This window comes from Pistacia vera, unplaced genomic scaffold (assembly GCF_008641045.1).
Source record: "Pistacia vera cultivar Batoury unplaced genomic scaffold, PisVer_v2 Contig283, whole genome shotgun sequence".
Taxonomy (NCBI): Eukaryota; Viridiplantae; Streptophyta; class Magnoliopsida; order Sapindales; family Anacardiaceae; genus Pistacia; species Pistacia vera.
The window spans coordinates 851,579-909,782 of NW_022196094.1; the positions used below are offsets into that span (position 1 = coordinate 851,579).

Below are 58,204 nucleotides of genomic sequence, written 5' to 3' on the forward strand. Positions count from 1 at the left end.
ACAGTTGGCTTCCAACATAAAATATTACCAAAATTAGCACAATTTTTGTTTTGACCATTCAACTTTCAAACATATTTAATTAATTTTCCTTTCTAAGTCAAAATCATGAACCCCCGATTTCTAATCCCAATATTAGTTCCATGCATCTTTCTAAACGATTGAATCTTCGCAATTTGAGTTTAAGAATCCATAAATATTATACATAAAGAGATATAATATTTTAGTTTTAATTCTATATATTATGCTTTAATTTGCGGATGAGAAAGAAATTCACTAATAACATTAACAATAATGTTAGATTTATAATTTTCTCTCACAATCTTTGACGTGATATCTCATCATTGATCAATTCATAAAATAAGTAAACGAGATTTATACAAATAGACAAGACTCATTTATAAACTAGTATAAACTGTCACATTAAAAATTATAAAAAAAATGTTATAAGATTAAGTTGTTAGACTAACCCTAATATAGATGAACAAAAGTACAAACATCATCACGTAATTTGATACTATATTAAACCTCGTATTAGTAGAGCCTATGAATGATCACAATTTTATCACTCAACTCATATTATATACTAAACTCGTTAGTCTTCTTTCATTTTCCCCATAATTTGTTCTCATCCCAATGACAGAAGGAAATAATTAAATAAAACGAGCTAAAATATACTCCCTCCTATTCATATTAAGTGACGTTTTAAGGCCTGCATAATTTTTAAGAAAACAAAATTCTACCTCTTTATACTGACTCTTTCACTGAAAGAAAAATAAGACAGTTATCAAATAATGCACATCGAATGATGTGACATCATCATGACTGCCAATTAATTATAAATTTTTTTTTTTAAGAAAACAAGATGACGTAACGCCATTCGGTGCATGAATTTGGTGTGCATTCTTCAGTAGCATTGCTTTTACTGAAATTACCATGGGAAAATTTTGATTCTTCGATTGCTCTTCACCTGCATTTGAAAAAGAAAGAGAGAGAGGAGATAAGGGGCAGAGATGGAGAAAGAGAGAGGAGATAAGGGTAGAGAAGAAGTGGAATAGAGAGGACAGGGGAATTCGTCGAGAAAGAGAAAGAGGCTTAAGTAGTCAAACGACTTTTATTTTGGCAAAAAAATACTATAAAATGTCAATTAATATAAAACGGAGAAAGTATTAGCAAATACTACGTAACTCCCAAGTATTGATAGGAAGTTATTTACGGGTAACTTTTTTTTAATCCAAAAATTTTCTAAATTTGTTTTGTGAGTCTGAATTCACTTGTTGAACCTTAAAATCTTAATCTTCAAAGAAGGTTGCCCGTAAGCCGATTAAAATCGTATATTATGTGGGATCAAACTACAGATTTGATCATTTGAGTTACCTCTTATAAATATTTAAGGTAATTAATATAATTGACGAAGTAATATAATAAATGTTGATATATATAACTCTTCAATTAATATAGTAATATAATAAACTATAGAATTTTCGTAAACATATTACAAGTTTTAACTTGAAAAAATCTTGAATATTATAAATATCATGATAAACATAATACAAACCTGTTGAAACCACAACTAAAAACACACAAGAAAGAAAACAAAAAAGTAAAGAGAACATATGATTTACTTTGATTTGATCCAATAAAAGAATTACGTCCAACATTCAAGCATATAATTTTTTATTGAGTATCAAAAAGCTGTAACAAATACAATATAAATGACGACAATTTACTTTTGCTCTCTATTTTTCACTCTAGTCTTCTCACTGTTACAATATGCACATAATAAAACATCTAATTCCATTTGGGCTTACCCGATCTAACCTGCCCTAAACCCAAATATTAGCAAATTAATTTTAAACCTAATTACTAATCGAGCTCACCGTGAATGAGCAAGACCCTTGAATGATTCAACGTAAGCCGATAATTCGTCCAAGCTAAGAAAAGTATAAATCATATCCAATAAAACTGAAGTGTTTACACATCTAAAAGATGGATAATGAAAAAAAATTAAGATAAAATAATAATATATAGTGTGTTACTGTTCATGAACTGGATTTAATTAGATGAAGATTGCCATGTGGAGTACATGCTAATTAAGTATTCATTTCTCATTGGTCATATGTATAATATTTTAGTATATAGTGTACCAAAATATCAGCTCAACTACGGCTTCATTCAAAGATCTTTTAATTTAATTATATGATATTAAGCACACATTCATTAATTACTATTTATCATAATTTCAAACCAATAGATTTGTGATCTTTTTCGATACCGGATTGCTGCTGACATTCATAATAATAAATTGATTTTATATTACAAGTTTTCTTTTATGATAACAGTGAGAAATGTTACCCTTCTCAAATTTTTTTTTCTTTTTTTTTTTTTCGGGTGATATCCTAGAGTATACGTATAATTAATGGGTTGAATGGCATCCCATTTTTGGCAATTTTTTTTATAATAAAATAAAAAAAAAGTATTTCAAACATTATATCATTGAGAAAGAATAACATTAATCAAAACGGTAAGTTGGAATTTCGCATGGTCTCTAAAGATGATTTGAACATTATTCGCATAACAGCTTAATTATGTGCACCTTGAGCACCTCTATTGATATTGATCTTCGGGGGAGACTATTATACCTGATACTGATCATTGGGGGAGATTGTTATACACGCACCTTAACTGATCCTAGCGGGAGACAACGCAGCAATCTACCACCACAACTTCTCACTTAAATCTCGAACTCTTAGATGAGGAATCGAATCAAAAACTGTGTGTCTATCCACACAATTCTCAATTCGTCCTAACCAACTAGGCTACTCACGGGTTAGTTATTACTTAATATATAATGCAATTTCTTTGCTTTCTAACCCAATATATTGCCATCTTTTTCTTTTTTTGGCTTCTCTGTATTACATCTTATTTTTCTTTTCTTCAATATAATAATTCACATCGTCGATATTCTTGAAAAATAATAAAAATAAATGTACAATAAATATAGTTTTATTCTATTATTTAATATATATTGTAAGTATATATTTCAAATACTACTTACCCTTAGTATCTTTACCAATATCACGTTATAACATTATAATATATTTCATCAATCTTATTAGTCATTACTTAACACACATTTTCCAATTTCATTGCTTCCTAATCCTAACTTCTTAGCTCTTATGTATTAGGTTTTTTCTTCTAGAAACTAGAAAGATAAAACTCACAGCGTTCTTCGAGATTTAATGTCATCTTTATCTTTTTTTTTTTTTTCTAATAAAATATTGTATGATCGAGGATTTGAAAAATATAAATCTTAATCCTCAATATTTTTACAATATTATGTATTTTATATTACGAATATTTACATCATGAATATGAAATTACATATCATCAATTGTTCGAGTATTGGTACCGATGCGATGTCTTAAGAAAGTTCAATTGATCATAAAAGGATAATATAATTAACATTAATATAAAACAAATTAAACAGAAAGAAAGCTTGTAAATGAATCAAGGAAATTAATCTGAAAGCTCTCAACGTCACCCCCACATGTGCAACCCTTAGCAAAGAAATAGCTAGCAATGGCGACTGCGACTCCAACTGTTGTGATAAATTAAATTAAAATTAAAACTAATTTAATCTAATTTATTAAAGTCTAATCCAATTGGATTATCGAAATTAGTATGAACTAATTGGGTTTATTAATTTATATTTATTATAAAAGCATATAAAATTTAAGCCGTCCAATTGGAAGTGAAAATCCCGAGAAATTTAGTAGCTGTTTTTCCAAGCACTTGCTTTGAGAACAATCAAATATCCCATAATTAAATATTATTTCTTATTTTCTCGGGATCATTTATTCCTTTTAATATTTCAATTAAACTATAAATTAATTACACATTACAAATGCCACTCCTAGTGTATCTGCAGCGCGTGGTTGAACACTTCCATTAATACATACAATTTCTTCATCTTCATCATCCTCTTTTTTTTTTTTTTTAAGTAAGAAAGAAAAACTAATATATCTATCACTTTTTCTATTAAATATTTAGTGTATCTTTCTCTGCATATGCAATATCCGATTTTAATTTTGTTAAAAGTTGTATTTATCTTCCGTTACTAATTAGATAAATTATTATGATGTATATATAATTATATATGTGGTTAAATTTTCTCCGTCTTTGAATTAGTTTTTGAGTTTAAATTTTATTCAAACCTGTATTCTTAAAAAAGGAAATACAAATGATAAATGACATGTATATGGAAAAGAAGTATTAAATTGACGGTAAGTTTGTATACCTACAAACTTCAAAAACTTTCCACTTAAAATAGATAATTGAAAATTATTTATTGAATTTTTTTTTTCAAAATTGAGGAGTAATTGCCCTTTTTCATATTTAAAATTTCATAATCTTTTTTAAAGAAGAGATTTGTTCTATATATATATATATACTACTCTTATTACATGCAAATATATCATCTTGGGGTGTCTTTTTTTCCTTTTTCTTAGAAAAAAATTCTAAAACAAAATTATCATACAATAATCTAAAATACAGAGATAAAAAACTTGACAACTAAGCGCAATTATTATAGCAAATTTTTTAATTTTCAACACTACTTTAGCTAAGTATGCTTAGGGTTAACCCATTGAAACAATAAACCATGCATGCTCTTCCCAAAGTTTTGTCTCAAATATACATTAACACATTTTAATCATATAATTAAGAGTCTCTAGATAGAAAGACATCTAATTAAGAGTCTTAATTCCCACGCTCCGCGAAAGGCATGTAGAGAAAGAAATCTCCCATTCACTAAACAATGCACAATAATACCATCCTTATACTTGCTTTTTACGATAGCTTTAACCATCCCCTCCGCCGTAGTCACCGGCCGTCAACTTTCTCCCCCGCTTCTCAATTTCCCCTCTTAATCCTCCTTCCCCCCGTTGACACAACTCCCTCCCTCTTCTCTTTCTCTTTCTATTCTCTTCATATTTATTTCAAGAGCTAGCTTGATTGCTTGCTTAAGAATAATTATAACTTGAAGCTATAGAAAAAAATTAGGTCTAAGTTTTGATACTGTTATTGTTGAAGTAGTGAAGAGTTTTGAGATGGCGACTTCGAGCGGCGGTGTGCCACCGGGGTTCAGGTTTCATCCGACGGATGAAGAGTTGCTGCATTACTACTTGAGGAAGAAGGTGTCGTTTCAGAAGTTTGAGATGGAGGTGATTAGAGAAGTGGACTTGAACAAGATGGAGCCTTGGGAGTTGCAAGGTTAGTATGATTAATATTCATTTTAATTTCATACATGCTGACTATCATTTCATCACATAATTTGCAAAATTAATGAAGTATTAAGCTTGATTAGTTATCTTGTTTTTTTGGTGTGTTTCTCAATTTAATTATACTTATTTAAAAATTTTAAAGTGAATGAATTTTTAGAAATTTAAAAGATCAAATGATCTATGGTTAAACCAAAATGATGAAAAATCTAAAGATTTTTTTTCTTGATTTCTTTTTATTTTTCATTTATTTATATGCATATATACATACATACATATTAATATATACACATATACGAGTAAAAAAAAAATATATATATATGAAATTTCTCTCTATTTAATTTTCAATATTTAAGTGTATACAATAAAATTAATCTTCCTAATGCATATATCTTACTAAAAACTACATAAACAACTTGAAAATTTGTTTGCACAAGAAACATTAATTTGAACTGGAAATTAAAGAATTTACATGGCTTTGATCTGCTAGAATATTATATATATATAATATATATAAATTTTATTTAAAATTATGGATTCACTTTGTATTATTTGTGCAGTTCCAAATTATTTTTAGATTGACCGCTGTCCACTCGTGCAATTCTTGACCTTATTCGATATTCAGAAGTTTGTTTTATTTTTTTTTTTATAATAATTTTTAAGTCAAAAATTGTTACGTCTGGGAATATTTCTATTTTCTAATTTAGTATATAGTTTATCTCTTACAAATAAACAATTACAATTCAGTTGAAATCATTGACCTCTTCACAGATCCGTCTTCTCCACGGGAATTCTATACCTAGAGTAATAATTTAATTAGATTTGGGTTTGAATTTCTTCTGTTCATTAGTCAACCTTCAATTTAATGCAGTGATCGAAGATTTGGATCTTGATCTCTTAATTTAAGGAAGAATTTAAGGGCTAAAACACCTCCTGAACATTAAATTAATTAACCATCCCATGCCTCAGAATTAAGAAGCATAACTACAATTTATTGTTCTCTTCGATTCTTCTATTATAAAATTAGAAGAATATCAATTTAATCTATTTTTAAAGGTAGAAATTTTATTATATTATTCAACAAAATGCTTCAAAAACTGCATATGAATAAGGATTTTGGTTCAATATATTTTTCTTGGTATGAATGTTCAGAGAGATGCAAGATTGGATCCACGCCACAAAACGAGTGGTATTTTTTCAGTCACAAGGACAGGAAGTACCCGACGGGATCGAGAACGAACCGAGCAACGAACGCGGGATTTTGGAAGGCAACTGGGAGAGACAAGTGCATAAGAAACAGCTACAAGAAAATTGGAATGAGGAAAACCCTAGTTTTCTACAGAGGAAGAGCTCCCCATGGCCAGAAAACTGATTGGATCATGCATGAATATCGACTTGAAGATGGTGATGATGCCCAAGGAAACCTCAGTGTAAGTAGTCTCTCTTAACTAATTAATTATTTAATTAAATGATTAATCACGTGGTTTATATAGTAATTGCTTAATTAAAATATTTTATATTACGAGATATAAGTAACGAGGGTAGAAGATTCCATTGATAGAAAAAGCCATTCCAAATAAATAGTTTCATGTATATTTGAATAATAAAGCAATTTAATATATCACATTTTTATGCGCAAGAAAAGATAGAGAGCAGTTTTCCCTTGATGAGACATTCTTTATTCACAATTTTTTACTATAAAACATTGAATTTTCTGTTTGATCATATTCCGAAAACTAATACAAAATTAAACTTATATTGATTGAGCCTTGTACTCTGATGTTATTATAATTAATCTTCTAGATAGTATTTAAGTTAATATTTTTCAATAAATTAAAAATATATGCTTACTAATTTACTTTATTCATGTTACTTCGTATATCTAATATTATTTTTATCATGCTATTGCCATTAACAATTATTAGAATCTTCTCAATATCACTTAGGTATTAAAATTGAAAAATAGTTTTGTTAATATTTTCAGATGTCTTTGTATATGTTCTTCATACATACGTTAAAAAAAATAATTGGTTTGCAGGAAGATGGGTGGGTGGTATGCAGGGTGTTCAAGAAGAAGAACTTATTCAAAGTCGGGAACGAAAACTCAAACATGAACTCAGCGTCCTCTGATCACCATCACCATCATCATCAACTCAACAATTCATCAAACCCTAATCACTCTCGCTTCATCCACAGAGAAAGCCAATACCTAATTCGCCAACACCACAATCAACAACAATCATTTGAACTCAACAAACCAGCTGAACTTGCCCTACATTACCCCATCCCCACACCTCCTCAATACTCTCTTTTCCAGTCCCAAACCCTAGTCCCAAACTTCTCAAATCTCCCCTCGGACTCGCCGATGGTGAAGCAACTCATGTCAAACCCTAGTCGCGATGGTGGCGAGAGTGGCAATGAGAGCCTTAGGTACCATCACCACCAAAGTTGTGAGCCGGGGCTAGAAGTTGGGACTTGTGAACCCACACCTCATCATATGGTTGTGGCGGCGAGAGATGATCAAGGCGGCTTGACCGATTGGACAATGCTCGACCGGTTGGTTTCTGACGATTCCACGACGAAAGGGGTGAGATTTGAAGATGCAAGTCATCAAATTAATCAGCTTTCTTTGCGGGGGGAGATGAACTTTTGGGGGTATGAAAAATAGTTGTTATTGTACGTGTAATATGGTGTTTGATGATTTGGTTTGATTATTATTTTGTGGTTTGAAGATGGATTAATTAATTAATTAAGTGAAGTGATTAATGTTAATTGAATTGAATAATAATAATTAATACAAATTATTAAATGGTTTAAAACCATATAAATGAAAGTGTTGCATTGTGTTAACTGATCAACTTTGTTGATTAATTTTTGTCTATGTATTTAGTGTTTCTCTATATATATCAATTGTTTTATGCATTAATTGATATCCAATTCGTTAATTAATCCAATATTTGAACAAAGATAACATTATAAATTTATAATTCCTTTTTAATATGAATAATAAATATACAAAATAATAAAAATGCACCATTTTATATTGGTATTTGTTAACGTATCAGACATATTATTTCTATAAACTCATGCATACAAATAAATTATTATTGATAATTTTTGGATAAAAAAATTCAATAATTGAAAATTATGAATAAATTATAAATAAAAATAATGTATTATTGTAACAAACTCATAATACAACAATATCTAATTATTTTTTAAGCTATCTAATTATTGCATCTAATTAATGATTCCTTCTCTTCAACCATATTTTATATTTAATTTTTATTGTTGAAAGATATCTTTTTATTGATTATATAATAATAATAATAATAATAATAATAATAATAATAATAATAATAATAATAATAATAAAAAAAGTGTCATATAAATGATAATATTATCAATTTTAATTATCAATTTCATACCAATTATATTTCTTAAATAGACATAGACACACAATTTAAGTTTGGTTAATGTGAATTTGTATAATTAACTTAGATCGAGTTAGATATTAATCATTTTAGTGCATATATAAAAATTATTTTTGAAAAAAATGATATCAAAATATCACACAAGTTAATAAATTATATGTTGTTAAAAGCTTTTTAATTAAATACTTTAATCATTAATGAGGTAATATGATATGTATCAAAAATTTATTTTTTATAACTGACAGACTATTCGCAAGTATACGAAATCAAGCAAGTAGTAAAGCTCGAGTAAACGAGTGTTTAATCCTACTAAAACTACCTACCAAGTACTAAACTAGTCTTTTTTATTGCTATTTGATAAAATAGAATTTTGAGAATAAATTAATGAAAAATAAAACAAACTAAAAAGTAGACAAAAACAGAATTGTATTAATATTTTGGTTAAAAGATCAATAAGACTAAACCTAGGGCATAAATTTTGCACCAATATAATCCTATATATTGACAATTATTGCTAACCTAATTAAGTTTATTCTAAAGGCCAAACTCCTTAATATTTAACTAACTTTCTCTCAAACAATTAGCGAATTAACCCTTAAACAACAACTCAAAATATCTCTAAAATGGATTTAGAAGCTAAGAGATCATTAAGTTTTATAGAATTTACCAGAGCCTCACAGATCGCAGTAACCTATCTCTAGCGTTCGCTCAATTTATAGTTTTATTACTTTAGACTAATCAGGTTTCATCTCTCGATCTCAACCCAACCCATAAAATCATTCAACTCTTGGGCTCTTAAGAATTGAATATGTTACATACAATAATAAAACTTAGAATTAATGCTCAATTAAAATTAACAACAATAAAGTTAACATATCTTCATAAATTGGGCTACATCTTTAGCCCTAGAAAAGAAATTTAATTTATAATTGTAGTAATAAAAACAACCATTGTATTAACAAATATGAGTTCAAGAAAGAAAAATAGAAAAACTTCTCTAATTGGTGAACAAAAACTACAAGAATTCTGATCTCTAAAATAGTAGCTGCTCTTTCTCCTTCTCTAATCTCCCTAAAAAGTAATTACAGACCCGTATTTATAGTGTTACGGTTTGGAGGTTTATTAGGAAAGAATTAAATGCCTTAAACCATTCAGATTCGAACTAGGAAAATAAAATAACTCAAACAGGCCTGCAATCCATCGTTGCGGTGATAGAAACGGTCGTTGCGACGATCGTCCTTTCTATCCCATGAGTTTGGAATCCTCATAATCTGGCGAAGTCATCAACATGAACTTTGTAGCTCTCTGAATAAGCTTTCAAACATCGCAAGTATAATTGAATTTCGATTTCTATAGCTCAAAGTTATGATAAAAATATCTAGGCATGCTCATCTTGACAAATTCCTAGGTTTTAAATCTCACATCCACGTATCACAACTTTCTTGATTCAATTCCGATTCTTGCACTGTTTGTTCCTACTTGTCACGAATTCCATCTACATCATTTTCTTTATTCAAATATTGGTTTTAACCTAAAAATACTCAAAATACACCCCGTAATCCCATAAAAGGTATTTATGAAATAATGAACTAAAATTCTACAATAAAAACGCATTTTTCCATAAATAATCCAATTGAATCACTAACAAAATATGTATTTTCAAGCTCTTATCACAATCTCCAACCAGCTTCTTGCTAGTCCCTAGCAAACTAAGCGATAAAACAAGTCTCTAAGCTTGAAAATAAAACAACCAAATAAAACCTATATCTAAACTATCCTAAATCATTTTCGTAAATTGACACGATTGCATTTAGCGTATGTAACAAGCTTTTAAACCCCTAGGTGGCCCTAATTGGACGAGTTGTAGTCTCGTGAGGGTTTCCAGCAATGACACCCACAAACATCCACACTAAACCTAACCTAGACTCCAAAAATATAAATAAACATAAAAAGAACAAAAATTCTTGGATCAATTCATAAAATTGTCTTAAAAATCGCATATACACAAAACAAATAGAATAATTAAAAATCGCCTAAGCTCACAAATAATGCAAACGTCAATTCCATTTTTGTTATCGACCATAGAATATCCATACAACCACAAAACATTAGTCTACAAACCCAGATGGTTTTATGCATAACATTCATGAACAAAATTTTGATCTCAGTATTCGGGTTATGTGTCACGCCCGTGGCCCCACACAGGTATGTGACTCACTAGGTATTGTCCCCCCCCTTAAGGGATTTCTTTCACCTCCCCCACCACTCGAACCCAAGACCAAGGCCAAGGGGCTATAGTCATTTGGTCTTGGGTTCGAGTGGTGGGGGAGGCGAAAGAAATCCCTTAAGGGGGGGGACAGTACTTTGTGAGTCACGTACCTGTGTGGGCACCGAGAGACATTCCTGTATGGATCCTCGGGTGTGACAATAAAAAGACGCCTTTTTATTGTCACGCCTGCGGCCCCACACAGGAGTTCCTCGCGGTGCCCACACAGGGGCAGTCCACAAAATGACTATAGCCCCTTGGTCTTGGGTCGAGTGGTGGGGGAGGTGAAAGAAATCCCTTAAGGGGGGGACAGTACCTAGTGAGTCACGTACCTGTGTGGGCACCGCGAGGAACTCTGTGTGGGGCCGCAGGCGTGACAATAAAAGGCGTCTTTTTATTGTCACACCCGAGGATCCATACAGGAATGTCTCTCGGTGCCCACAACAGTACGTGAATCACAAAGACTGTCCCCCCCCTTAAGGGATTTCTTTCGCCTCCCCACCACTCGAACCCAAGACCAAGGGGCTATAGTCATTTGGTCTGGGCGAGTGGTGGGGGAGGCGAAAGAAATCCCTTAAGAGGGGGGGGGGGGGGGGAGGGACCTAGGTAACCTAGTGAGTCACATACCTGTGTGGGGCCACGTGCATGACAATAAAAAGGCGCTAGCCGGGGGGACAGTACCTAGTGAGTCACATACCTGTGTGGGGCCACGTGCATGACAATAAAAAGGCGCTAGCCTGATGGTACTCACCATGCTTCCCAAATGACTATAGCCCCTTGGTCTTGGGTTCGAGTGGTGGGGGAGGCGAAAGAAATCCCTTAAGGGGGGGGACAGTACTTTGTGAGTCACGTACCTGTGTGGGCACCGAGAGACATTCCTGTATGGATCCTCGGGTGTGACAATAAAAAGACGCCTTTTTATTGTCACGCCTGCGGCCCCACACAGGAGTTCCTCGCGGTGCCCACACAGGTATGTGACTCACTAGGTACTGTCCCCCCCTTAAGGGATTTCTTTCACCTCCCCCACCACTCGAACCCAAGACCAAGGGGCTATAGTCATTTGGGAAGCATTCCCAAATGACTATAGCCCCTTGGTCTTGGGTTCGAGTGGTGGGGGAGGTGAAAGAAATCCCTTAAGGGGGAGGACAGTACCTAGTGAGTCACGTACCTGTGTGGGCACCGCGAGGAACTCCTGTTTGGGGCTGCGGGCGTGACAATATGACTTATAGGTGAATCATGGAATCAAACTCTATAGGCTCACTTTTCCAACCACTCTCCACTAATGTAGAACTTCACACTTCCTTGGATCAATAGGGCTTTGTAAAGATTGTAACGTTAGGCCAAGGTATGAGTTCATGAAAGAACGAAAAAGGAATTTAACAAAAATCAAATTAAGAGACTTAATCTTCTTTCATTCTTATTACTATCATACAAAAACACTTCCCTTTTTCACTCAGTAGCTTCCCAACCTTTATCGAGCTCTTTCTTTTCAACAGTAATGTATACCCATTTGCATAATCTCGCATCTTCTCAATGCTTTTCAATGCCCACTTTTCTTTTCTTTCTTTTTTTCCTTTTTTTTTCAGTTTTCTTTTTTGTTTTTTGGATTTTTTTTTTCACAATAATAATAAGAAGAAAGTAGAACACACACACACACACACAACCCCATTGATCTTACAAGCACTCCACAACCCCCAACATATTTCTTTGCATGAACTTGGGTTGTAGCAGAACTACACTTCCTCACCAATACTCGTAATAAGCTTGAATTACAATTAAGTCTCTTAAAGATAAAACAGGTAGGATTGTGTTTTAGGCTCATAATCAGGGTTGGGTAAAAATTAAGTTCAAAGAAAGAAAAACAAGGCTAAATTTAAAAAGGCTCAAAGGGTTAACTAGCGATGATAATAAAAAGGGTCGGCTTGAAAGGCTCAATCGGTAAAAAAAAAAAAAAAACAGCCTAAATCATTTCCTAGGCAATGTGAACTCTAGGATTTTGCCTGGAGTGGTTGTCAAATGAGTTATAAAGTTTATTGAGATCGTAAAAATGTCCATGAAAACTTCACACATAAAAAGTCTTTAAGTGAGTCAACTTATCCATTTCCAATCCACAAACTGCTAGGGTCTTAAACTAAATGTTATTAACATTCACAATCATCCGTAATTAAAGGCAAAAATTAATGTCCTCTATTTGTTACATGTTATTGCGATCATATTCCTATCATAGACATATAAATTAGTCCAAGAGAAAAAAAATTCTGCTCCATAAATCCATATCCAAAAAAAAATTCTGCTAAAAAAGTTAGATTTCTAGCCCCAACTTTAAAATCAACATTGTCCTCAATGTTAAGAGAACGAAAAAAGAAAGAAAAACGTTACCACAATCCTAATGGTGCAAAGCTATCCAATTCGTTGTGTCCATGTGCGCCAAAATTGTTCTATCAAAATCACAACTAAAGGGACCTTGTCGACCACCATTGTTATGCAGAAAAATAAATGGATATAAAGAGCATCAACAAACCATAAATAATACTGAAATAAATGCTTAAACAATTCATAAAGATAGAACTAACACAAACATCAATAAAATGCAAGTATAGAAAAAGGAAACAAACTAACACTGAAAATAAACAGCAAACAAAACACAACAAAATAAAACTCTAGGTCTCTAGCAGTGACACACCCATTACTCCTCCATACTCTCCTCAGAATCATCATCAGAAGCGTCGCCATCCCCCTCATCTGATGGATACGCAAAATCAATCCATTCACACTCTGGCGCAGCTATCTCAGCATGATCACATTGCAATTGTTGCATCTCATATTGCACCCTCATTTGCCCACTTATCCAAGTCATCCAGGCTTCTTGATGATTCTGTTGCTTTCTCAACTTATCTATATCTTCATTCATCTTCATCAATTGATTTTTCTTGGATGGCTTCTTCGATGAAGATGTTTTGGTCTTGGATCCTTCCACTTTGCCCGCACTAGTGAGATTTTGCAGAAGTTGCTTTGTAAGACATGCTCCTTATGGGATTAACACTTCTTCAAAATTCAAAAACACCTAAGCTTGCTTACATAATTCGGTGATCAATTGAGGGAAGTAAAAACTTGTCTTATTACACTTTGTCGAATGGAGAATCTCATGAAAAATAATCTCACCACATTCATCCTTATCTTGTGGTGGATAGCATACATCAAAATTGCCCTAGCTTTGCTAATCGTGCTCAGCAAAATTGAGTCTAAAAACTTACTTTCAAAACGGATGTGTTCCCTAGCTGCAATAAACCATGTAGCTTTCCCTTCCATCAGAAAATTAATCATTGCATCATAATCTACTTTCTGCTTGTATGTCACGTAAGCATCCTCATCTACTTCAACTTGCAGTAGCTCGTAAAACTCATTTATGGTGGTTGCAACAAAAACTACTTCTTTACCTCTCAAGATTGTCCTTTTGTCAATGTTATTAGGAATGTTGGCATAAAAATCTTTCACTATAGAGGCAATAGTAGGAGCATAAGGTTCTTTGCAGAACGTCGGCCAACCCAAAGCTAGAATGATATCGTAAATCCCCTTAAAATTTTCTGTAAACACCAGTCCTCTTTCTTTAATAAACCCATCTGATTTCTTTGCAAAATTTTCATATCTATCCCTGGCAGTCTGACTAACAAATTGGACATCATTGGAGGCCTGCCCTTTTCCTTTTTCTCTCCTATCTACTCCTGGCTTTCTCTTGGGTGCCATCAAAAAAACTCCCCACTCAAAAAATTCAATCAATCAATCAAATTCTACAATCACAGCACCGAATTTCAATCACACAACACCAAAATTATAAACAACTTAATTAGGTCTCTTATCACAACACTCAATCTCAATCACACAACTCCTCAATCACAACAATGACTCCACAATAAAGCTAATAATTCAAACAACCCACAATAATCAACAATTGTATGCAAAATGGGTGAAAAATCACTTACTTGAACCATATTCTATGCAAACTTGCCTTGAATTTGTGTGGATGGGCTCAATTTCGAAAAACCCCCAATTTTGAAACCTTAACCTTGAACTTTTGGAGAATCTACAAAATATGAGTTGATAGAGAGGTGTTAGTGAGAGATTAATGGAGATAAAGTGGAAAAGAAAGAAGGTGAGGATGATAGGCTAGTAGTTAGACGCAAAAGGGAATAAAGGAGAGTTTGAGAGAAAATTAGAAGTGTTGGTTCTATAGAAATTCACACAAATAAATGAGAATTTGTGTTTAGAATGTGTGCTCGCTGCGGCGATGTGGTGTAGTCACTGCAACAACTGTACTTCTTTGTCGAGTCGTGTTGTTGATTAACGCTCGCTACAACTACATAACAAGTCGCCGCGGAGAGTGTTGTTCTCCTCGTTTGATTTTTCAATGCACGGTCGTTGCGGCGATGAAATTTTTGGCTGCGATGATCATGATTTTGCAGTGTCTAGGTAATGCAGAATGTGATCTACTATTGATCTGAAAAAAAAAAAAAATCAATTATCTAAGTCTAAAAGAAATAAAATTGATCAATACAAAAAATACAAAAATTGTAAATAAATAAAAAAACTAAAAATTTAAAATTTAAGAACTAAAATTAAAACGAAATTAAAATCTTAGGTTGCTTCCCAAGGAGCACTTGTTTAAAGTCTTAAGCTCAACTCCTATTTGTCGTCAATGAGGATTTTGAGGGAAGATTGAAACCCTTTCGTCTTCATTCCCATTCTCAATATAAGGTTTCAATCTTTGGCCATTTACTTTGAATGTTCCCTTTGTCGGCTGGTGAACCTCTATTGCCCCATGCAAAAATACGCGATGAACAATGAACGGTCTAGACCATCTTGAGCGTAATTTTCGTGGGAAAAGTCATAGTCTTGAGTTAAAAAACAACACTTTGTCCCCCTCCTTGAATTCCTTGTTCACGATATGTTTGTCGTGCCATTGCTTAGTCTTTTCTTTGTAGATTCGGGCATTCTCATATGCATTATTTCGGAATTCTTCCATCTCATTGAGTTGCAGTAATCGTTTTACTCATGCCGCTTGTAGAGCGAAGCTCAAAAACTTCACTGTCCAATATGACTTATGTTTAAACTTTACTACCAAGTGATAAGCTTTTCCATAAACCATCCTATAGGGCGACATTCTAATGGGTGTTTTAAATGCCATCCTAGACAACCATAATGCATCATCAAGCTTGGTTGCCCAATCCTTTCGAGAAGTGCTTAACATCTTTTCCAAGATCAGTTTCAGCTCCCTATTGGACACTTCTACTTGGCCACTGGTTTGACGGTTATACGGAGTAGCAATGTGATGTGTAACCCCATACTTGCTTAACAATGTCGCGAATTGGTGATTACAAAATGAGAACCACCATCACTGATAATGGCCCTTGGTGTGCCAAACCTTGAGAATATATTCTTCTTTACAAATCTGGACAACCACGCGAGCATCATTTGTTGGCAATGCTGCAGCTTTCACCCACTTTGAAACATAATTTATAGCAACCAAAATAAAACGGTTAGAATACGAGGAAGGAAAAGGTCCTATAAAATCTATGCCCCACACGTCAAACAATTCTACTTCTAGGATATTATTTAGAGGCATGACATTTCTCTTAGATATGTTCCCAACCTACTGACATTCATCATAACTTATAACAAAATTAAAAGCATCTTTAAAAAGAGTGGGCCAGAAAAATCCTGATTGAAGAACTTTAGCAGCGGTCTTTGTCGAACCAAACTGGCCGCCAACTTCCATTGAATGACAATCGTCATCTCTTCCTCTAGCACAAATCTTCTTATCATTTGATCGGTGCAATGCTTGTACAAAAATGGGTCCTCCCAAAAGTAGTAATTTAAATTCGCAAAAAAATTCCTTCGTCTTTGGGAGTTCATTCCAGGGGACATAACTTTCTACGCCAAATAATTAGCAATATCTACAAACCACGGTCCTTCTTGAATGGCAAATAATTGCTCATTTGGAAAGTACTTGTTGATTGACTTCTCTTTCTCTTGAACTTCTTCATTGGACTCTAATCAAGATAGATAATCAGCCACTTGATTTTTCGTTCATTTCTTGTCCTTGATTTCCAAGTCGAATTCTTGTAGGAGCAATACCCATCACAACAATCTTGGCTTGGAATCCCGTTTTGCTTACGTTTTCACTATCCTAAAACAACCCCTATAGCATAATCACTTTCATCACACATGAGTTCAAAAGGTAGTTCCCAATCAGGCACAACAATAATAGGAGCAGAGATTAATTTTGCTTTTAAACATTCAAATGCATCTAAACACTCTTGACTAAAATTAAAAGGAACATCCTTAGCTAATAAATCATAGAGAGGTTTAGAGATTTTAGAAAAGTCTTGTATGAATCTCTTATAAAAACCCACATGTTCAAGTAAACTTTTGATAGCCTTCACTGAATTCGGAGGTGATAATTTCTCAATGACTTCAATCTTTGCTCGATCTACCTCAATTCCATTCGCGGATATGCGATAACCTAACACAATTCCATCTCGTATCATAAAATGGCACTTTTCCCAATTTAACACTAGGTTATTATTAACACATCTTTGCAAAACATTAGATAGGTTAGTTAAACAATCATCAAAAAAGAATCACCAAAAATAGAAAAGTCGTCAATGAAAACTTCAATGGACTTCTTAACCATATCAGAGAAATTTGAAATCATGCAATGTTGAAAAGTTTCAGAAGTGTTGCACAAGCCCAAAGGCATTTTCGGTAGGCAAATGTTCCATATGGGCATGTGAAAGTAGTTTTCTCTTGATCTTCTAGTGCTATAGCAATTTGATCGTAGCTTGAATGTAATACCTAAGATGTCAAAGGTATGTTCCCAACTCAAAATAGTCCTTTAGATGTTGATTTTATGTTAAAAAGCATAAAATCTAACAAATGTCAAAATAGTCAATTCATTCGGAATGGTATGAATCAATTATCCATAAAAGGGTATTAGAGGCAAAATAGTCATTTTGCCTATGGATAAGCATTGCAAAGGTCAAGGATGAGTAGGCTTCATTGCATTGAATGACATCAATTAAGTAATAATTATGTTTAGTGCCAAATGACCAAAATGCCCATATATGAAGAAGTAAGGACTTATGAGTTATACAATAAAACTAATTGGGCCAATAGCATAATTTTGGAAAATTAATGAAATATTTTCCTATAAATGAGAGGAAATTCATTCAACCCAGAAGAGATATCATTTCTTCAACCTTTCTTCAATTTTCTCTCAAATCTTCCAGAAACAAGCTTTCTCTCTTTAAATTTTAAAGGAGTTTTGCATAATTTTTCAAGGAGAACAAGATAGGAGCCTTGGATCTTCAAATTGAAGGGTTTAAGGATTAAGGTGTAAAAGAAGATAAAGGCAAAGGATTTGGTGGGGGAATTCTTTAAAAAGGTAAGGAAAAAACTCCCATGACTTTAGGAATTATGCGAGGGTTTGTAGATTTTAATGAAACCTTACATTAAGGCTTTAAGGCATAGAATTAGTTGATGACAAGTGTAGTTGAACTCATTAATGTTATTTATTGCCTTGAATTCATTATACATGAAGTTATTTTCATTTATGTTTTATGAGTTGTTATGTTTAATTGAAGAAAATGAAGTATTGATGTTGATTGTGGCAAAACTTGGAGTATTGGAGGCCACATGGTGTTGAATGGTTGCTATTAGAAGTGTTGATGTGTTGTTTGCATTAACTTACAATGTTATAGCAATGATAGATGATCATGGGAATGAGATTTTACACTTATTTTAAGATTTTAAAGACTATTAAGGGGAGGTTAAATTGATCCATAAGTGGACTTATTTGTTCATTGTCAATAGAATTCGATATGGCATGGTTTAATATTGAAAATTCGGATTTGGCAATTTTAGGGGTTATGTTAAACATGCTTCAGTATTTCGACCATAACTTGAGTTATAAAAATCGAAATGAGATGATTCTTGAAGCATTAGAAAGTTAAGACATAGCCCTATAACATTTATGCTTATGTCAAGGGCCAATTCATTTGATAAATGGATGAAAAATTGCCTGAAAAATAAACTTCTGGTTATTAAAGTTTGAGGTTTAACATGATCAATTCTTATGATTATGAATTGATTATTAATGTATTGTTGTAATTAAGTAATGTACTAATGTTTACTCATTAGTTATATGATCTTTGAAAGATATACATAGTCATGGATGCGAATGCATGATTAATGTTATGAAATAGCATGAAGATGCAATGTAATATATGTTTCAAGATGATGAATGTGAGCAAGAGGTAATGTAATCAAAAGTGTTAAGGTCACTAAAACATGTATTTACATGCCATAAAATGTTAGAGATGCATACAGATAGGATGGAAAACGCGTAAGCATATCCTCATATACCGGTTGAGGAAAGATGAATATATGCTTTAGATGCTAAATAACGCGTAAGCATGCCTCTCAATGCTATGAGCTCTAGATGAATTTGAGGCTAGATGGGAGGAAAGATGAATATATGCTTTAGATGCTAATTAATGCATAAGCATATCCTCTTATTTTGGTTGAGGAAATATGAATATATAATGCTAAATAACGTGTAAGCACGCCTCCCGATGATATGAGCTCTAGATGAATTTGAGGCTAGATGAAAGGAAAGATGAATATATGTTTTAGATGCTAAATAGCACATAAGCATGCCTCCCGATAATATGAACTCTAGATGAATTTGAGGCTAGATGAGATGAAGTGCTTAAGAGGCTAAGAAAAGTCCGATCGGCTAGACTTTAAATGATTCATATGCATTTAGTTGCATTACATAAGTTATGATGTTATTTACATCATGAGATGATTTGTACTCCTGTTAGATGATATTTAGATGTTATGTCATGACATGTGATGTATGTGCACTATGTTTACATACTTATTTGTATGTGTACACTTGATGTTTTATATGACCATGGGGAAGATGATGAAAAGTATATTAGTTAGTAAAGAAAATGAACCATACTTAGATGCAAAAGAGGTGTGGTATGTGAATGAATGTGTTTGAATGAATATCAAATAACATACTTGGTATTAAATGGAGTAAAGAAAATGAACCATACTTAGATGCAAAAGAGGTGTGGTATGTGAATGAATGTGTTTGAATGAATGTCAAATAACATGCTTGGTATTAAATGGATCATTCCTTACTGAGCGATTAGCGCTCACCCTTTCATGGTTAATGTTTTACAGGTATTTCAAAAGCGAAGGATGTTGGAAACAGCAAGGCTATGCATGAGGGGAGATAATTTATTGTCATCCTGATGTTTTATCTTGATGTAAATAATGTAAATGACAAATGTTTTTGAAACACCTTTTTAAAGCTTCCACCATATGAATGAAAATGGCATTAATATGTTTTGATTGATTGATGCCCATATGAATTCAAGTTTTTATTTTTATTTTTAAAGGTACAAATCTTGATCCTGCGGTACATTTTATAGTAATGTTTTGGACATTATCATTATCCTTGCATAGGTTTTCTAAATACAACTCGTTCCCTAGACATGAATTCTCTGGATTCTCATTAAAGGATATTCAGAGGGTACCTGACTGAGGAGGGGTTTTACATTGAATATTCGTTAGAAAACAATAGAACTCATGGCTAGCTAACCTCTCTAACATTTGATTGATGAATGACAATGGAAAGTGGTCCTTATAAGTTACGGAATTTAGTTTGCGATAGTCAATATGTACTCTCCATCCCATGACTATTCATGTTGGAATTAGCTCGTTATTATTGTTACGGACCACAGTTATTCCTCCTTTCTTTGGCACTACCTGGATTAGACTTACCCATGCACTATCTGAAATTGGATATATATTTCTTGCATCTAAGAGCTTCGATACCTCCTTCTTGACCACTTCTTGCATTGATGGGTTCAATCTTCTTTATGGTTGGACGATAGGCTTAAAGCTCTCCTCCATTAGGATCTTGTGTGTGCAAATTGAGAGACTTATACCCTTTATATCTACAATTGTCCATCCAATGGCCTTCTTGTATTTCCTCAATATACACAACAACTTTTCTTCTTCTATAACATTCAAAGAAGCATTAATAATGTCTGGAAAAAATTTATCCTCTTCTAAGAATACATACCTTAAATGAGATGGTAGTTGCTTGAGCTCAAGTGTAGGTAGATTCTCGATTGGTGAAGTGGACTAAGATATCGCAGCTCTAACTTCTCTGATTATTTTAGCTTCAGGACGAATTAAGGGTGGTAGAGCATTTAAGTACCTTAAACACTCTCTTATCTCTTCACTATCAACTTCATCCTTATGATCTCTAGAATTCATCAAGCAATTCTCTAAGGGGGAGATGGGGTAGTTTTCTTCAAAATTCTGCGCCATTACGTTGTCGAGGACATTAATCTCAAAACGTGTGTCTATTTCAGATGGATGCGTCATGCAGTCAAAAACATCAAAATCTACTTACTCGTTTCTACCCTTAAGATTAATTTCCCTTGGTGGACATCTATCAATGTTCTACCCATGGCTATAAAAGGTTGTTCTAAAATTAAAGGCATTTCCTTATCTTCCTCCATGTCCAACACTATGAAATCTATTGAGAAAATCAGCTTGTCTACCTTAATCAAGACGTCTTCTACTACCCTCCCAGGATATGCCATTGATTGATCAGCTAATTGGAGAGACACGATGGTTGGCTTCACTTCTCCTAATCCAAGTTTCCTATAAATAGAAAACGACATTAAATTTATACTTGCCCCTAAATCATATAAAACCTTATCAAAATAACAACTACTAATAATACAAGAGATAGTAAAACTCTATGGATCTCATAGTTTAAGTGGTAGTTTCTTTTGAATCAGCATGCTGCATTCCTCTATTAACATGACTTTCTCGTGTTCCTCAAATTTTCTCTTGTGTGTGAGGATCTCCTTCAGAAACTTCGCATATTTAAGCATCTGTTCTAACATATCAACAAAATGGATATTAATGTGCAAACTTTGAAACATATCGATAAACTTACCAAATTGCTTGTCAAACTTCTGATTCTTTAGACAGTGTGGGTACGGAATGTTTGCATGATTTGAAGAAGCTTTCTGCTCAGATTCACCGTCGCCACAGCCACCACTTTCTTTCCTGTGGCAATGAGTGTGAACTTCTAACAAATTGGGAGCTAATTCATGATCGCCGCGACCACCAGGTTCATTGCCGAGATGATTGTCCTTCATGCTAACGATATTCTCCATATTTTCACGCTCACTGCGGCGACCGTGGTGATTATTCTTTTGCTCTTCCTTCAGTTCTTTCTATAGTTCTTGCTTCTGTTTTTCGTCCTTTGAATTCTCCAAGGTTCTTCCAGTCCTCAAGGTGATTGCATGTGCTTTTTCCTTAGGATTTTTCTCTGTATTGCTTGGCAAAACTCCTTGAACTCTTCCCGCTAATATGTTGTGGCTTTGCCCCACTTGAGTCTCAAGATTTCTAATAAGGTTTGACTGATTTTGGGCAAGGATTTCATTCTTTTCGAACCTCTTACTTGTCTCTTCAATGAACTTGGTAAACACATTCTCAAAGTTAGATTTCAGCTCTTGAGCTTGAAAAACAGTCGGTTGTTTATGCTCATTGTTGTTGCTCCACGAGAAGTTCGGATGCTTCCTCCATGCTGGATTATATGTGTTGGAATATAGATTCCCTTGCCCCCTTTGGAAATTATTGACATAATTAGCTTGTTCAGGTTGAGCAAACAGATTCCCTTTTTGACAATCCTTGGATGAATGATTTCCTACACAGAGTTTGTATGTTAGAGAAGAGGATTCAATTGCATTTATCTTTAATACATTACCTAATTGCTTCTGGATGTTTGAAAGTTAAACAGCCAATTCTGTGTAACCGTCAACTTTGTGCACTCCCGCTGATTTCCTTGTTGAAGTTCTCATATAGTTATTGTTCGCCATCACTTCAATCAAATTGTATGCTTCCTCTAGTGTTTTGTTGTTCAAGGCTCCTCGACTTGCAACATCTATCATGCCTTGAATATTTGGCAGCAACCCTTGGTAGAACATTTGCACTTGTGACTAGATTGGCAAACCATGGTGAGGGCACCTTCGTAAGAGATCTTTATACCTTTCCCATGCTTCATACAATGACTTCAAGTCTTGTTGATAGAAATTGGTAATCTCACTTCTCAGCTTGGCAAACCTGGCAAGTGGAAAATATTTAGTGAGGAACGCTTGAGCTAAATCGTTCCATGTCATGATGCTCCCAGATGGCAAAGAAATCAACCAAGCCTTAGCTTTATCTCGAAGAGAGAATGGGAAAAGCCTTAGCCTAATTGCATCATTAGTTACTCCATTATGCCTGAATGTGTCGCATAACTCCAGAAAATTAGTGATATGCAAGTTGGGATCATCATTATGTTAGCAAGTGACCAAATATACGTAGCAAAAAAATAGATTCAAAAACAAAATCCAATCAAAAGCTTAATCCCAAAATCTGGGTATAGATTATAATGCTTACATGTTCATAAAAACTATATTAAAACAATATAACAGCGAATCCATATAGGATCAGATTTACGTACGCATGTTTGGAGGCTTTTCAAATGTCTCTGATTTGATTTCGCTTTTCGATTCAAAGTAGAACTGCACGAATGATGATCCACATGCAGATAATCCGGAGAACCGACTATTGTTTTGCTAGAACAAATAGAAGGCTTGAAGAATCAAATAAATTAGAGAATAAGAATTCTTTGATTCACACTTTGAAAAACGTCAGAGGGAGAGTGAAGGTGGCTAGGGTTTTTGTTTATTCAATCAATGAATAATAATGTTGTATATCGTTTTAATTAAGTTTCACTTATATATAGTGTCACTTAATTAAAACCCTAATCCCAATAGGAATAGCCATAGATTCTCAAGTAATCCATCCTTGCAACCAAACACACCCTTTATTGTATTTTAATTTTAATTAATTATTATTATAATTAAAAATCAGTTAATATATATATATTAACATTTAATAATAATGATGATTCATTTAACTACATGCGCACATATATTAAAATACAATCCCACTAATTTTGATTTTAATATTAAAATTAAATATAGAAAATAACCTCAACAAATTTAATTGTACTGTGAGATTACTAAAATACCCTTTTATCCTAAAAGATGAAAATACCTTTATCACAAACTGATTCTTAAATGATCTTCTAAGTGTGTGCCTGTAGGCTCATTACCATATCGACAGTGAGTAGTATCGCGATTAATACCAATTAATTGTCTCACTACACACAGATCAAGATTAACCCCTAGTAAGGCATCATGGCCACTGGATATATTCGGATTCAGTGAAATAACCACCTATCAATGATATGGTTACCGTGCAATCAAATCCTTTCATCATCTGTTATCTCATCGAGGCTGAGGTATATAAATAGTATTAACCTCAGTTATCCTCGATATCTTTGTATTCAGTTACTGGACAATGACCAGATAAATAAATTGGATTAAGAAACAACTCAATCCCACTGTGGCCATAAATTTAGTGTCATTACCATTTACTGAATTACGCAATGAGACAACTTCTCCTGTACCCGGGAGTGATGAATCCTTTGTTGATCCACCATAATCTTGATATACTCCTCGATGTAGCCAATCTCTACTGTATTGATAGCTCTGAATAGAACTACATTGGGCTAGTATCAAACTACACTAATCAGTGCACAAGGTGCTCCGGTGATCTCAAGTCTAAGATCACATGTACCACCATTCGTTAGAGGATTTATTCCATAGACACTGGGGTTACAATCTATATGGAATCTTCTGGTGGGTTTGTCTAGTGAACTTGCCTACAGCAAGCACTCATGCGATGCACTAGGTTGTCGGCAAACAACCTTGACAATTGAGATCAGTCACTACCTTTTGACAGGGTTGTTCAATGCTATGATAGCCTTACCATACTATCTGTGTTCTTGATTAGAATAATATTAGGGCTATAGATGTTTTTAGAGCGACCACCATATGTGATCATAAGGTTGTCACTATCAAGATTTGAAACACTTGATACCCTCATCACAGTTCTACCATCCTAAGGACATATATCATTACCTATAACTATGATTTACATGATATAGAAGAATATGCCTTTTATTGATAAATAAACATTATCACAGAGTCAATTTTACAATAATTGATTTGCTCTAGGGCACCTACTCTAACACATTAGGCAACCCTACGAATTGTACCGACTATTGAATCATCTGAATAATTGATGGCTTGATCTCAAAATTATTTGCTTGAACTAGTGGTCTTCTGATGCTAGAATAGCACCCGTCAATAGTAGGACTGGAGTAGCCCTTCAATGCTCTTTGAACCACTACTGCTCCACTATTTGCATTGCCTCCTGTGATATCGTCATTCTCATTCTCTTGATTTTCCATATTGAGATTTATAATTCCCCTGTTAGCCATTGATTTTTCTAAGTTAGCTTGCCTCTTTTCTTTCCTCAACTGTTTGGCCATTCTCTCAATTTTAGAATCAAAAGGATTAAGATCACCACCACCTTTTAAACGTAACCTTTCCAGGATCTAAATAAAAGAAACAAACACAACATAATAAAATAAAAATCAATTTCTAAGCAAAAATAAAACAAATCAAATTAGCAACTGAATATTTCATATTGATATTGGTAAAAAATAGTTCCCCAGCAACGACGCCAAAAACTTGACAGGCTATTCGCAAGTATACAAAATTGCGCAAGTAGTAAAGCTCGAGTAAACGAATGTCGAATCCCAAGAGAACTACCTACCAAGTACCAAACTAGTCTATTTTATTGCTATTTGATGAAACAAAATTTTAAGAATGAATTAATGAAAAATAAAACAAACTAAAAAGTAGACAAAAGCAAAATTGTATTAATACTTTGGTAAAAAGATCAATAAGACTACACCTAGGGCACATATTTCACACCAATTTAATCCTATGCATTGACAATTATTGCTAACCTAATTTAGCCTCTAAAGGCCAAACTCCCTAATATTTCACTAACTTTCTCTTGAACAATTAGTGAATTAACCCTTAAACAATAACTCAGAATATCTCTAAAGTGGATTTAGAAGCTAAGAGATCATTAAGTTTTATGGAATTTACCAGAGCCTCACAAATTACGGTAACTTATCTCTAGTATTCGCTCAATCTATGGTTTTATTACCTTAGACTAATTAGGTTTCATCTCTCTATCTCAACCCAACTCAACCCAGAAAATCATTCAACTCTCGAGCCCTTAATAATTGAAAACATTGCACACAGTAATAAAACTTAGGATTAATGCTCAATTATAATTAACAACAATAAAGTCAACATATATTCATAAATTTGGCTACATCTTTAGCCCTAGAAAAGAAATTTAGTTCATAATTGCAGTAATAAAAACAACCATTTTATTAACAAACATGAGTTCAAGAAATAAAAATAGAAAAATTTCTCTAATCGGTGAACAAAAAGGGCAAGAATTCTGATCTCCAAAATAGTAGCCGCTCTTTCTCCTTCTCTAATCTCCCTAAAAACTAATTAAAGACCCTTATTTATAGTATTAGGGTTTGGAGGTTTATTAGGAAAGAAGTAAATGTCTTAAACCATTCAGATGCAGACTAGGAAAATAATAACCCAAACAAGCCTGCAATCCATCGCTGCGGCAACAGAAATGGTTGCTGCGGCGATCGTCCTTTCTGTCCCACGAGTCTGGAATCTTTAGAATCTGGCAAAGTCATAAACATGAACTTTTTAGCTATATGAATAAGTTTTCCAACGCCACAAGAATCATCGAATTTCAATTTCTACAGATTAAGTTATGATAAAAACATCGAAGCATACTCATTTTGGCAAATTCCCAAGTTTTAAGTCTCATCTTCAACGTGTCACAACTTTCTCGTTTCAATTATTATTTTGCACCATTTGTTCCTACTCGTCACAAATTCCATCAACATCATTCTTCTTTATTTAAATATCATTTTTAACCTAAAAAATACTCAAAATACACCCCATGATCCCATAAAAGGTATTTATGAAATAATTAACTCAAATTCCACAATAAAAACACATTTTCCCACAAATAATCCAATTGAATCACTAACAAAATATGTATTTTCAAGCTCTTATCAATAACAACAATATATTAACATGAAATATGCACAAACTATATGCACGCCATAATTTAATGCTCTCATTAATATTAGATAGATGACAAAAAAGATCTATTTGACATCTCTAAATACAAAGAAGAGGAGGATGTGAATGATAGCATGAAAGAGGAGGTTGAGAATGATGACGACAACAAGGAAGAGGAGGATAAGGATGTGACAATTGAGGAGGAAGATAAGTGAAGAATATGAGATATATAGGCTAAAAACTTTGCCAACATTCGGTGTTTTCGTGAACAACTTTCTTGAAACCTCAGAGTCCTTCTCCTATGGTGAATTATGATTACTCTCTTTTCCACCAAATTGATCCTTGCCCTAAGACACCAACTTCTTGAAACTCCAATGGCAACAACCAATGGGCCATAGATATGGTTATGAGTTTCACCAGGTAATACACATGCCCACCTTATGACCTTATATTCTCTTAGTGAAATACAGTGACAGAGAAAGGCTTAAGGACTTTCTGCTACAAAATGAGATCCGTTTTTTTTGCTTGATTGACCACCATAATTTCTTAAGTGCCACACAACTCTTTTACTCAATACCAAATTCAATTACTCTTTGAATGTGTGCATTCCAATTATGTACATATACTCAAATGTACCGTTTTAAAACTCGGCCCCACCCTACCTATTTAACTGATCGAACCGTGAGCCAGTGGCTAAGCCAGGCCAATTAGGGTTGAAAACCAAAATTGTAATTAACCCATTCTGACCTGCGATTGGATGGTGTTACTGTAGCAAACCATCGTTCGAACCGGTCTTCTACCAAAACCGAGTTAACTCAAATTCCCAGATTCTTCTAAGGCCAAAGTTTTAGTTGGTGAGGGAGGTTTTGTCGACTAGGAAAACACAACAACACACAACCAAAACAAGCACAAGGCAACCAAGAAGCCGAAAACAATTAGAAACCAACTGAAAATCCAATCAATCCTACACAAAAATAATTCAAATAGCTGTAGCTAAAAGTGACTCTTGGCCAACGTTCGATGGGCAAACATGAATCGAGGTTAGGGGGGTTTTGAAAGGTGGACCATACTGAGTCGTGAGGTGGTATTAGATTGAGGTTTGGTTGCCAGAATTTGGCCAAGAAACGGTGAAAATCTAGCTTGTGATTGTTGATGATCGGTGGGTGGAATGGCTTGGGAACTTTGGGGGCTTTTATAAGGTAGTGACTAGTGAGTCTAAGGGTGGTGGTGGTGGTTCAGGTTGTCAATGCTTAAAATAATTGGAAACCAGTAAAGGGCAGTCACTTGACACGATTGTCTTGGCCAGCGATCAGCAAGTGATAAGAAGGGATAAAGGGTATGGTTTTGAAGAGGAGAGGGTGGGGGTTCCAATGGTGATGATAGGGGTGATTTTGGTGAGAAAACAATGGAAAAAGGGAAAGAAGGTCGGCACTGCAATCTGGCCAAAGGAAGAGAAAGAGAGGGAGAAAAAGAGAAAGACGAAGGAAAAAGAAAGAGAAATAGGAGACGAAGAGAAAGAGGAAGGAAGAAGAAAGTGGGAAGAGATTGAAGATAGAAGAAAGTGATGCAGAGAAAGAGAAAGAGAAAAAAAAGTATAGATGCTGTAGGGTTGTGTTTGCTTTTTCTCAAACTTACAGGGACTAATGCGTAATTTTTTGGGGTGCGTTTGCTGGATTTCAAACTTGTAGGGATTAGATGAAGTGTTCAGGAATCTGTTTGTTGCACACCGATCAGACCAATCGGTTGGACCGATCAGACTGGTCAACTCGGGAACTAGTCCCTTGACTGGATCGAGTGGTGGTTTGGTTTTTAAAACATTGCTGAAATGACCATCTCTAATTGTTCATTGGTTGCTTGGAAAATCCGAGCTACTAGACAAAGATTACTTAGTGCAGAGACCTTCACCTATAATGAGCCCAATTATCTCATGCTTGCCCAGGTGTTGAATCCTGAAAATGAAGCTGAGAATGATCAAATCAGTCCTTGTATAAGTTTGGATCCTGGCAAGATACTTAAATTCATCTTTTAATGTTAGATTTGTTGCTCTAGCAGTTTTGGGACATAATTGAGGGATAAAATGTCCTTGAAGGTTTTATTGTTATTTACAAAGTCCACTGTTGACTGTTGTTGACCAATGGGTGACCACCATTGACCAGTGTTGATCAGTTATTGACCACATTGACCAGTGTTGAGAAGCCATTGACAACTGTTGATCATTTGTTGGTTGGTGTTGATAAGCCATTGACCATTGTTGATCGGTTGTTGGCTGGTGTTGAACAACCATTGATCAACATTGGTCAGCGTTGACTACCATTGACAGTGTTGACAGCCATTAAATTTTATTTTTTAGATAGAATAACTATTGTCAAAGTAAAAAAAAAAAAAAATTTAAAAATAGTATTAGTTTTTTTATTGTTATTTACATAATTAGTTTTTTATTATTATTTACATAATTATTTTTTTATTTAAAAATATAATAATAATTTTTAACTTATATGGAATGTTTCAATGAGGGTATTTTTGTCCACATTTGACTCCATTTCCTCAATATTTCATCTTATAATTTAACAATGGAATCATAATGTATTCTATTCTTGATTCATTATTCGAATATATATCTATTTCCATTTCTCTTTCTGTTTCACTACAATTCAAGCAAGTAAACATGGACTCATCATGATTCATAACCTGATATTTTGACTGTTACTGTCTTCCCTTGCAGGTGGAAATAATTCAGCGAATAAACGTTCAGGAGAGGTTATCCGTGCTCGTCACATGTCTCAAAACTCAAGTAAAATAGCAACCAAGACTCTCAGTGGACTAGTCCACATTTTTTATTATCGCAAGCGCCCATCGAGCCTCCTGAGGATGGTGCATGTATTCCTGATTTGAAGCTGATTGGTGACAGCATGTGGGAGGATTTGTTTAATCATGGAGCAAGGTCATTTGCTCAGTGGCTCTAAAGATTCTGAAATATGTGTGTGGGACATCAATGTACCTTCTAACAATAAGAAACTTTGCACTATGTAATTCATAGTGGAAGACAAATCTTGGTATGCTGAATGTAGATGTGCATGACTGCATAAATTTGATTCCGGGGTTTTATTAGTCTGAACAAAAAGCTTCAATATGCAGAAAACAAGGTATATTGTACCTCTATCCAACTTTAGGTAGTTTAATAAATTAATTTCTGGTTGCATTGCCGCATACTTATTTTATTATACTGACAATGGTTGTGCTAAAATAGGCTCATGAAGGTGAAGTATAATATGTAACTGTCTTTCTATTGATATCATCAAATGTCAATGATACATCTTTTCCTGCTTTAAAATGTGCTAAAAACTTTGAAACTTAGGCGCAGGTTTGATAGGGCAATTCACACATTTGAAAGTCACAAGTAAGAATTCTCCCGCTTGCGTAATGATATATTCCTTGAAAAAAAAGAAAAGATCTCATTTCTTAATGCACGAGCTCAACAGGGATGTTGGTAACCAAGCTACATGGAGGAATGAGGCTATCTTTGTTTCTAGTTCTAATAACACAATTAATGCTCCGGGACTGTAGGGGGTTTGAGCTTGAACTTCTTTTTAAGTGAAATAATTCCATTCTTCTTAAAAATGAGCCGTTTAAGAAACACTCTTGCCTTGTATCAATATTTGGTGTTTCTTTTGCAGGGTTGGTGATGTCCAAAACAAGATTAAAGACGACCCTCATGATGGTCACAAGAGCTCCGTTTCAGAACTTTCATGGAATCCGAATAAAGATTGGGTTATTGCCAGTGCCGCTGCTGATAGCATGATTCAAATTTGGCAGATTGCAGTGAGTATCTACCGTAGCGAATATAATACTCTCCATTCTCAACCAACACCTGCTCAGTGCTCATTCAACTTCTTCTCAAAGTTTATTCTCCCTCTCAAATCTCACCACTCTCATTTTCTTGTTCTTGCAATTCTCCTCCATCAGTACTCATTTTCTACCATCTAAAGAATTCAATTCAATTCCAGTGGTTACGGTTAATAAGTTCAGAACACCAATACTAAAATTTTGGTCCTTTGACTTAGAAATTATACTAAAATGACAAAAAAACACTTCTAAAAAGTAATAAAAATGCATTACACGAACAACATAGTATATACTATGGTGGGATTGACTTAGATTTGCTGTGGTGGGATTGTCCAGTTTAGTGAAATTTTTCTAATATTGTTGTCTATGAAGGTCAAAAACTAAGAGAAGTGAAAAGAAGAAACTGCCCTTCACTTAAAGTTGCTACTGCATACGCTGCCGTTTGACTTTTGCATATCAAGTAGTTAACTTCAGTTAACTTCTTTTCTCTTCTTTGCTTACTGAACGTATATATAAAACTAAAATGTATCCAGAAGTCAAGAATCAAGAAATCAAGAAAACAGAGTTGCAATTCCTTCTCAATTCTTTCTTCCAATTTTCGATTGTTCTCTAAAAGTTCACATATCTTTCTCTCTACATCTTTTAAGTTCCAAGGAATTTTTTGTTTTCCAACGTATAGGCGCTTGGTGAGGACAAAGTGTTAGAAATTGAGAGATAGAGCAATGGAGGAAGAACAGAGGATAAGAGATCGATGCTTCGAGTACTGGAAGACGAAGAGGACAGTTATGTACAATAAAATCATCAACCATTTTCTCGAATGGCCGTGTCATACTGTTGAGTGGCTTCCTGGTAAATTAAAGCTAGCTGACCAAGAATGTTATGTTCACCAGTTGATTCTTGGCACCCACGCTGCCCAGAATGAGCCCAATTATCTAATTGCTGCCAACGTTCTGTTTCCTGAAGACGAATCTGATCTTGGTGGCATTGGCTACCGCAGTGGCAAGGTACTCCCTCAAGAAGGGGGAAAAGGACTTAATAAAGAAAGTTATATTCATCCTTTGATCGCAGATTCGTTGGTTCAGTTTGGACATAACATTAAATTTCTTGAAGTTATTCTCTAACATTTCTTTTATTATTATATTTTAAAGATTCAAGTTTAAATTCATGGTAACTGATTGTTGAATTGATATTTGACAGACAATTCATGATTCATACTTGAATAGTACTGTCATCCCTTGCAGGTGGAAGTACTTCGGAAAATAATACATGAAGGAGTGGTTAAATGTGCTCGTCACATGCCTCAGAATACGAGTTATATAGCGACCAAGACTGTTAGTGGAGAAGTCCACATTTTTGATCATGTAAAACACCCATTAGAGCCTACTCCGCATAGTGTACTCTTTGAACAAGAAGGTCCTGATTTGAGGTTGCTTGGCCACAGAACTAACGTCAACGTGTATGGTTTATCGCATGATAAATTATCATGGAGCAAGTTGAAGAAGGGTTATTTGCTCAGTGGTGCTGATGATTCTCAAATATTTGTGTGGGACATCAATGCATCTCCTAACAACGTGGCACTTTGGTCCACGCCGAGGGTAAGGGTACATTTATCTATTTATCTATATTGAACTTATTGGCTTTGTACATTCAAATGCAGAAAAAGTCCATGGCCTTGTACTCATTTTTACATTTACAATGGTTGGGCTAAAATAGGGTCATAATGGTGGTGTACAAGATGTAGCATGGCATGTGAAGAATGAGCACTTACTTGGTTCTGTTGGTAGTGATAAATACCTATCAATATGGGATCTTCGGCAATCAATACAAAATAACCCTGTCCAGTCTGTTGTGGCTCACCGGGATGAGGTAGGCATCTACACAGAAAGACGTAAATTAGACTAAAATCATCTATCTGCTTTAACTAGAGCAACAGATAATTAACCTTAAAAATGAGTATCAGTCTTTTTAATATAAGAAATCATTTTTCATTTATTATAAGAAAGACATAAATTAGATTGATTGCTGCAATTTTAACTTGGATGTATTAGTCTTTTTATTGATCTGTTCAATGTCAATTGATGCATCTTGTCATACCTTAAAAAACCAGAAAATTTTGGAATTTCCCTTGCAAGTAAATATTAAATTTGAACATTGATTTTCATTTGATGCTTGTGTCTCATTTTTATCCCTCAAAATGCCAACTTGTTGACAAGTTTCACATTAGATAATGTCTTCTTTGCTGGTGTTTGCTGAAAGGATCATATAACTTGTGTAATCTGATGTTAATAGGTCACTTCTTTATCTTTCAATCCCTTTGATGAATGGACCTTGGCAACGGGTTCTGCTGATAAGATGGTCAAGGTATTTGATCTGCGCAATATTTACAGGGCAAGATACAGATTTACCGATCACAGGTAAGAATTTAATTTTTAATTTTTAATTTATTTATTTATTTATTTTTGGTTATTTCAAAAGGAAAAGCACTTATCGCTTAATGCTCAACAGGAAGGTTGTCAACCAAGTTGAGTGGAGCCCCAAGAATCGTAATCTCTTGGCTTCTTTTTGTGCTGACAGAAAGTTGATAATCTGGGATCTTAGCAGGTTTGAACTTAAAATCCCACAATGGTTATGCAATTTTTAACTGAAATAATTTTGTTTTATGAACTATGAACAATCTTGCCTTATATTAATATCTGGTGTTCCGTCTTGCAGGATTGGTACTGAACTAACATTAGAGCAGATTCTTAAAGGTCCACCAGAGTTGCTCTTTGCTCATACTGGTCACAAGCGCGCCATAAAAGAATTTTCATGGGATCCGAATGGAGATTGGGACATTGCTAGTGTAGCCGAAGACAACGACCTTCAAACATGGAAGATGACGAATGATTATGACCAGGGAAGACAATTGTCAGGGACATGAGTAATTAAAAAATGATAGCTCCACAACAGAATGTTAACAGTAAAATGGAAAACATGAAAACATTCTCATTTTTAATTTTTTTATTTGTTTGATAATCCAGAAATACAATTTCCAAATACTCTCCAACAAACAGCTTATTCAACTTTTTCCGGATTCGTTCTCAGTCTCTTGTTCTACGTACTGTCCAAAATTTCACCAAATGCTTCCATGTCTTCAACAAGCATACCTTACTCTCTGTGCTTGTCGAGCTGTATTGAAATTGATCATTAATTAGAAGCAAAGGGAGACATAAAGTATCATTGTTTTCAAATGACACAAATCCCCTATTACATGAATTCTACCGATAGAGTTCGTATGAATCTTATGTTAGGTCTCAAGTGTATCTTTTTAGAATAAGTCTATCCTTACAAAGAACTCTATAAAGAAACTTACAAAGTGAAGAAAAAAACAAAGGAAAAACGGAAAAAGAGAAAGAGAGAGAGAGAGAAATGATGAAGATGAAGGGTGGAGGTTAACTTTCTATACTTCCTTTGTAGGCTTCTTTGTAAGACTAGCATTGCTGATCTTTTTATCTATGCAATAATTTTTTTGGGAGAGAATAACATGTTCCCATCCAAGGTTTGGCAAAACGACACTTTCCCATCCTTTAAGTTTCAAAATGACGCTTTTCCACAATTCGTTAGGTTTTATTATGTTTTCTGTTAATATTTAGCTAAAAAGACAAAAATATCCTTAAATATTTGACTTTATAAATTTTTTTATTCTTTTTTAATTAGCCAAAATTTCAATTATTAAAAAGTTAAAAAAAAAAATTAGGAGTAATGCTATGGAAGTTTAAAGTTAAATGACCTTAATATTTATTTATAATATCATCACTATTATTCAATAATCTACTAAATTTATAATGTTTTTCATTTTGACTAATTAACATATAAAATCAATATTCCTAATTAATTAAAAAAACAACGGAAAATAAAAAAGTATATTTACACTTGAAATAATAAATAATTACTTTGATTTAACTAAATTTTAATTTATAATAAACTAATTAAGGGTATTTTCATCTTTTCAATCAAATATTAACAGAAAATACTAACGAAGCTTGATGAATGAGAAAGTGTCATTTTGAAATTTGATGGGTGGGAAAGTGTCGTTTTGCCAAACCCTGGGTGGGAAAATGTCATTCTTTCTTTTTTCCTAATTCTTAATTCCTTTCATTAATTATAAATCACCTGTATGTATTTCCTCAAACTCTAATTAGAAGAGAATCCCAGTTAGAGGTGGAAAAGTAACCCGCTCGGCTCGACTCGACCCGGCCCGCGGCGGGTTATGCAAAGTAGCGGGCGGGTCAACATAACCCGGCCTGCCAATTATGGGGAATTGGCTAGCCCAACCTGACCCGCCAACCCTAACCCATTGGGTTAGGCCGCGGGTCGGGCCAAGTTAACCCCTTTTTGATTTTTTGTTTTGTTTAAGTTTAAATGTTTAATTAACTTTTCAAATGAATAATTAACAATTTATAAATGAGTAAATGTAATTGTTTTTAGTTAACTTCTTTTCAAATATCAATAATTCAATTCAATTCAATTTTGTTTTGTTAACATTCCAAATATTAATTCAATTTTAATACATTAAAATTGTAATATAAGAAAAATTAAATTTATTCATTTATTAAAAAATAAAATAAGAAATTACAATAATTATTGGTTCGTTAAAAACCTCACCAAGAAAAACCAAATGGAACAAAAACTTGGTAAAGAAAAAAGAATGCAATAATTGACAATTAATTTACAAGTTACAATTTACAATTTACGAAACAACTAATTTTGGGGTTGACTAGGACCTCCCTCATATGTATCATCTATATTACAAAATTGAAATGATTCTATTAAAAACCTCGTATTGACCTTGATGGTGCGACCGTTCCCAATCTCGAAGACATGTGAGGACTTCAATCATTTTTTGTGAAAGTTTAGTCCTCCTTTCATTTAAAATTCTTCCACTTGCACTAAATGTTTGTTCGAATGAGACGGTTGAGACCGGAACAGCAAAAACATCCAAGGCAAGTCTTGATAATACCGAAAAAATATATTTTCTGGTTTTCCAATATTCCAAGACATCAAAGTTGGCTCTTTGTTGTGGATCTGTTGGTAACATTTCAGGAGTTCCCAAATATTGTTGAAGCTCGTTACTCTATGACTGCATGGCGGACAATAGATCCGTTGGTGCCGTTGGTGCTTCTGAAGAGGAGCCTGCACCTGTGCTTCGGGTTCGATTCCTCTTCGGTCTATTAAATGCACTCCAAGTGTAGAAGTCTTCATTTGTTTCTTCTGATGAAACTTCCCTTTGTATTTTGTGTCTTTGCAGGTTCCCATACCTGTTTTCATATTAGAAATATACCTCTGCAAAACAATTTTTTACCTCTCTTATTTGATTGACAAATGCTAAGTTTTGTAAATTTTCAGATAATGTCTCTGAACCATTTTCTAAACCTTCTTGTTTAATTCTAGGATAAAAAAATGGCACCTAAACAATAAAGAAAATGAATGGGTTTAAAATATTTATAAAAAAAAATTTCCATTACCTTTATTGGTTCTTTTAAAATTTCATTGTTTTTGTTTTTTGTAAATAACTTTGAAATTTTTTCAATTGTATGTATTACCAATGGACTAGTTGGATAATTCACACCAGAAAAATTGTAAAGTGGATTGGTAAAAAATTTTAAGAAAAGAATGAAATACTTTAGGGTGCGTTTGACTTATTGTTTTTATCCATATTCTCAATCCTATTTTTCAAATGTTGTTTGGCACGTTATTCCTAAAATATTAGTCTATTTTTTTAATTACACTGAGACCCTATAAGTTTAATAATTTCATTAAATACCCCCCAGAAAAAAAGTTTAAAAACACCCCCACCCACCAATACCTGCCAGATTCCGGCAACCACCACCGGTGATAGCTGGAATCTATCACAATAGTCATACAGCCATTGGAAATAGCCGGTAATGGCCAGATCTGGCCTTTTCCGAAAAAGGCCAGATCTACCGTCAACGATGGCCAAAGAAATGGTCGTCGTTGACTGTCAACGACAGCCATATCTTTGGTCGTTGCTAACAGCCAAATATGGTCGCCATTTCAGCCTTTTACGGCCGTCGCAGCCACATCAGTTCATAGATCTGGCCTTTTCCGGCCAGATCCGTGGTGGATCTGGCCAGAAAAGGCCATAACAATGCGTTACGGCATAGATCTGACCGGTCTGTGTCGTAACAAAATTTTTCGGCCAGATTCCGTCGGTGGTGGCTGGAATTTGGCACTGCAGGTGGTGGAGGTGTTTTTGTCATTTTATATATTAGGGTCTTTAATTAAATTAGTAAACCTAAGGGCTTTTTCATAAATTTTTAAAGTTTACCTCGTAATACTTCCCTATCCAACAACCCAATACTATCCCCAAAATAATAAACCAAACGCACCCTTAGCTATTTGCCAATCATTTTCTACCAAATAATGAGGACCTCTATTATTTGTTACAAAGTAACTAATTAAATTAGCATAAGGTAAACATGAATCAAGCATTAAATAAGTACTATTCCATCTAACAGACATGTCTAATGCAAATGTTCTAGAAGAAATATTTGATTGCAAATGTTCTAGAAGAAATATTTGATTTTATACAAGCATCTTGAAATTCAGCATTTCTTTTATTACTACCAGTAATCGAAGCTAAACAATCTCTAATTCTATCAATATTTTCTTTAATTGTTTTCATACCACTTTTCATAATTAAATTAATAACATGGCATGCACAACGTTGGTGAAAAAACTTCAAATTATTATATGAAGGATAATTACTTTGAAAATAATATATAGCTTTACTATTAGAACTTGCATTATCTAAAGTTAAACTTATCACTTTACTAACAATATCATAATCTTTTAAAACTTCAACAATTTTATTATGAATTTGTTGACCACTGTGATTAATATCCATTAATCTAAATCCTAATAAAGATTTATTTAATTTACATTCATTATCAAAATAATGACTAGTCACACAAATATAATCTTATTTAGCTCTACCACTCTAAATATTGGCAGTTAGAGTCACACTAACATGACAAGTATGTATTTTATTTTTTAATTCTAATTTCATTTTCTTAAACAATTTTATTAAATCATTTCTAGTTGCAGTATTAGAATAACTTTTAAATCTTGAAAAAAAATGAATTTTTAATAAATCTTTCAAAGTATTTATCTTCAACCATATTAATAGGTTGATCAGTTGCAGCAATATATAAAGCTAATTGTTCCTTATATCCATCAGAATTATAATGCCAAGTAGTACCCATATTAGTTATTTGAGTTTGATTGGTTTCTCTATTTCCATGTTGATCAATATGTTTATTAGCATGTCTTTTTAAAGTACTAACACCATTACCTGAATCAGCTTTATAAACATTTCCACAATACTTGCATCTTGCTTTCTTCACTTGAACTCCATTTTCTACCTCGTAAAACTTATCGAAATGCGTCCAAACGTCTGATGTGTGTCTGTCGTCACTTTCGACAGCAGTTGATGAACCCGCTTCAGCTTGAGATGAAGTTGGACGAGGACGACTTCTAGTACCACCGAGAGCTGTATGGGGAGGAATCAGGGGCATATTTTGAGGTGTATCAGATTCTGAGACTGGGAAAGCTGCGGGACTATTTGAATCTCCTGTATTTATGTTAGTAAAATTAGCGAGACTAGGACTAGGATAGTAGTTTTCTTCATCATTGATATTGATAGAAGAGAAATATATATCCATTGTAGTTGAAAAAAAAAAAATCGAAGTAGAAGAAATAAAAAATTAAAGAAAGAGAATTGGAATATGGAAATTGGAAAATTGGAAATATGAATTGAAAATTGCAAAAACTAATAAAAATTAAAATAAGAGCAAATTGATAACAAAGAGATTAAGAGAATAAATGAATAATTGAGAGATTAGAGATTAGAGAAAATGAGAGAATTTTTAGGGAGAAATTATAGAAAAAAATGGGAAAAGAAAATGACGAAAACGACCTCTCCAACAGCTATAAAACGGCTATATTTCAAGGGTAAAAGGGTAATTGGAAAAACAAAAAAAAAATCTTTTTTTTTTATTTGTTTTTCGGCCAACTCGCGAGTCAACCCAATGGGTTGGCCGTTGGTGCAATAGCCAACCCGTCGGGTTGCCAACAGCTAACCCGCAGGTCAACTCGGCAGGTTGGCGGTCCTTTCTCTAGAAAGGACAAAACAACAACCCGCGAGTCGCCGGGTTGCCATTTCTCAACCCAGCCCGCCCGGGGGTTGCTGGCAGGTTGGGTTCAACCCGGCCCACCTTATTGGCGGTTCGGGTTGAACCCTCTTAAATGCGGGCTGGGTTATGGTTGACTCGCATAACCCAGCCCATTTGTTCCACCTCTAATCTTAGTCCTTAATTGAATTTATTGTCTCTCATCCTTCATTCCTCAACTTAGTTCCAACTAGCTAGATTTGAATCTTATCTTATAATTAATAGCATGTATTTTTAAATATTTTTTAGGTATTATTTTTCTTGAGATTCACAAAAATACTTCCTAGGTAATTAAAAGCAAGCCAAGTGTTATAAATTGTTATGTAGTAAATCCATGCAACATGATTCACGCCATGTGTCCTAAGGTTGTTTGATCATTTAGGTCGCGTGTCACTCTATGTGAGGGTTACTTTATTTGTAAATCTACCATTATAACAATATATAAACTAATCTTTCACCCTAATTGGGGGATCCTTTGGAAGCCCTTTCAAAACCGCCTCATTCATATTGAGAGCAAATCTTGTTTCTACGCAATGAATATAGAAGAAAATTAATAAAACAATAGTAGACATAGAATTTGCACCTCGCATTTGAACCACGGAAATCCCTTGTTCTTTATTTTCATATTAATTCAACATCAAAATACCGGTTTACTACAAACTCTTGCACAGGTTTTATCATCAAGAGACTCTATTCCATTTTTTGAGTCTTGAAATGTCGATCATGGCTCGTGCCACCAAATCCAATTCAAGAAACAAAGTTGTTGCCAACTAGACTAGGGAGGCTTCTACGAGCCACCTGAGGACTATTTCTGAAGAACACCATCCATCTAGATAGGAGAATGAACTAGCCACTCCACAAGCGGATCCACAAATAATGAGCATCCTTGGAACGCTTATTACCACACTCCAACTATTGGTACAATGCTTGGACAATGCCCAATGATATACCAAAGGCTCGATCCTCAACAAGTAGGATGTTGTCTAGAGGACGACATGGGGGACTTAGCAATGTTGGCCGCCACGTACTATGAAATCCTCGCATAGTTTAGATGCGACAAGTGAATGCCTCATCTAATAAAGATAGGAGTAGGATGCCTCCAGGCATGGGATTCCTAATTCTCCTATGCACGATGGCAATAACTCGTGCCAAGAGCTTGCTCGTGATGTCGATAAGCGATGTGTGGAATATAACTCACGTCATGAAGATGCTCAAGGATGACGTATTGATGATAACTCACATCAAGAAAGTGCCCACAACTTACGTGCCAGTTGTGACCCACTCCAAGAAAGGGCAAACTCCCCTTGTATAGATAACTCATTTCTCTTAAGTAGTAACCTGTGAACACGCGTGTTTGAAAGAATGGGAAAAGGGGGTGGCTAGCTCTACGTGAAGACCTTCATGTCAGCCTAAACGAGGTAAGAAACAATTGAAGAGCCAATACAAAGTTCGTAAAAAGAAGCCATCCTACAGGAGAACAACTAGATATGCATTGCAAAGAGCCCTAGACGAACTCAGGCCCCAGTAAGATGAATATGAAATCGGGCACGGGGGATCTTCATACTCTACCATGATTCTCCGTGCACCTTTACCGCCAAGATTCAAAATGCCCAATTTGAAGGTTTTGATGGCAATAATGACCCCTTAGATCACTTAGAATTCTTTAGCAACCTGATTGAGCTACAATAGGTCTTAGATTTGGCCAAATTACTGGCGCTATCTGGCTATTACTCTCACCGCAGGAGTGAAGAGATGGCTCAGATCTCTTCAGTCTGGATCCATTTCCTCATGGAAACAATTGAGTTTGCATTTCCTGAGGCATTTCAAGGCGAACAAAAAATCCTTAATGCCCTTGAGTTATCTCAACAATATCTGCTAGGAGGGAGATGAAACTTTGAAGTCCTATTTGAAAAGGTTTAATTCTAAGTTGAATAGGGGTAGCCAATGCTCCAAAATAATCAATTCGTACACTTATCATTGCCGGATTCTGCCTACAGACCACTTGTGGGAAGAGCTTCAGGTAGAGGACCATGTGTCCCTCACTCTATTTTACAAAATGCGTGAGAAATACTTCCAAATAGAAAATTATGTAGCTGCCCTAAGGCAAAATGACCCCAAGGCCTTGATCAATGTTCATGTTCAAACTAAGGACAGGTAGGGTGAAAAGAAGAGAGACAGGTAGAAGGTGTAACGAAGACAGAAAAAGAATGCTAAAACAGTAGCGAGTTGAATCTAGGAAAACCACCATTTCCTTGGTACAACAACTACACTCCTGCGGCCGCTTCCATTGAACGAGTTTTTCGATCTCCAATGATGCAGGATTGCTCCCAAAATTGGTGGCCTTGAAAGAGAATCAAAATAAACATGACTCCAAGAAGTACTGCCACTATCACTGGGACATTAGACACAACACTAATGAGTGTCGTGCCCTCAAAGATGCAATTGAGGACCTTATTGGAAGGGGCCATTTGCGAGAATTTGTCGATAATCGTCAAGGTCACAGTGATCGAAGTAATGACAATACACAACAGTAGGACCCCTAGGGGGATGTTAATGTCATCAAGACAATCTTTGTTGTGGTGGGATTGTCCAGTTTAGTGAAATGTTGAGTTAGACGTTTTAAAAGGTGAATTATGATGTATGATTAAAAACAAGAAACTTTTGAAAATGTGGATTGCAGTGTACTAGTATGTGAAGATTGTAATTTTTCTAATATTGTTGACTATGAAAGTCAAAGATTAAAACAAGTGAAATGACAAAACTGCCCTTCACTTAAAGTTGCTACTGGATACGCTGCCCTTCACTTCATCACGAAAAATGTTATTTCAACACTTACAGTTGCAACAGACCAAATCAATGCTAATTTCACAAGTAAATAAGCCAAGTGATACACTATATTCTTCTTTGTTTGAACTGACTTTTTAGCAAGAGCACCAAAGGAATAAGAAAGTTCCAGAGAAGAGGAGAGGAACTGAGGAAGAGAGAAAACGTGAAAAAAAATGAGAATTTTCGAATTCTAAGATCAATAAAATATTAAAATATCTTAGTAGGGTCAATAAATTATGGGTAATTTTAGTGGGATCAAAATTGTGAATTACCATAAAATATATACCTATTTTTAATAATTTTAGAATTTCAGTGGAGTCAGGGACCCCACTGAGTAATCCCTTGTATAGTTGTATATAACAATATTTCACATGCATTAATTATTTGCAAATACGTACAAAATTATATAGGTAGCTAAATTAGATTTGCTGTGGTGGATTGTGGTGTAGTATGTGAAGATTGAAATTTTTCTAATATGGTTGACCATGAAAGTCAAAGAATAAAAGTACTGAAATGATGAAACTGCCCTTTACTTAAAGTTGCTCCTGGATACGCCGCCGTTTTACTTTTGTATATCAAGTAGTTGACTTCGGACTTCGGTTAACTTCTTTTTCTCAGTCAAGAATCAAGAAATCAAGAGAACAGAGTTGCAATTCCTCCTCGATTCTTTCTTCCAATTTTCGATTGTTCTCTAAAAGTTCACATATCTTTCTCTCTACATCTTTAAAGTTACTAGTAAATTTAGAGCAATGGAGAAAGAACAGAGGATAAGAGATCTACACTTCGAGTACTGGAAGAGGAACAGGACATTTATGCACAATAAGATCATCAACCATTTTCTCGAATGGCCATGTCATACTGTTGAGTGGCTTCCTGGTAAATGGAAGCTATCTGACCGAGAATGTTACGTTCACCAGTTGATTCTTGGCACCCACGCTACCCGGAATGAGCCCAATTTTCTAATTGTTGCCGACGTTCTGTTTCCTGAAGATGAATCTGATCTTGGTGGCATTGGCTGCCGCAGTGGCAAGGTACTCCCTCAAGAAGGGGGAAAAGGAATTATTGTTGCTTCAGTTTTGGGACATAACATTAAATTTCTTGAAGTTATTCTCTTAACATTTCTTTTATCTTTATATTTTAAATTCATGATTCATACTTGAATATTACTGTCATCCCTTGCAGGTGGAAGTACTTCGGAAAATACTGCATAAAGGAGTGGTTAAATGTGCTCGTCACATGCCTCAGAATACAAGTTATATAGCGACCAAGACTGTTAGTGGAGAAGTCCACATATTTGATCATGTAAAATACCCATTAGAGCCTGCTCCGGATAGTGTACTCACTGAACAAGAAGGTCCAGAATTGAGGTTGCTTGGCCACAGAACTAACGGGTATGGTTTTTCACATGATAAATTATCATGGAGCAAGTTGAAGAAGGGTTATTTGCTCAGTGGTGCTGATGATTCTCAAATATTTGTGTGGGACATCAATGCAACTCCTAACAATGTGGCACTTCGGTCCACGCGGAGGTTTACGGTACATTTTTTTTTGTTTTTGGCTTCGCACATTCAAATGCAGAAAGTCCATGGCTTTGTACTCATTTTTACATTTACAATGGTTTTGCTAAAATAGGGTCATAATGGTGCTGTACAAGATGTAGCATGGCATATGAAGAATGAGCACTTATTTGGGTCTGTTGGTAGTGATAAATGCCTATCAATATGGGATCTTCGGCAACCCGGCAGCCCTGTCCAATCTGTTGTGGCTCACCAGGATGAGGTAGGCATCTACACAAAATGACATAAATTAGAATGAAATCATCTATCTACTTCAACTAGAGCAAAATGTAATTAACCCTTGTTTTCCATGTATTATAAGAAAGACATAAATTAGATTGATTGCTACAATTTTAACTTGGGTGTATCAGTCTTTTTGTTGATCCATTCAATGTCAATTGATACATCTTCTTTGCTGGTGTTTGCTGAAAGGATCATATCACTTGTGTAATCTGATGTTAATAGGTCACTTCTTTATCTTTCAATCCCTTTGACGAACGAACTTTGGCGACTGGTTCTGCTGATAAGATGGTCAACTTATATGATCTGCGCAATGTTAATAAGGCAAGATACACATTTACCGATCACAGGTAAGAATTCTTACACATTAGGTGAATATCTTCGATTGTATTCTTATCGCTTAATGCATGTGCCTAATATTTGAAACTTTTATTATGGCAACGTGCTCAACAGGAACGTTGTTAACCAAGTTGAGTGGAGCCCCAAGAATTATAATCTCTTAGCTTCTGTTTGTAATGACAGAAGGTTGATAATCTGGGATCTTAGAAGGTTTGAACTTAAAATCCCACAATGGTTCTGCAATTTTTAACTGAAATAATTTTGTTATATGAACTATGAACAATCTTGCCTTACTTATGTCAAATATCTGGTGTTCCGTGTTGCAGGATTGGTACTAAACAAAAATTCGACCAGATTTTTAAAGGTCCACCAGAGTTGCTCTTTGTTCATATTGGTCATAAGAGCGCCATTAAAGAATTTTCATGGGATCCGAATGGCGATTGGGACATTGCTAGTGTAGCCGAAGATAACGACCTTCAAACATGGAAGATCACAAATGATTATGACCAGGGAAGATTGTTGTCAAGGTCATATCGATTCTGAAATACAATTTCCAAACACTCTCGAAGTAACAGCTCATTCAACTTTTTTTCGAATTCGTTTTCTCTCCCACCCCTCTCTCATTCTCTTGTTCCACTGTCCAAAATTTTACCAAATGCTTCCATGTCTTCAACAAGCATATATTCCTCTCTATGCTATATCGAAATCGATCAATAATTAGAAACAAATATAATTTCCTCCTTTTCAACAATGACGCCATTTTTAAATTCAATTTTAAGCTGATTCTATGCTCAAGAAAAACCTATACATGACCATGTGAAATTTGGTGTTCCTTTTGCGGGATTGGTATATGCAAAATCAGATGAGTTTTCCCTTTCAATTGGTATATGTTTTTGGGAAAATGAGTTCCAAAAACAGAGAAAGCGTTTTCGCTCGACGTGAAAATTTGCAAAACACATCGATTTTGAAATACAAATTCGCTTTCTGAACATACTTTTTTAATTGATAATACCAGGTAATACACAAGCCCACCTCACGGCCTTATATTCTCTCAGTGAAATACGATGACAGAGAAAGGCTTAAGGACTTTCTACTACAAAACGAGATTCGCTTTTCCTGCCTCATGGACCACCCTAATTCCTTAAGTGCCACACAACTATTTTACTCAATACCAAATTCAATTACTCTTTGAATGAGTGCATTCCAATTATGTACATATACTCAAATGTAGTGTTTTAAAACCCAGCCCATCCCGACTTATTTAATCGGTCGAATCGTGAACTGATGGCTAAGTCAGGCCGATTAAGGTTGAAAACCGGAATTGTAATTAACCTATTCTGACCTGCAATTGGACGGTGTTACTATAGCGAACCACCGTTCCAATCGTTCTTCTACCAAAACCGGTTAACTCAAATTCCCAAATTCTTCTAAGGCCAAAGTTTCAGTCGGTGGGGAGGTGCTGTCGACTAGGAAAACACAACAACACACAATCAAAACAAGCACAAGGCAACCAAGAAGCCAAAACCAATAAGAAATCAGCTGAAAATCCGATCAATCCCACACCAAAATAATTAAAATCATGGCTGTTAAAAGTGACTCTCGGTCAGTGTTTGACGGGCAAATAGGAATCGAGGTAGACCACAATGAGTCATGAGGTGGTGTCAGATTGAGGCTTGGTCCCCAAAATCGTCGGAATTTGGCCAACAAACGGTGAAACCCTAGCTTGTGATTACTGACAATCAATAAGTGGAATGGCTTGAGAACTTTGGGGGGTTTTGTAGAGGAGTGGCTGGTGAGTCTAAGAGTGGTGATGGTTGAGGTTGTCATCACTCAAAATGCCTGAAAACTAGCAAAGGACAATCACTCGACATGATTTTCTTGGTCAACGATCAGCGAGTGATGAGAAGGGATAAGGGGTATAGTTTTGAAAAGGAGAGGGTAGGGGTTCTAGTGGTGGTGACGGGGTGATTTTGGTGAGAAAACAACCAGAAGAAGGGGAAAAAAGGTCAACATTGCAATCTTGCCAAACGAAGAGGGGACAAAGAGAACAAGGAAGGAAAAGAAAGGGAAGAGGAGATGAAGAGAAAGAGGAAGGAAGAAGAAAGAAGAAAGTTATAAAAGAGAGAGGGGAAGAGATGGAAGAAAGTGACGAAGAAAGAAAAAAAGTAGATGTTGTAGGGTGTGTGTTTGCTTTACTTCAAACCTACGGGGACTGATGCGTAATTTTTAGGGGTTTGTTTGCTAGGTTTCAAATTGTGGGGACTAGGTGAAGTTTTCAGGAATGTGTTTGCTACACACATTGGTCAGACCAACTGGTTGGACTGATCAAACTAGTCAACTCGGGAATTGGCCCCTTAACCAAGTCAAGGAGTGGTTCTGTTTTTAAAACATTGCTCAAATGGTCATCTCTAACTGTTGACTGGTTGCTTGGAAAATCTGAGCTACCAGACATAGACTACTCAGTGTAGAGAGCCGCACCCAAATGAGCCTAATTATCTCATGCTTGCCCAGTTGTTGAATCCTAATAATGAAGCTGAGAATGATCAAATCAATCCTTATATAAGTTCGGATCCTGGTAAGATACTTAGGGGGTGTTTGTCTAAGCTTATAAGTTGGTCAAATTAGCTTATAAGCTCTAAAATTAAACTGACCTGTTTGTTTATAATATTTTTTAGCTTATAAGTTGAGCTTATAAGCAAAAAAAAATAAGTTGGGGGGGAGGTACTTTTTTTTTTGGCTTATAAGCACTCTGCTTATAAGTTAGTTTGACCAAGTATATTACCATATTATCCTTGTTTAATTTTAAAATTCCTTAGTATACCCTTGTTTAATATAGTACCTTTTTTAGTCATTTTATAATAAAATATACTTATAAGCCATATTTTACCAAACACGTCAACTACTTATCAGTCACTTATAAGTATTTTAACCAAACACGTAATTGCTTAAAATTTCAAATGCTTATAAGCTAAAATTAGCTTATAAGCAATTGTTGCTTATAAGCTAATTTTCATAAGCTCAGACAAACACCCCCTTCAATTCATCTTTTAATATTAGATTTGTTGCTCCAGTAGTCCTAAGACATAACTGAAGGATAAAATGTTCTTGAAGGGTTTATTGTTATTTAAAAAGTACACTAATGTCTCTAACCATTAATTAACAGATTTATTTTTTTATAGATTCAAGTTTGAACTCAGGCCATGTTTACTTATAAAAATTGACAAGGGAATGAAATTAGGATTTCTAATTCCCTTGTTTACTTATTGGAATTGAGTAGAGTACTGAAATCTCTTGCATAATCATTTCTATAAAAACATGGGTGAAGGAATCCTCAAAATTTTGTAAGGAATCTTAATTCTTGAGTTAGAGAGTCAATCAATTTACTTCTTGGTGAAAGATGGATGCATGAAGAATCAAGCATATCATGCTATAACAAGTATAGTCATAGTTTAAAAAAAAAATTCAATCAAATTGAAATAAGTAAGGTAGAACATGTTACCTTAAGTCCTTAGCAACCTTGGAGACTCTTAATTTCAAGAGAAACTAAGCAAAAGAGTATCCACACCAAGGGAAGAAGAGATTTGACCAAGAGGAAAATTTAGGGTTCTTAGAGATTTTTCTCTACACCAAAATTCATATATCATTTTCTTTATATAGGAATCCTTGTAAACAATTCAATAATTGTTTTGGACTTCCTTAAACAATTCCATAATTGTTATGAAGTTGTTAAACTTCTTTAAATTATAACATTGGATTAACATTTAATCACAATTAACAATTTAACTCTTAAATTGTTTACATAACAATTTAACCCTTAAATTGTTTACAATTACAACCCCTTGTAAAATCCAATTTCATATAAAGAAAATGATTAATATAAATAACTTTATTACCTTTGGTAGGTGCTAGCCAACCTTGTATAATCAACTCTCTTTGGCTATTTCTTCATTCTCCTTAGTTTTTATGTGTGACCTCTTAGGTTCACTGTGGCCTAGCTGTGGGCCCAATATCACAGACTATTTCGATATGTTTTGTCATAACTCTTTATGAACAAAACTCCCACTGATTATGGTAGGCATCTAGCAATGCTCCATAACCCCTAAGTCACAATGAAGATATACTCCAACGAACCTTTTACAATCATACATGTTGTATAATCAAATCCTTCCGTTGTCTAATCCCAATTAAGAATGGATTCATGGTATGTCAAAATCCTTATCTTAATTTTAATTCAATACATATGGAACGTGTCACCATGAAACAACCTTTCATGTAACATTTTATATACCCCGGCCGGAGATTTCCCTTTTCCAATGTATCTTGACATTTGTCTAGGAACTTGATATCAATCTATACCAAGTCAACGGATCCCATCTTGACTATCACTTGTCCTCACACATAAACAACACATGGCCAAATCGGCTTATTAACACATGGCATGATTAGCCTCATGTTTATACACCATATGAACCATATGCGTTTATGCAGAATCCAACCGTGATATCTCAGGTCTAAGGATTAAAAATACCCTAGTATGATCTTATGATAAATCATTGACTACATTTTAAATGTCCATGTGATTCATCATAATTGGCCATATTCAATAAACAGTTCACTAACCACGTATCCATGCTAATGCCCTAGTGATATAACTTTTATAATCACCCACACCAATACCATCACATGATATTCTACGGAGGTATTCAGCATGCCTACTATGTAATATTATTGCCCAATTAATATTACCTATGTAGGGAATACTTTGATGATTTTGATCTTCTAAAGATTTGTATCATCCGGACATTTCACATGTAATACATATATATAAATGAAGCAATAAACCACATGTGAAATAAGAACACTTTCTTCTATTGATAAGATAAAATGTATATACAAACTATATACATTCACATATATATACAAAACTTAATGCCTTGGAACCGACGACACGATTGGTTCCTAGGGCATACACTAACACTTGGACCCTATTTTGAATTTAAATATTCTATCTTTTCTTTTAAAGATTTTTATTTCATTATTTATTATTTTAAAATTTAGTGATTATTAAAATAGAATTTTGTAAATGTTGACAGTAATTGAACAACTGATTAAAGTTGACCTTTGGGTGACTATTGTTGACCAATGTTGATCTGCTATTGAACATGTTGATCGGTGTTGACAAGCCATTGACAACTATAGATCGTTTGTTGGCCAGTGTTGACAAACCGTTGACCATTGTTGATCGGTTGTTGGCCGGTGTTGATCAACTATTGAACAACATTGGCCAGTGTTGACCACCATTGACCAATGTTGACCTGTCATTAAATTTTGATTTTTTAGTTAGAATAACTATTGTCAAAGTAAAAAATATATATATATATCTATATTAAAAAATAGTGTTAAATTATTTTATTATTCTTTACATAATTATGTTTTTTATTTAAAAATATAATCATAATTTTTAACTTATGTGGAATGTTTCAATGATGAGCGTATTTTTGTCCACATACCAGACATTTGATTCCATTCCCTTAATATTTCATCTTATAATTTAACAATGAAATCATAATGTATTCTATTCTCGATTCATTATTCGAATATATATCTATTTCCATTTCTCTTTCTGTTTCACTACAATTCAAGCAAGTAAACATGGGCTCATCATGATTCATAACCTGATATTTTGACTGTTACTGTCTTCCCTTGCAGGTGGAAATAATTCAGCGAATACAACATTCAGGAGAGGTTAACCGTGCTCGTCACGTCTCAAAACTCTAAAGTAAACTAGCAACCAGGACTCTCAGTGGACAAGTCCACATTTTTTATTATCGCAAGCGCCCATCGAGCCTCCTGAGGATGGTGCATGTATTCCTGTTTGAAGCTGATGATTGGTGACAGCATGTGGGAGGATTTGGTTTATCATGGAGCAAGGTCAAGGAGGTTCATTTTCTCAGTAGCTCTAAAGATTCTGAATTATGTGTGTGGGACATCAATGTACCTTCTAACAATAAGAAACTTCAGGCCATGAATATATTTGAGGTACATTTTTTTTTTCAATCAATATTGAACTTATTAGCTTTGTAGATGTGCATGACTGCATAAATTTGATTCCTTGAAAAAAGAAAATATCTTATTGCTTAATGCATGAACTCAACAGGGATTTTTGTAACCAAGTTACATGGAGGAATGAGACTATCTTTGTTTCTAGTTCTAATGACACAAGGTTAATGCTGTGGGACTGTAGGGGGTTTGAGTTCGGACTTCTTTTCAAGTGAAATAATTCCATTCTTCTTAAATGAGCCATTTAAGAAACAGTCTTGCCTTGTATCAATATTTGGTTGGTGATGTCCAAAAACCAGATTAAAGACGACCCTCATGATGGTCACACGAGCTCTGTTTCAGTACTTTCATGGAATCCGAATAAAGATTGGGTTATTGCCAGTGTGGCTGCTGATAGCATGATTCAAATTTGGCAGATTGCAGAGAGTACTCTCCATTTTCAACCAACACCTGCTCATTCAACTTCTTCTCAAAATTCATTCTCCCTCTCAAATCTCACCACACTCTCATTTTCTTGTTCTTGCAATTCTCTTCCATCAGTACTCATTATCTACTGTCTAAAGAATTCAATTCAATTCCGGTGGTTACAGTTAATAAGTTATGAACACCTATTTCAAATACTAGCATTTTGGTCCTTTGACTTAGAAATTATACTAAAATGACACAAAAAAAAACCCTTCTAAGAAGTAATAAAAATGCATTGCACGAACAACATAGTATACACTATGGTGGGATTGTCCAGTTTAGTGAAATGTTGTAGAATGTGAAGATTGTAAGTTTGCTAATATTGTTGACTATGAAGGTCAAAATATAAAAGACGTGAAATGATGAAACTGCCCTTCACTTAAAGTTACTAGTGCATACGCTGCCGTTTGACTTTTGTATACCCAGTCGTTAACTTCAGTTAACTTTTGTATATAAAACTGAAACGTACCAGAAGTCAAGAATCAAGAAATCAGGAAAACAGAGTTGCAATTCCTTCTCGATTCTTTCTTCCAATTTTCGATTGTTCTCTAAAAGTTCACATATCTTTCTCTCTACATCTTTAAAGTTCACTAGTAAATTTAGAGCAATCGAGAAAGAACAGAGGAAAAGAGATGTACGTTTCGAGTACTGGAAGAGGAAGAGGACAGTTATGTACAACAAGATCATCTACCATTTTCTCGAATGGCCATGTCATACTGTTGAGTGGCTTCCCGGTAAATTGAAGCTAGCTGACCAAGAATGTTACGTTCACCAGTTGATTCTTGGCACCCACGCTGCCCAGAATGAGCCCAATTATCTAATTGTTGCCAACGTTCTGTTTCCTGAAGATGAATCTGATCTTGGTGGCATTGGCTGCCGCAGTGGCAAGGTACTCCCTCAAGAAGGGGGAAAAGGAATTATTGTTGCTTCAGTTTTGGGACATAACATTAAATTTCTTGAAGTTATTCTCTTAACATTTCTTTTATCTTTATATTTTAAATTCATGATTCATACTTGAATATTACTGTCATCCCTTGCAGGTGGAAGTACTTCGGAAAATAATGCATAAAGGAGTGGTTAAATGTGCTCGTCACATGCCTCAGAATACAAGTTATATAGCGACCAAGACTGCTAGTGGAGAAGTCCACATATTTGATCATATAAAATACCCATTAGAGCCTGTTCCGGATAGTGTACTCTCTGAACAAGAAGGTCCTGATTTGAGGTTGCTTGGCCACAGAACTAACGTGTATGGTTTATCAAATGATAAATTATCGTGGAGCAAGTTGAAGAAGGGTCGTTTGCTCAGTGGTGCTGATGATTCTCAAATATGTGTGTGGGACATCAATGGAACTCCTATTAAAAATATAGCACTTCGGTTCACGCGGCGGTTCACGGTACATTTTTTTTAACATTCAAATGCAGAAAGTCTATGTCTTTGTACTCATTTTCACATTTACAATGGTTGTGCTAAAATAGGGTCATAATGGTGGTGTAAAAGATGTAGCATGGCATGTGAAGAATGAACACTTACTTGGTTCTGTTGGTAGTGATAAATACCTATCAATATGGGATCTTCGGCAATCAGTATACAGCAACCCTGTCCAATCTGTTGTGGTTCACCGGGATGAGGTAGGCTCTACACAGAAAGACATAAATTAGACTGAAATCATCTATCTGCTTCAACTAGAGCAACATATAATTAACCTTAAAAATGAGTATTAGTCTTTTTATTAAAAGAAATCATTTTTCATTTATTATAAGAAAGACATAAATTAGATTGATTGCTGCAATTTTAACTTAGATCTATTAGTCTTTTTATTGATGTTAATAGGTCACTTCTTTATCTTGGAATCCCTTTGACGAACGGATCTTGGCAACTGGTTCTTCTGACAAGATGGTCAAGATATTTGATCTGCGCAATATTAACATTGCAATACACACATTTTCCGATCACAGGTAAGAATTCTCACACATTTAGTGAATATCTTTGATTGTATTTTTATTTTTTGGTTGTTTTAAAAGGAAAAGCACTTATCACTTAATGCATGTGCCTAATATTTTAAAATTTTATTATGGCAACGTGCTCAACAGGAACGTTGTTAACCAAGTTGAGTGGAGCCCCAAGAATGATAATCTCTTAGCTTCTGTTTGTGCTGACAGAAGGTTGATAATCTGGGATCTTAGCAGGTTTGAACTTAAAATCCGATAATGGTTCTGCAATTTTTAACTGAAATAATTTTGTTATATGAACTATGAATAATCTTGCCTTACTTATATCAATATCTGGTGTTTCGTCTTGCAGGATTGGCACTGAACAAACGTCAGAGCAGAGGTTTAGAGGTCCACCAGAGTTGCTTTTTGTTCATATTGGTCATAAGAGAGCCATTAAAGAATTTTCATGGGATCTGAATGGCGATTGGGACATTGCTAGTATAGCCGAAGATAACGACCTTCAAACATGGAAGATCACAAATGATTATGACCAGGGAAGATTGTTGTCAAGGTCAGTAATCTAGCATTAAAAAATGGAAAACATGAAAACTTATTGAACTTCTTTATTTTTTTGATCATCCAGGATTTTCCCCGCTAAGGGAGCTTGAACAATACCTCGTGGAAGCAAACAACAGGCCGAACACTCTCCAAGTAACAGCTCATTCAACTTTTTCCGAATTCGTTTCCTCTCCCACCCCTCTCTCAGTCTCTTGTTCCACTGTCCAAAAGTTTACCAAATGCTTCCATGTCTTCAACAAGCATATCTTACTCTCTGAGCTATATTGAAATCGATCAATAATGAGGCCATTTTTTTAATTCAATTCTAAGCTGATTCTATGCTCAAGAAATACCTATACATGACTATGTGAAATTTGGCGTTCCTTTCCCGGAATTGGTATATGCAAATCAAATGAGTTTTCCCTTTCAATTAGTATATGTTTCCGGGAACAGAGAAAGCGTTTTCACTCGACGTGAAATTTTGTACAACACATCGATTTTGAAATACAATTGCGTTTTCTTAGCATACTTTTTAACAGCTCATGGCATTTCTTCTCTAAATTCAGCCTCCCTCTCCCCCATTCCTAACTTCTTGTACTTGCCATTATTAATTTTTTCTTGCAAGTGTAGATTAAAATTAAACTTCCCTATCTCCCTGTGATCAGATAGCAAGTCATTTAGCCACCAGAGTTAGTTATACCTAAGGGTCTTATGATTGAGTCATAGGAAAAACAATTATCAAGTTTACCCAAAAACATTAGACTTGCTATTGTTGTTTATTATATGTCTGACTTGGGAAATTTTCTATTGGGATCAAGAGGGCAAAATGGGTGAAATAAAATTGTTATAGCGTATAATTGGCATTGGGATCTAGAAAGCAATGAGACAAATTAAAATAGGTCATTTGTTTATTCATAAAATTTTTCAACTTGCATTCAAACTCTTAGTTTTATAATTCAGCATATTCACCGAATACTTCCATATCCTCAACAACATATCTTGCTTTTCGAGCTTTATTTATATGACACAAATCCCCTCTTGTATGAATTCTACTGAGTTTTTAAGGATCTTATCTTAGGTCTGACGTGTATATTTTTATCTAAACAAATTTTTTTTTTTTTTCTCTTTCTTAATTCCTTTCATTAATTATAAATCATGTGTATGTGTTCCTTCACGTGAAAACTCTGATCAAAAGAGTTAGTAACCACTTGGTTTGTGGTTTGATGACAAAACTTTATATTACTCAAAGGTCTTTGTGTTTGAATCCTACCAAGTAATCACTTATCATATTTGTGACTTATCTGACTCAAACTGACCCAAACACCCTGATCACAAAAAAAGAAAAAAAAAATCTCAATCTTTTAGTGTGTTCAATGGACCCTTATAACTAGCTATATTTGAATCTTATCTTAAAATTAATAGCATGTATTATTTAAGACTTTTTTATTTTTTCTTGAGATTCACTATTTTACTTCCTAGGTAATTATAAGCATGCCAAGTGTTATAAACTAAAACAATCTTCCAAGACTTGTTAAACTAATCACATTTTTTAATGACCATATTCATCTTTTAGATTAGTGCATCATATTTAAATCCATCTCGATTAACAATGAGATAATTATTATTATTATTTAAAACTTCACTTTGTCACTATCTATAATACTTACTGACCAAAAAATTTCATATTAGCAACTTGCTTGCAAGTTCTATCTATATATTTACATCTTCTATTACGGCCTGGAGTACAACAATAAGCCTCCAAAGTCAAACATGGATCCTACACCTAACCGGCAACTACCCACCACTGTACGCTGCCACATTGTGGCCGTGCCGTTTCCTGGTAGGGGTCACATCAACCCCATGATGAGTCTATGCAAACTCATAGCTTCAAAAACACAAGACGTTCTCATAACCTTTGTGGTTACTGAAGAATGGTTCGAGATCATTGGCTCTAATAGCAAGCCTGAAACTATCCGCTTGGCTTCCATACCAAATGTTATACCCTCTGAGCAGCTTCGAGGACTTGACTTTCCTGAGTTTTATGAAGCTGTTCAGACCAAAATGAAGGCTCCATTTGAGCAGCTTCTTGATCAGCTTGAGCCACCGGTGAGCAATATTGTAAATGATATTGATCTCTTGTGGGCTACAAGTATTGGTAACAGAAGAAATATTCCTGTAGCCATTCTTTGCACAACATCGGCAACATTTTTAAACAAGTTGCAATACTTCAGCCAGATTGAAGATCGAGATTTGCTGGTTAATTTGTTGGGTATGTATTATATAGTCATCCTCTCTTACAGATGTTTTTATTTATTTATTTTAAATCTACAATAATATTTCTATCAACGATTTACACAAAAGAAAAAAAATTTCAGAATCTTGTACGAGAAAATTGACTAAAATTTTATGTTTTGGTACAAAACTAACGTTATAATGAATGTACATATGTCTTGATTTATGACTATCAAAACTGAATATATAAAAATCTAATCTAATTGTTTAAAAATTGGTGAGTTTGTATTAACCTAGATCAAGATATCAATGACTAAAAACTTTGTTTTTAAGTTAAAATCTCTATCTTTGAACTTGATTCATGCATGTTAAATCATTTTTGATAAATAACTCATATGTATATTTCTCTCGTGGGACAGGAGAAGAAGATGAGACCTTAAACATCCCTGAAGGAATCTCTCCAAGTCAAGTACCAGAATTCAAAAACATCTTCTATGGAAATGCCAAAAAAGGCACACAACTTTCACTATTAGCTCATTCATGGGTGCCAAAATCTCAATACCTTCTCTTCACTTCCCTCTATGAGCTTGAACCCCAAGTCTTCAACACTCTCAAACCAAAATTCTCCTTCCCCCTCTACCCCATTGGCCCTGCTGTCCCTCCCTTGAACTCTCCACCCAATTCTCCACAAATCTCCCAATGGCTAGATTCTCAACCCACAGGATCGGTCCTCTATGTCTCCTTGGGAAGTTTCGTCTCAGTCTCAAGTGCCCAAATGGATGAACTTTTAGGTGGGTTGAAAATCAGTGGAGTTAAGTTCTTGTGGGTTGCTAGAGGAGAGAGTTCAAGGTTGATTAAGAAGGGAGAAAACATGAATGGATTGATAGTGGATTGGTGTAGTAGTCAATTGGGGGTGTTGTGTCATGATTCCATTGGTGGGTTTTTGACTCATTGTGGGTGGAACTCTACTCTTGAAGGGCTTTTTGCTGGAGTTGCCATGCTTACTTTTCCTATAATGTATGATCAAGTGACAAATGAGGAGCTGATTGTGGAGGGGTGGAGAGTTGGGTGGAGGGGGAGGGGGAGAGTTGTTGGAGATGATCAAAGTTTGGTGAGTGGACAAGAGATTTGTGAGAGGGTGAAGAGGTTTATGGATGAAGAGAATGTTGAGGTGCAAAATTTGAGGAAAAGAGGCAGAGAAGTTAGAGAAATTTGTCATCGAGCTAGGGCAAACGGTGGATCTTCTGATAAAAACTTAGATGCTTTTATCAAGGATATTTCACAAAACCATTATCGTCATTGAGCTAATTTGAGATTTAAGAAATTTTAGGATTTGAGTAGTAATGTTCTACATGTACAAAATTAGGATCCCAGGTAATGTGACTAATAACTTGTTACCATTATGCTACTTACAAGGAGTCACATCACTTGAGATCCAAAGTTAAGATTTGTATACATAACATTATCAAATTATCTTATTTTCTACGTTATGTTAGTATAAGATTTTCATTAATAAATGGTTTTGTACGACGCTAAAAGACTTTCTTGTCATTTTTTGGTATTCATCTGGATTAATTATTTTTGTATATTAAAGTGTAAAGCAGTTGAGACTAAACCAAGTAATCTATACAACCCAAGGCCCACTCATGTTATCAGTTAGTTTAGATATATCAATGGGAAAGTGAAGGCAGAAATGAAATAACACAACCAATCATGTAATTTTATAAATCATGTGCCTCTCAGCCTAACGAGTCAAAACAAACCCACAAACACAGACGATAAATTCTTTTGTTTTTTAAAAAATGAATTCAAAACTTAATTTTCAGTTTCTATACCAATATCATAATTTGATATAGATTGATTGATGTGATAAGATGACTTCAAATTAGTGAACTTTGCGGAAAACTTGGTGACTTATGGCTATGGACCAGAGAAGGTGTAGATGAAGCAGAAATTTGTGGGTGTTACGTAAAGAAAGTGTAACACATAGTAAACAGAGGAAGAAGAAACGATTAAAACATCATAATTAACTTAAAGTTTATTAGTAGAATCAGGAGAAGGCAGGTAGAGGGCTAACTATTAAGGATGAAAGGGGTTTATGTACCAAGAATACAAGAGGGCCTGGAAAGGGATTGGTTACAGCAATTAAAGTACGTTCATCAGTGCTTGTGTTCTGCATCACAAAAAGGACACACACACGAAAAAAAAAAAAAGGCCCTTAAAAATTAGGAGGGAAAATGACAATATGATTTCTCATCAGACTAAGTTGTTACAAGCTCAAGTGAATTTAGAATACAGAACAATACACATCCATAGATTAACTACCAGTAACTTGCAAAAGGTAACTAAAGCACCAGTTTCAAACATTTGTATATGTACATAGCAGGTAATTTTTGGGGAAATTTTGTAGAACATGTACAAATACAAGACCTTATTTCTCTATTGAGTGACAGTAGACATTTCAATACATCACAGTACCAAATTATGCATTATATTTTCATGTAATCAAGACTGGACTGATTTAATTTCCATTAGACATCCTAACAGTTTGTTAAATAGTTCAAGAAAAACTAAAGATTGCTAATCAAAAATTACATCTGAACACAGAAAATTTGAACTTTTCAGAATACAGAAGGCACAAAGATCACTACTCCACAACATATTCTTTATCAACACATTTAAACAAACTCTCCATTTAAACGTTCGGAAAATTTAAGAAATGAAGCTAAAACAAAAATTCCTATGTCTTT

The 58,204-nt window shown here is 34.5% G+C and overlaps 6 protein-coding genes and 1 non-coding gene across 7 annotated transcripts; all 7 read left to right on the top strand.

Annotated features, from left to right (window-relative positions):
• The first annotated feature begins 4,964 nt into the window (after positions 1-4,964).
• LOC116134187 (protein BEARSKIN2-like) lies at positions 4,965-8,010 on the top strand. The gene is made up of 3 exons (XM_031419867.1): positions 4,965-5,271; positions 6,432-6,709; positions 7,318-8,010. The coding sequence occupies exons 1-3, from the start codon at positions 5,109-5,111 to the stop codon at positions 7,945-7,947; spliced, it is 1,071 nt and encodes a 356-aa protein (XP_031275727.1). The 5' UTR covers positions 4,965-5,108; the 3' UTR covers positions 7,948-8,010.
• Positions 8,011-23,087: 15,077 nt separating this feature from the next.
• Positions 23,088-23,194, top strand: LOC116134189. The gene has a single exon (XR_004128693.1). It is a non-coding gene; the product is annotated as a small nucleolar RNA R71 (small nucleolar RNA).
• Positions 23,195-28,994: 5,800 nt separating this feature from the next.
• Positions 28,995-31,153, top strand: LOC116134146 (histone-binding protein MSI1 homolog). Its single transcript, XM_031419830.1, has 4 exons — positions 28,995-29,172; positions 29,892-29,960; positions 30,078-30,195; positions 30,844-31,153. The coding sequence occupies exons 1-4, from the start codon at positions 28,995-28,997 to the stop codon at positions 31,151-31,153; spliced, it is 675 nt and encodes a 224-aa protein (XP_031275690.1).
• A 581-nt stretch (positions 31,154-31,734) lies between these two features.
• LOC116134147 (WD-40 repeat-containing protein MSI1-like) lies at positions 31,735-33,932 on the top strand. The gene is made up of 6 exons (XM_031419831.1): positions 31,735-32,016; positions 32,254-32,607; positions 32,726-32,878; positions 33,302-33,426; positions 33,518-33,613; positions 33,725-33,932. Exons 1-6 carry the CDS (start codon positions 31,735-31,737, stop codon positions 33,930-33,932), a joined length of 1,218 nt encoding a protein of 405 aa, XP_031275691.1.
• Positions 33,933-42,818: 8,886 nt separating this feature from the next.
• On the top strand, positions 42,819-44,747 carry LOC116134148 (WD-40 repeat-containing protein MSI1-like). Its single transcript, XM_031419832.1, has 6 exons — positions 42,819-43,100; positions 43,252-43,605; positions 43,702-43,848; positions 44,091-44,215; positions 44,319-44,414; positions 44,531-44,747. The coding sequence occupies exons 1-6, from the start codon at positions 42,819-42,821 to the stop codon at positions 44,745-44,747; spliced, it is 1,221 nt and encodes a 406-aa protein (XP_031275692.1).
• A 1,036-nt stretch (positions 44,748-45,783) lies between these two features.
• LOC116134149 (histone-binding protein MSI1-like) lies at positions 45,784-53,332 on the top strand. Its single transcript, XM_031419834.1, has 11 exons — positions 45,784-45,837; positions 49,914-49,967; positions 50,103-50,243; positions 50,564-50,803; positions 51,316-51,618; positions 51,770-52,126; positions 52,209-52,361; positions 52,564-52,688; positions 52,824-52,919; positions 53,035-53,235; positions 53,308-53,332. The coding sequence occupies exons 1-11, from the start codon at positions 45,784-45,786 to the stop codon at positions 53,330-53,332; spliced, it is 1,749 nt and encodes a 582-aa protein (XP_031275694.1).
• A 1,634-nt stretch (positions 53,333-54,966) lies between these two features.
• Positions 54,967-56,993, top strand: LOC116134150 (UDP-glycosyltransferase 87A1-like). Its single transcript, XM_031419835.1, has 2 exons — positions 54,967-55,491; positions 55,832-56,993. The coding sequence occupies exons 1-2, from the start codon at positions 54,993-54,995 to the stop codon at positions 56,755-56,757; spliced, it is 1,425 nt and encodes a 474-aa protein (XP_031275695.1). The 5' UTR covers positions 54,967-54,992; the 3' UTR covers positions 56,758-56,993.
• Positions 56,994-58,204: the final 1,211 nt, after the last annotated feature.

Bases quoted from the DNA above. Each gene is read 5' to 3' on its own strand.
- LOC116134187 (XM_031419867.1), top strand. From the start codon at position 5,109: ATGGCGACTTCGAGCGGCGGTGTGCCACCGGGGTTCAGGTTTCATCCG. The intron at 5,272-6,431 runs GTTAGTATGATT...ATGAATGTTCAG, and splicing joins GGAGCCTTGGGAGTTGCAAG to AGAGATGCAAGATTGGATCC. The intron at 6,710-7,317 runs GTAAGTAGTCTC...ATTGGTTTGCAG, and splicing joins ATGCCCAAGGAAACCTCAGT to GAAGATGGGTGGGTGGTATG.
- LOC116134146 (XM_031419830.1), top strand. From the start codon at position 28,995: ATGACCATCTCTAATTGTTCATTGGTTGCTTGGAAAATCCGAGCTACT. The intron at 29,173-29,891 runs GCAAGATACTTA...CTTCCCTTGCAG, and splicing joins TTGTATAAGTTTGGATCCTG to GTGGAAATAATTCAGCGAAT. The intron at 29,961-30,077 runs GTAAAATAGCAA...GATTGGTGACAG, and splicing joins TCACATGTCTCAAAACTCAA to CATGTGGGAGGATTTGTTTA.
- LOC116134147 (XM_031419831.1), top strand. From the start codon at position 31,735: ATGGAGGAAGAACAGAGGATAAGAGATCGATGCTTCGAGTACTGGAAG. The intron at 32,017-32,253 runs GTACTCCCTCAA...CATCCCTTGCAG, and splicing joins TTGGCTACCGCAGTGGCAAG to GTGGAAGTACTTCGGAAAAT. The intron at 33,614-33,724 runs GTTTGAACTTAA...TCCGTCTTGCAG, and splicing joins ATAATCTGGGATCTTAGCAG to GATTGGTACTGAACTAACAT.
- LOC116134148 (XM_031419832.1), top strand. From the start codon at position 42,819: ATGGAGAAAGAACAGAGGATAAGAGATCTACACTTCGAGTACTGGAAG. The intron at 43,606-43,701 runs GTACATTTTTTT...TTGCTAAAATAG, and splicing joins GGTCCACGCGGAGGTTTACG to GGTCATAATGGTGCTGTACA. The intron at 44,216-44,318 runs GTAAGAATTCTT...CGTGCTCAACAG, and splicing joins TACACATTTACCGATCACAG to GAACGTTGTTAACCAAGTTG.
- LOC116134149 (XM_031419834.1), top strand. From the start codon at position 45,784: ATGGCTGTTAAAAGTGACTCTCGGTCAGTGTTTGACGGGCAAATAGGA. The intron at 50,244-50,563 runs GTACATTTTTTT...TCCAAAAACCAG, and splicing joins AGGCCATGAATATATTTGAG to ATTAAAGACGACCCTCATGA. The intron at 53,236-53,307 runs GTCAGTAATCTA...TTGATCATCCAG, and splicing joins CAGGGAAGATTGTTGTCAAG to GATTTTCCCCGCTAAGGGAG.
- LOC116134150 (XM_031419835.1), top strand. From the start codon at position 54,993: ATGGATCCTACACCTAACCGGCAACTACCCACCACTGTACGCTGCCAC. The intron at 55,492-55,831 runs GTATGTATTATA...ATGTTAAATCAT, and splicing joins TTTGCTGGTTAATTTGTTGG to TTTTGATAAATAACTCATAT.